General features: G+C 46.3%; 2 protein-coding genes across 2 annotated transcripts; both read left to right on the top strand.

Moving 5' to 3' along the window:
- The first annotated feature begins 33,310 nt into the window (after nucleotides 1–33,310).
- On the top strand, nucleotides 33,311–34,643 carry LOC125535526 (uncharacterized). Its single transcript, XM_048698591.2, has 2 exons — nucleotides 33,311–34,051; nucleotides 34,184–34,643. Exons 1-2 carry the CDS (start codon nucleotides 33,311–33,313, stop codon nucleotides 34,403–34,405), a joined length of 963 nt encoding a protein of 320 aa, XP_048554548.2. The 3' UTR covers nucleotides 34,406–34,643.
- A 13,108-nt stretch (nucleotides 34,644–47,751) lies between these two features.
- Nucleotides 47,752–48,714, top strand: LOC125541335 (putative glutamate carboxypeptidase LAMP1). The gene is made up of 4 exons (XM_048704778.2): nucleotides 47,752–47,895; nucleotides 48,121–48,208; nucleotides 48,280–48,369; nucleotides 48,599–48,714. Exons 1-4 carry the CDS (start codon nucleotides 47,752–47,754, stop codon nucleotides 48,712–48,714), a joined length of 438 nt encoding a protein of 145 aa, XP_048560735.2.
- The last annotated feature ends 23,375 nt before the right edge of the window (nucleotides 48,715–72,089 follow it).

Genomic DNA, 72,089 nt, shown 5'->3' with positions numbered 1-72,089 from the left:
CCACGTCACCTCGGCTGGACGGGGGGCTTCGACAACACTTCATTACCCCATGCCGGGGACTTCGGCATCACTCTGCCGGCCTGGATTGACTGTGCTATATCACCACTCCGGAGTGCCGAGCCCTTTGCTCCGCCATCTCGGGACCGGCTTGGGGGATGGAACCTTGTCCCGCATCAAGCTCAGACCGCGTCATCAATACCGAACACATTAACCAGCTAAGTTGCCTTCATGTTCAAAGTTTTAAATTTTTAACTTGTGTTCGGTTCGACCAAGCATTATACTTTTTTGGAAAAAAGTTGCTTGTAAAAAATTTCCTGTCCAAACTTTGTTTGTTACGCACAAATTCAAATACCCCGTTTATTTGGGGGCTTCCTTTATGAAGCTTTTCCTCTTGCATATGATTATACTTGTACGGCTTTGTTCCTTATTCGTGTATTACGCCACAATATGCACCATATTGACTTAAGCGATTTGCAAGCTGGGTTGCCTGGCTCCTGTGCTTACCCCTACGTTCCCGATTGTTCGGCTAGGGAGTAAAGGGAGCACCTCTGCGATTGTCACGGCCGGGTCCTCCGAGCTCTGACCTCAGACTGGGTGAAGCCGAAAGCTAGCGCTCTTATTGTTTTCAATCATGGTCGGCACACAACGGAACTCATGAGTACAAAAAATCTATTGCACAAGTCTCATAGTAATAATGAGCACCAAAGAAAGGTATCGGTGGGGGTACTATTTTCTTCGAAGATGCTTCTTACACTTCGTCTGTAATATAGCATAAGTTCCCTGAGCGCGCTTTGTCTGTTACAGCCTTATGGACCGGTTGCTTGGTTATCAAAAACACTGTCGATATTCTCGACAGGTGGAGTACATAACACTTTTCGGTCCTTGACCGAAGAGGGAGAAGCCGACGGTCGGTTAAGACGCGTTTAAACTTCGGGTGAACAAAGATATGATATTAGTACTTCCGTACATACAATCATTATACATAAAATTCTTTTACCCAAGTCACTTGGGGGCTCTTAAATTTATTTGAGCTGTTTTATAATAAGTGTTCTTCTTCTTAGTTGTTGCAAAGTTTTTATTACTATTATTATTCATCACTCCTTTTTTCGACACGAGTGTGTGGTCACTAGCCGGGGAGCCTAATTTCTCTCTCAAAGCCACTAGAGTTTAGTTTGCTAAACTGGCCTAATGAGAAGTACTCCGCCTTCGGGGTAGGAGGTTGAAGCCGTAGGCTGGCCCGCTTGAAGTCTTGAGATAGGATGTGACATGTTAAGGCATGACAGAAGAACTCTTTTTTTTCTAAGACCAATTTTTGGATTGGCACCGAACACTTGATCTTGTTCAGACATCAAGTTTTTACTGACGTTTTTTTGGTTTTCCAAGCTTATGACACTTTTAAACTATTTGTGTGTTTTCAGCACAAGTCTCGCAGTGAAACGTCGGACACCTTTAGATATTCGGCAAAAACATTCTCGGATATTGCTATGTATGCATCGGTTTCAAATTGTGTCTTCGGTCAATAGTTGGGTTGCCCGGCTCCTGCACTTGCTTCCTACGTTCCGCTTTGTTCGGCTAGGCGTGCAAAGGGAGAACCACTGCGACTGTGCTTCCAGCTCACATGGTTAAGCACCTCAGTGGAGAAAGCCGAAAACTGACTGTCACAATAAGCGTAAACTGGTGAGCGATCCGATGACTGTTTAAATGACGAGCCATTCATAACAATGGCCGAAGTGTTTATGGCTTGACCTCGACTGTCGCCGAACACTACCGGGGGCTATTAACTGGCGTCCCAAACTAAATCCCCGAATGCAGTCCGTCGTTGGAGCTCGGACGCAAGAGGACACTGCCTCCCGGGAACAACTTCAAACCCGAGGTGTGGCCTAAAAATAACAAGGCATTGATAAAGGCCGGAAACTTAAAGGGGCTCCTCGGATACCCGACGTATAAACTCATCGAATGCATTTCGGCAGTCCTCAAGATTGAAGATGAGAAGATTTATTGAACCAGTTTTCAAGACCGACGGCCGAATATGAAGAGCAGTTCGGAAGAATCAAGGAGCGTCCCTAACTTGAAGACCGGTTCAGGGGGCTACTAACGGTGTCCTGGACTAGGGGGTACTCATCACGTCGTCTCCCAATCAATTGGATTGGGCCGAGGATCCCCATGGTCGTATACTCATGGGCTAGTCCGGACAGCTGCCGCATACAAGGAAGATTCCACAAGACTTGGTGATCAAGACAAGGACTCCTCCCCCACCGGCGTATTCGGCTAGGACTCTTGTTATCCTAGGCCTCTGGTGCATTATATAAACCAGGGCCATGCTAGTCGATAGATAGATACAACAATCATACCATAGTCTAGCTTCGAGGGTTTAGCCTCTACGATCTCGTGGTAGATCAACTCTTGTAATACTCATATCATCAAGAACAATCAAGCAGGATGTAGGGTATTACCTCCATCGAGAGGGCCCGAACCTGGGTAAACATTGTGTCCCCCGTCTCCTGTTACCATCGATCCTAGACGCACAGTTCGGGACCCCCTACCCGAGATCCGCCGGTTTTGACACCGACACCCACCTTGTCCTTGTTGCCCCTGCTTCATCATCGATGACTCGATCAACGTGATCGATGACCAAAGCCCGACAGCTCACATCACATCACCCCCTAGTTGTACGACTCTGCAGAGTTACTATCGAGTGCCGAGGGTGACACCTCATACATCACTCCTGATGAATCTCTGTAGTGTAGCTATTCAGTCGTGGTCATCGAGGGTGATTTCCCCCTTAACCACTTCCGATACGACTTTGTCATGCAACCCCTCAAGTGTGAACCTCGAGGGTGGTTCCTCTTACGTTCACCTTGATGATTACATCAAGTGGAATCCATCGAGGGTGGTTCCTCAGGGTTCCCCTTGGTGTTAGACCCACAGTTACTATGGTTACTATGACTTTACACTGAACCATGTTACTAAAGACGGGTCGGCCCTGAGGAGTACCCGCGCGAGCTTATTTGCGAGTGATGTGGAGTCAGGTTGACCTAGAAGGTGCCCGCAAGATACTTACGAGACATGGCCGGGCATTCTTAGCCCTTGCCGCAAGTCCTCGAGACGGGGCGATGGGGTCACATCTTTCGTGAGTCTCTGCTTGTTACCGCGCGTTCCTAATCCGCTACGATTTGGATGTTTGATCCGAGGGGCCTCTGGCCTGATAGCACTAACCATCATGTGGGCATAGTATGGGCGTTCTGTGTCGTATGCATCAGCCAAAGCTAAATAGACATCAGCGACTGAGCGACGCGCGCCGGGTTGGACTGGTAAGCACCTGCCTTTTTGAAGGAGGTAGCTAGGTCTGCTCACCGGCCGCATATGCAACGTGCAGGAGTTCCCGGGGCGATGGCCCATGACCCCTGGGAGCATAAGTTTAGTCCGTCGTGCTGACCTCTCTATTAAGGCTAGGTCAGTTGCGGCGTATTGTTTAGCCGAGGCCGAGCATGACCCAGGAAAGTGTGTCCGGCCGGAGTTAATCGAGCATGGTGAGTAAGTTGGTGCACCCCTGCAGGGAAGAAAACATCTATCGATAGCCTGTCCTAAGGTAACGGATACTTGGAGTTGTATCTCGATCGATATAACTAGAACTAGATACTTGAGGTGATAAATGGATAGTTTGGCTCTGGGATTGCTTTCTCGCAGGGAGTTGAGAAAGGATCTTTGGCCGAGGTTGATAACACTGCTACTACTTTACTTTATGCTACTCTTATCTCTTCGGATGCTGCAAGATGCTTGAAGCTACTTGAAGATGCTAGTCTTCGAGAGGCCAGGCTTTCCCCCTTATCTTCTGGCATTCTGCAGTTCAGTCCACAGATACTACCCATTTCATTGACACCGATGCATATGTAGTGTAGATCCTTGCTTGCGAGTACTTTGGATGAATACTCATGGTTGCTTTGCTCCCCCTTTTCCATTCTTCTCAGATGTCGCAACTAGATGGTGGAGCCCAGGATCCAGACGCCACCTTCGACAATGACTGCTACTACGCTGAGGGTGCCTACTACTACGTGGAGGCCGCTGATGACCAGGAGTAGTTACGAGGCTCCTAGGCAGGAGGCCTTGCCTTTTCGATTGATGTTGCTTTTGTGCTAGCCTTTTAAGGCAGATTTGTCTAACTTATGTATGTACCCATATATTGTTGCTTCCGCTGACTCTTGTGAATTCGAGCTTATGTATTCGAGCCCTCGAGGCCCCTGGCTTGTAATATAAAGCTTGTATTATTTTAATTTGTGTCTAGAGTTGTGTTGTGATATCTTCCCGTGAGTTGCTGATCTTGATCGTACACATTTGCGTGTATGGTTAGTGTACGATTGAATCAGGGGCGTCACACGGGATCACATCATTAGAGAATGGTGTGATGGACAAGACCCATTCCTTAGCTTAGCATAATGATCGTTAAGTTTTATTGCTATTGCTTTATTCGTGACTTATACATATTCCTCTGACTATGAGATTATGCAACTCCCGAATACCGGAGGAACACTTTATGTGCTATCAAACGTCACAACATAACTGGGTGATTATAAAGATGCTCTATAGGTGTCTCCGATGGTGTTTGTTGAGTTGGGATAGATCAAGATTAGGATTTGTCACTCCATGTATCGGATAGGTATCTCTGGGCCCTCTCGGTAATGCACATCACTATAAGCCTTGCAAGCAATGTGACTAATGAGTTAGTTGCATGATGATGCATTACGGAACGAGTAAAGAGACTTGCCGGTAACAAGATTGAACTAGGTATGAGGATACCGACGATCGAATCTCGGGCAAGTAACATACCGATGACAAAGGGAATGACGTATGTTGTTATGCGGTTTGACCAATAAAGATCTTCATAGAATATGTAGGAGACAATATGAGCATCCAAGTTCCACTATTGGTTATTGACCGAAGATGTGTCTCGGTTATGTCTACATAGTTCTCGAACCCGTAGGGTCCGCACACTTAACGTTCGATGATGATTTATATTATGACTTATGTGATTTGATGACCAAAGTTTGTTCAGAGTCCCAGATGAGATCACGGACATGACGAGGAGTCTCGAAATGGTTGAGAGGTAAAGATCGATATATTGGAAGGCTATATTCGGACATCGGAATGGTTCCGAGTGATTCGGGTATTTTTCAGAGTATCGGAGAGTTTTAGGAATTCGCTGGGGGAAGTTAATGGGCCTTATTGGGCTTTAGTGGAGAGAGGGAAGAAGGGCCATGAGGTGGCGCGCGCCTCCCCCTGCCCAAACCGAATTGGACAAGGGGTGGGGGCGCGACCCCTACTTTCCTTCTCCCTCTCCCTCCTTTCCTTCTTTCCTACTCCGAAAAGGAAAGGGAATCCTAATAGGACTTGGGAGTCCTAGTAGGACTTCATACACTTGGCGCGCCCCTAGGAGGGCCGGCCTCTCTCCCTCCCTCCTTTATATACGTGGGCAGGGGCACCCCAAAGGCACTCCAAGATTTGTCTTAGCCGTGTGCGGTGCCCCCTCCATAGTTACACACCTCGGTCATATCTTCGTAGTGCTTAGGCGAAGCCCTGCGCCGGTAACTTCATCATCACCATCGCCACGCCGTCGTGCTGACGGAACTCTTCCTCGTCCTCAACTGGATCAAGAGCTCGAGGGACGTCATCAAGCTGAGCGTGTGCTGAACACGGAGGTGTCGTACGTTCGGTACTTGGATTGGTTGGATCGTGAAGATGTTCGACTACATCAATTGCGTTACTAAACGCTTCCTCTTTCGGTCTACGAGGGTATGTGGACACACTCTTGATGTCTACTATGCAAATTTATTCTTGTAGACACGTGTTGGGCCTCCAAGCGTAGAGTTTTGTAGGACAGTAGCAATTTTCCCTCAAGTGGATGACCTAAGGTTTATCAATCCATGAGAGGTGTAGGATGAACATGGTCTCTCCCAAACGACCCTGCAACCAAATACAAGAAATCTCTTGTGTCCCCAACACACCCAATACAATGGAAAATTGTATAGGTGCACTAGTTCGGCGAATAGATGGTGATAAAAGTGTAATACGAATGATAGAAATATATTTTTGTAATCTGAATAAATAAAATCAGCAAGGTAGCCAATAGTAAACGGGCACAAAAACGGTATTTCAATGCTTAAAAACAAGGCCTAGTACTTTCGCTAGTGAAATCTCTCAACAATTCTAACATAGTTGGATCATATGATTATCCCTCAAAGTACAGCAAAGAATCACTCCCGAGTTCCTATTAGCGCAGAACAAAATATAGGAATTGTTTGTAGGGTGCGAAGCCACCTCAAAGCTATTCTTTCCAATCGATCTATTCAAGAATTCATACTAAAATAACACAAAGCTATTGTTTCCATTTGATATATTCTAGAGTTCGTACTAGAATAACACCAAAGCATATTCATATTCATAATATTCAATCCACACAAAGAACTATAAAGAGACCCTGAAGTTTCCGTCGGAGAAAAACGTGCATCAACCCCTATGCATAGATTACCCCAATATCACCGCGGGAATCCACGAGTTGAATGCCATAACATATATCAAGTGAATCAATAAGATACCCCAATTGTCACCTCAAGTATTCATACTGCAAGACATATATCATGTGTTCTCATCTCTGAATATTCGATATGACGTGACAAAACTTCAAAGGGTAAAGATTCAATTCATCACAACGAGAGTATAGAGGGGAGAAACATCATATGATCCAACTATATTAACAAAGCCCATGACAAAGATCACGAGAGAGAGAGAGATTAAACACATAGCTACTGGTACAAACCCTCAGCCACGAGGGTGGACTACTCCCTCCTCATCGTGGTGGCCGCCAGGATGATGAATATGGCCACCGGAGATGATTCCCCCCTCCGTCAGGGTGCCAGAACGGGTCTAGATTGGTTTTCGGTGGCTACCGAGCCCTGCGGCGGCGGAACTTCTGATCTAGGTTAACCCCGAAGGGTTTCAGAATATTTGGGAATTTATAGTGCAAGGAAGGGGTACGGGAGGCCACCGAGGTGGGCACAACCCACCTGGGCGCGCCAGGGGGTTGTGCCCCCCTCGGGGCACCCCCTAGGTGCAGCTCTGGCCCATTGGGTTTCTTCTGGTCCAAAAAAATCTCCATAAAGTTTCGCGGTGTTTGGACTCTGTTTGATATTGATTTCTTGCAATGTAAAAAACAAGCCATCAACTGGCACTGGGCACTGGGTCAATAGGTTAGTCCCAAAAAATGATATAAATTTTCTATAAAATGATTGTAAAACATCCAAGAATGATAATATATTGGCATGAATACTTCATAAATTATAGATACGTCGGAGACGTATCAGCATCCCCAAGCTTAATTCCTACTCGTCCTCGAGTAGGTAAATGATAAAAGAAATAATTTATGAAGTGTGAATGCTAGCAAAGTGCACAAGTTTGATCAATGATAATTTCAATCACTTTTCTTAGCATCATAACAACAAGGGCCAATTCCAGTTGTGCCCCTAACTCGAACCCACTACTCAGTTTTGCCCTTAATTTTTTGGTATGCTCGATTTTGCCCCTACGCCGTTAGTGTCACTTATAGAAATGCTCTTTTGCGCCGTTACCGCCCGGTCAAAGGACTTTGACCGTCCAGGAAAAAAATAGCAAAAAAATCAAAAAATTCTGAATTTTTGTGGGATTGAAGATAGTCATGTCTGCAAGGCACGTGCAAATTTTTGTGTTGATTGGACACTCCGGGAGCTCGTGGCAAAGGAAAACAAAAATAATTTATGCCTATGAACAGTAAATTTGGAAAAATAAGAAAACAAAATTAAGAAAAGTTGATTTTTTTGGCTTCAAAGAGGCTTGAGTGCACAAGATGCTTGAAAGTTTTGGTGATCAAATGACATACGAGGCGCTCTAGAGAAAAAAACCAAAATAGTGCATTTTTTAAAGTTTTTTTGAGCTAAATTTTGTTTTTTTCTCCACCAGCTCCTACAATGTCCAAACACAACAAAAATGTGCACACATCTTGCGCACCTGAGTATCTTCAGTCCCACAAAATTTCATATTTTTCTGATTTTTTCTCTATTTTCTTGAATTTACTGTTCACATACGTACAAAAAATTTGTTTTCCTTTGCCATGAGCTCCCAGGTGTCCGAACGGCATGAAAATTTGTACATACCTTGTAGACATGAGTATCTTCGATCCCACAAAGTTTCATTTTTTTGATTTTTTTGCTATTTTTTTAAGACGGTCAAAGCCCTTTGACCGGTCGGTAACGGTACAGAAGGTCATTTCTATAAGTGAAACTAACGGCGGAGGGGCAAAACTGAGCATACCTAAAAATTAGGGGCAAAACTGAGTAGTGGGTTCGAGTTAAGGGCATAGATGTAAATGTCCCTAACAACAATTCTTTCTTATGAAACTTCTCATGTTATAGTGGCAACCAATTAACATGTTAAGGTTCAAACAATGAATTCTCTTGAAACCCAACAACCTATGTTCTTAGTAACCAAGCAATTGCAATTCAACTTATCCAACGGAGTTTAAGTAAGAGCTCCACATACTCAAACATAATATAGTCTTCTATGATTGCTAACACTCACCTTGTACACATGAGCAAAACATTTCAACTGGACACATAGAAAGATAGGGGCTTATAATTTCGCCTCCCAACATATTCACCTCAAGGGTGATGTCAACAATAATGACTCATGCTACCCATATTCAACTGGACATATGTGCCTAGATCTTTCCTCACCACATGATGCTTACCAAAAGAGAAAATAAAAAAGAATAGAGAGGAATATTTTGACTCTTTGCATAAAAGTAAATACTGAAAAGTAAAAGATAGGCCCTTCGTAGAGGGAAGCAGAGGTTGCTATGCGCTTATTTGTTTGTATGTTCAATCCCTTAGTGCAAGAGAACGTCACGTTGTATTGCCCCTTAAGATGACAACCTTTATTATGCAGTCTGTCGCTTTTATTCTTTGTCATTTAAGTTCGTACAACGCTCAATTTTCTCTTACACTAAATGATCTTACACTTTTAGAAGCAATTTTTATTGCCTTATTGCACCGATGACAACTTACTTGAAGGATATTGCTCAATCCTTAGGTAGGTATGGTGGACTCTTGAAAATAAGATTTGGGTTTAAGGGTTTTTGGATGCACAATTAGTATCTCTACTTGATGCGGAATTTTTGGCTAGCAAAGATGGGGGGCAAGCACCATATGTTGAAGGATCTATGACAATATAACTTCTATGTGAATATGAACAAACATAAACCATTGCGTTGTCTTCCTTGTCCAACGTCAACAATTTTGGCATATAATATTTTGATGGGGGCTCACAATCACAAAAGATTTCCATGATAGTGTATTTGCATGTGAAAGTTCTCTTCCTTATACTAATTATTTGTGAATTGCTTGTATGACCAATATTCTGATTGTCAAGCCTCAAAAGATTTCACTTTCTAAACCCAATGTGAAGCTACCACTAGGCATGATATGATTTCAACTTCATGACATTCAATTTATTCAACAATTTACTCATAGGATATAAGTGAAGCACAAGAGTAAATGACATAGAAAAGAGCTTCGTTGACGGGATGTGAATGCCGCTTACTTAGCCTCTCTGGCAACTATTTGAGGACTCCATTTTATTTAAAAACTTTCATATCTAAGTAATTTATTGAAAAAAGCAAGCAAAACAAAATAAAATGACATTCCAAGAATAGCACACATCATGTGAAGAAGCAAAAACTTAGGCTCAACCGATACTAACCGATAATTGTTGAAAAGAAAGGTGGGATGCCTACCGGGGCATCCCCAAGCTTAGATGCTTGATACCTCTTGAAATATTATCTTGGGATGCCTTGGGCATACCCAAGCTTGAGCCTTTGTGTCTCCTTAATTCCTCTCATATCACGGTTTTCCTAAATCTCAAAATCTTCATCCACACAAAACTCAACAAGAACTCGTGAGATAAGTTAGTGTAAACCAATGCAAAAACCTTATCATTATCTACTGTAGCAAATAACTAAAATTATTATTCAACATTGCATACTAAATGCCTCTGCATATTTACTACTCCTATCCGCAAATAGAATCATTAAACAAGCAAACATATGCAAACAATGCAAACATAACAACAATCTGCCAAAACAGTACAGTCTATAAAGAACGCAAGAGTATCAATACTTCTTTAACTCCAAAAATTATGAAACTTTACCACAATGTAGAAAATTTATCAGAGCTCATTATGGAAAGAGTTTCAACATTTTATCACATTCTGACTTCTATAGGGAATTTTTGCAACAGCGGTGAACTTTCTGTTTTCAAACAGCAACATGTATACTTGCAAAATAAGCATGGCAAAGGCTATCATTGCCACTTTTATTGAAATAAAAGATGCAAAAAATTATTCTAAATAACAGCAGGCAAATCCTAACAAAATAATTGACGCTCCAATCAAAACACATATCATGTGAGAAATGAAAACATAGATTCAAGTGAGGTTACCGATAATGTTGGAGACGAAAGAAGGAATCCTTAGCTACTTGCATATTCCTTGAATATTTCCTTGGAGGTGCCTTGGGAATCCCCAAGCTTAGGTTCTTGTCGCTCCTTATTCTCCTCATATCGATATCTCACCCAAAACTTGAAAACTTCAATCACACAAAACTTAACGGAACTTTGTGAGATAGGTTAGTATGATAAAGAGCAAACCATTGCACTTTTGGTACTGCCAAAGACAAGATTCATGATTCTTATCACACAATGCCTACTGTATCATATCATTTCTACAATTTATATTGAGCAATATAAGCCATAGAAACTAGGAAGCAAGCAAACTAAGCATTGAAAACAGAATCTGTCAAAAACAGAACAGTCTGTAGTAATCTGTACTCAAACCATACTTCTACTACTCCAAAAATTCTGAAAAATTAGGACAACCTGAGAAATTTTTTTATTGATCTTATGAAAAAAGAAACAACATTTTATCACGCTTGTGTTAAAAATGAGAATTGTTTTTCTTAGAGCAAAAGTTTCTGTTTTTCAGCAAGATCAAATCAACTATCACCGTAAGCCATCCCAAAGGTCTTACTTGGCACTTTATTGAAACAAAAGCAATAAAACATGATCAATACAGTAGCATAATCATGTGAACACACAAAGACAGTTGGTAAAAGTGTTGGGTTGTCTCCCAACAAGCGCTTTTCTTTAATGCCTTTTTAGCTCGGCATGATGATTTCAATGATGCTCGCATAAAAGATGAGAATTGAAACACAAAGAGAGCATCATGAAGCATATGACTAGCACATTTAAGTCTAACCCACTTCCTATGTATAGGTATTTTGTGAGCAAACAACTTATGAGAACAAGAATCAACTAGCATAGGAAGGCAAAACAATCATAACTTCAAAAATTTCAACACATAGAGAGGAAACTTGATATTATTGCAATTCCTACAAGCATAAGTTCCTCCCTCATAATAATTTTCAGTAGCATAATGAATGAATCCAACAATATAACTATCATATAGAGCATTCTTTTCATGATCCACAAGCATAGAAATTTTATTAGTCTCCACATAAGCAAATTTATTCTCATGAATAGTAGTGGGAGAAAACTCAACAAAATAACTATCATGAGAGTGAAAATTAAAATCATGATGACAAGTTTCATGGTTATCATTATTCTTTATAGCATACATGTCATCATCATAATCATCATAGATAGAAACTTTGTTATCATAGTCAATTGAAGCCTCATCCAAAATGGTGGATTCATCCCTAAATAAAGTCATGACCTCTCCAAATCCACTTTCATCATTATAATCATCATAAATAGGAGGCATGAAATCATTATAACAACTTTGCACATCAAATCTTGGGGGACTAAAAATATCATCTTCAAACATAACATCCCCAAGCTTATGGCTTTGCATATCATTAGCATCATGGATATTCAAAGAATTCAAACTAACAACATTGCAATCATGCTCATCATTTATACCAAACATTCTATTGAATTCTTCTTCTATCAATTGAGCACAATTTTCCGAACCGTCATTTTCAAGAAATATATTATAAAGATGATCAATAATATGATGCAACCTCAATTCCATTTTTTGTAGTTTTCTATTATAAACCAAACTAGTGATAAACAAGAAACTAAAAGATTCGATTGCAAGATCTAAATATATATACCTTCAAGCACTCACCTCCCCGGCAACGGCGCCAGAAAAGAGCTTGATGTCTACTACGCAACTTTATTCTTGTAGACACGTGTTGGGCCTCCAAGCGCAGAGTTTTGTAGGACAGTAGCAACTTTCCCTCAAGTGGATGACCTAAGGTTTATCAATCCGTGAGAGGTGTAGTATGAAGATGGTCTCTCTCAAATGACCCTGCAACCAAATACAAGAGATCTCTTGTGTCCCGAACACACCCAATACAATGGCAAATTGTATAGGTGCACTAGTTCGGCGAAGAGATGGTGATAAAAGTGTAATACAGATGGTAGAAATATATTTTTGTAATCTGAATAAATAAAAACAGCAAGGTAGCCAATAGTAAACGGGCACAAAAATGGTATTTCAATGCTTAAAAACAATGCTAACATAGTTGGATCATATGATTATCCCTCAAAGTACAACAAAGAATCACTTCTGAGTTCCTATTAGCGGAGAACAAAAGATAGGAATTGTTTGTAGGGTGCGAAGCCACCTCAAAGCTATTCTTTCCGATCGATCTATTCAGGAGTTCGTACTAAAATAACACAAAGCTATTGTTTCCGTTCGATGTATCCTAGAGTTCGTACTAGAATAACACCAAAGCACATTCATATTCATAATACGCAATCCACACAAAGAACTATAAAGAGACCCCGAAGTTTCCATTGGAGAAAAACGTGCATCAACCCCTATGCATAGATTACCCCAATATCACCGTGGGAATCCGCGAGTTGAATGCCATAACATATATCAAGTGAATCAATAAGATACCCCAATTGTCACCTCAAGTATTCATACCGCAAGACATATATCATGTGTTCTCATATCTGAATATTCAATCCGACATGACAAAACTTCAAAGGGTAAAGATTCAATTCATCACAACAAGAGTATAGAGGGGAGAAACATCATATGGTCCGACTATATTAACAAAGCCCATGATAAAGATCACGAGAGAGAGAGATTAAACATGTAGCTACTCGTACAAACCCTCACCCCCGAGGGTGGACTACTCCCTCCTCATCGTGGTGGCCGCCGGGATGATGAAGATGGTCACCGGAGATGATTCCCCCATCCGGCAGGGTGTCAGAATGGGTCTAGATTGGTTTTCGGTGGCTACGGAGCCCTGCGGCGGTGGAACTTCTGATCTAGGTTAACCCTGAAGGGTTTCGGAATATTTGGGAATTTATAGTGCAAAGAAGGGGTATGGGAGGCCACCAAGGTGGGCACAACCTACCTGGGCGCACTAGGGGGCCCTGGCGCGTTGTGCCCCCCTCGGGGCACCCCCTAGGTGCAGCTCTGGCCCATTGGATTCTTTCTGGTCCAAAAAATCTCTTTAAAGTTTCGCGGTGTATGGACTCCATTTGATATTGGTTTCCTGCGATGTAAAAAACAAGCAAAAAACAACAACTGGCACTGGGCACTGGTGTAACACCCTCGATGCGACTATAGCTCCCACGTGTCGAGGCACGACTTAGAGACATAATCGCATTGAAGGCATATGTCGCAAGTTAGGCAATCTTCACAACATCCCATGTAATATAAATCATAAAGGGGAGATAACATAGTTGGCTTACACTCGCCACGTCAATCAAGAACATAAATAACATTACATCAACCAAACACTCATGGCCCGACTACGGTGCCAAAATAAAAGAGAACCCAACATGCGACACGGTCCCAATCACCCCCAACTGGGCACCACTACTGATCATCGGGAAAGGAAACATAGTAACGTTGAGAGTCTTCGTCAAACTCCCACTTGAGCTCATACGCGTCTGCTGGAGCGGAATCATCAGGCCCTGCATCTGGGGTAATAGTAATCTGTGAGCCACAGGGACTCAGCAATCTCGCACCCTCGCGATCAAGACTATTTAAGCTTATAGGTATGGCAAGGTAAAATATGAGTGGAGCTGCAGCAAGCGACTAGCGAGTATGGTGGCTAACTTATTCGCAAAAGAGAGCGAGAAGAGGAGGCAAAGCGCGAGCGAGAAACTAGAGAACAACCTGCGCAAACATTACTCCAACACCGTGTCCACTTCCCGGACTCCGCCGAGAAGAGGCCATCACGGTAACACACTCAGTTGATTCATTTTCATTAATTAAGGTTCAAATTATCTACAACCGGACATTAACAAATTCCCATCTGCCCATAACCGCGGGCACGGCTTTCGAAAGTTCAAATCCCTGCAGGGGAGTCCCAACTTAGCCCATGACAAGCTCTCACGGTCAACGAAGGAATAGACCTCCTCCCAAGACGTTCCGATCAGAATCGGTATCTCGGTTCTTCAAGACACTTCGACAGGTTAAACCAAAACCAGCAACACCGCCCGAGTGTGCCGACAAATCCCGATAGGAGCTGCACATATCTCTTTCTCAGGGAACACTCAGATTGTCCAAACTTCCGGTAGGCCAGCCCAGAGTTGCCCCTGGTAGCCACCAGCAGCTGACAGTTTGGACCAACACTCAGAGGAGCACTGGCCCAGGGGGGGGGGGGTTAAAATAATGATGACCCTTGAGTCTGCAGAACCCAAGGGAAAGAAAAGGCTAGGTGGCAAATGGTAAAACCAAGGTTGGGCATTGCTGGAAAAGCTTTAATCAAGGCGAAATATCAAGGGGTTCCCATTATAACCCAACCGCGTAAGGAACGCAAAATCCGGGAACATAACACCGATATGACGGAAACTAGGGCGGCAAGAGTGGAACAAAACACTAGGCGAGAGGCCAAGCCTTCCACCCTTTACCAAGTATATAGATGCATTAAGATAACATAGCAATATAATGATATCCCGACAAGTAAATAAATGTTCCAACAAGGAACGGCCTTCAATCTTCACCTGCAACTAGCAACGCTATAAGAGGGGCTGAGCAAAGCGGTAACATAGCCAATCAACGGTTTGCTAGGACATGGTGGATTAGAGGTTTGACATGGAAATTTGGGAGTCTGGCAAGCAAGTGGTAGGCATCGTAGCATTGGCATAGCAAAAGAGCGAGCAAACTAGCATAGCAAAGATAGTAGTGATTTCGAGGGTATGATCATCTTGCCTGCACAGTTGTCAGAGTTGACTGGATCCTCGAAAGCAAACTCAATGGGCTCCTCGTTAGCGAACTCGTCTCCCGGCTCTACCCAAACAAGACAAACAAGCAACAAGGATACAATCAACCACGTGCAAGGATCAAGCAATATGATGCAATGATGATATGCTATGCGGGATGCGATGCAGGATGCAAAATGCAAGATATGACAGGAAATGCATGAACCTGGCATCAACATGGAAATCCAAGTGTGCTACTGGAAAGATGAGATGAAATCGCTTGAAAACGATATAAAGAACGCCGGAATCGGAGTTACGGTTTGGAAATGGCAAGCGAAACAAAAATGACACCGGTCTGCGATTTACAGCAAGTAGACAACTAAATGCAATGAGATTAACATGCTACAGCAACCAAACATGACAACAAAATACATGGCAGGGATGCACACAAGATGCTTAACAAAATGCTAGCACTGAGCTACGACCAAATCATCCATTAACAGGTTCAAACAAGCATGGCAAAAATGCATATGACAAACAGATCTCAGACACTGAAATCAACACTTGTCTGGAATTTCAGATCAGGTAGCCCTCTTCGGAGCAGCAAAACTACATGCTACAGGATCTGAACATGGCAAAGTAAAGCATGGAATGGAGCTACTCAAAGAGCTTAACAAAAGTCCCTTAGTGACCTTGAGCCAAAAGGGATCAGAAAATACAATTGCAAGCATGTGAACATAGCAAAAACATAATCAGTTTTCAGACTTTGTGAAAACTGACACATGCTGAAATATAACTCAAGTAGGCATGTTTACGAGCTCGATGCACTCACTACGGTGCAATTCATGACAAGACAAGCATACATCCATCAAGAAGGCACAAAATTCAAGCTAGACATGGCAAGAACAATAGCATAGCATGCACGGATCAACTACAACATCATCGGCAAAATTGCAAACAAGTTGACAATCTGCCCAGATTCACAAAGTAGCAAAATTAGAGCTCGATTGACTCAAGTTAGAGTGCTCCATAATTGCAAACAAAGGCATGTATGGATAGAGCACTACAAGATTAGCAAAACATCCTTACTGATCATCCTCAAAAGAGGCACGGATCACTAGGAAACAACAAGAACATATGGCATCATGAGATAAACAGCTCCAGGACTTAGTGAAATTACTAAGTCCCTGAAAACAGAATTAGCAAGTTTACCACTTTGCAAGCTTGCACAAGGCACCACACACATCCTAAAAATACATGGGTTGCACCTCTGGAGAGATGACAAAACCCTTAACAAAACACATGTAGAACTCATGGGCATAGCATGCACACATTAATCATGGAAAAAATGACAAAAACCTAAACGGAGTAGCAGATCTGACAATTAACTCAAGTAGCCCTCTTCTAACAGAATTTCGGGCATCAAGATGAACTCAAATGAAAATGATGCACTGGAATGAAATGATGTACTCTCTGAGATGAACATTTTGATATGCTATATGCATGAATCGGAGCTACGGATGCAAAGTTACGGGGCTACGAACATGTGCATATGGACTGAGAATTTCGGGACTTAGTAGAAAAAATCACCCCGAGATCTAGGGTTTCTAGATCTGCACGCTTCCCGAGGCGGCGGCGCGCGCACTGTAGATGGCCGGCGGATCCGAGGTCGCCGGCGGCCGGCGAGGGCGAGGCGAGGCCGGAGAGGTCGCCGGGGCGGCGCGGCACGGTGGCGGCGGCTGGTGGTGGCGGAGCGGCGTGGTGGCGGCGGCGGCGCGCGGAGGCGGCGGCGGCGGCTCGCGCCGGCGGCTGCGGCTCGGAGGAGAGGGAGGTGGCGGCGCAGCGTGGGAGGAGGCGGCTCGGGCCGCGGGGGCCGTCCCTGGACCTGGCGGGCCGTGGCGGTGGAGGCGGTGGCTGTGCCACGTGGCAGCGCGTGGGTGGCTGGCAGCGACGTGTCCGGCGCCGGCGGACAATGTCCGGCGCGCGCGAGGGGTGGATCTAGGGTTTGACGAGGGGGATCTGGATTTCGGGGAAGGGGTCTATATATAGGCATTGGAGGAGCTAGGAGAGTCCAAATGAGGTGCGGTTTTCGGCCACGTGATCATGATCGAACGCTCTAGATGATGGAGCAGAGTTAGGTGGGTTTTGGGCCAAATTGGAGGGGTGTTGGGCTGCAACACACACGAGGCCTTTTCGGTCCCTCGGTTAACCGTTGGAGTATCAAACGAAGTCCAAATGATACGAAACTTGACAGGCGGTCTACCGGTAGTAAACCAAGGCCGCTTGGCAAGTCTCGGTCCAATCCGGAAATGTTTAATCCCTGCACACGAAAGAAAGGTAGAATTGACCACCGGAGGAGAACGAAGCGCCGGAATGCAAAACGGACAACGGGGAAAATGCTCGAATGCATGAGACGAACACGTATGCAAATGCAATGCACATGATGACATGATATGAGATGCATGACAACGATAACAACACACGGAAACAAAGAACCGAACCCGAGGAAAATAGATATAACTTAACGCCGGAAACGGCAAGAGTTGGAGTACAAATTGGGAAAGTTACATCCGGGGTGTTAAAACACTCCACCACTACGAAAGGATCTCGTCCCGAGATCTAGGACTGAAAGAACGCCGGGTACTCAGAACGGAGGTGATCCTCGCGTTCCCAGGTAGCTTCACGGTCGGAATGATGTGACCACTTGACTTTGAGAAATTTGATTTACTTGTTGCGAGTCTTGCGTTCAGTATCTTCAAGAATAGCAACTGGGTGCTCACAATAAGAGAGATCTTCTTGGAGCTCAATGTCCTCGAAGTTGACGGTGCGGTCAGGAGTCTTGAAGAACTTTCGAAGCTGAGAGACATGGAACACGTCATGAACATTTGCAAAGTTTGAAGGAAGCTCGAGTTGATAGGCGAGGTCGCCTCTCTTGCTGACAATCTTGAAAGGTCCCACGTATCTAGGGGCAAGCTTCCCTTTGATACCGAAGCGACGAGTACCTTTCATAGGAGAGACACGGAGGTAAACATCATCTCCGATCTCGAAAGCCAAATCACAGTGCTTACTATCATAGTAGCTCTTCTGACGGGATTGGGCTGCTTTGAGGTTATCACGAATGACTTTGCACATTTCTTCTGCCTCTGTGATTAAGTCATTACCCAAAAGTTGACGTTCACCGATTTCGGACCAGTTGAGAGGGGTACGGCACTTCCTGCCATACAGAATTTCAAATGGGGCCTTGCCCGAACTTGCTTGAAAACTGTTGTCGTAGGAGAATTCAGCATAAGGAAGACAATCCTGCCACTTCATGCCGAAAGAGATCACACAAGCCCTGAGCATATCTTCAAGAATCTGGTTGACACGCTCGACTTGACCACTAGTTTGAGGATGGAAAGCTGTGCTGAAGCGGATGTTGGTGCCCATGGCCTTCTGAAAAGAATCCCAGAACTTCGAGGTAAAGATGCTGCCACGGTCTGAAGAGATCACTTGAGGAATACCGTGCAGAGAGACAATACGAGAGGTATAGAGTTCCGCCAATTGAGCGGCAGTGATCGACTCTTTGATAGGCAAAAAATGAGCCACTTTGGTGAGTTTGTCGATGACAACGAATATAGCATCGTTGCCACACTTGGACTTTGGAAACCCAGTCACGAAGTCCATTACAATGTGGTCAAACTTCCATTCTGGAATGGCAAGAGGTTGGAGGAGACCAGCTGGCCTTTGGTGTTCTGCCTTCACTCTTCTGCAGACATCACATTCATTCACGAATTGAGCGATCTTGCGCTTCATTCGAGTCCACCAATAAGCTTGCTTGAGGTCCTGATACATCTTTGTGCTCCCAGGGTGGATGGAGAGGAGAGAATTGTGAGCCTCGTTCATGATCACTTTACGGAGGTCACCTTTGGGTACAACAATACGATCCTCGAAGAAGAGAGTGTCCTTGTCATCAAGGCGGTAGCACTTGTACTTGGACTGACTCTTGGCAATCCCAATCTTCACCTTTTTCGCCATAGCATCAAGAAGCTGGGCTTGGCGAATCTGGTCTTCCAAGGTAGGAGAGACTAGAAGGTTGGCGAGGAAACCTTGAGGAACAACTTGCAGATTAAGTTTGCGGAAAGCTTCACAAAGCTCGGGTTGATAAGGCTTGAGAATCAGACTGTGGCAGTAAGCTTTCCTGCTCAATGCGTCAGCAATCACATTGGCCTTGCCTGGAGTATACTCGATACTCGGATTATACTCTTGAATCATTTCGACCCATCGAGTTTGCCTGAGGTTGAGATTAGGCTGAGTGAAGATGTACTTGAGACTCTTGTGATTAGTGAAAATGTCCACTTTTCTTCCCAATAGAAGATGTCTCCAAGTCAAAAGAGCATGCACAACTGCCGCCAACTCGAGATCATGAGTGGGGTAGTTTTTCTCATTAGGCTTCAACTGGCGGGAGGTATAAGCAACAACTTTCTTCTCTTGCATCAATACTGCACCAAGACCTTGGAGAGAGGCATCACAAAAGACCTTGTACGGCTTGGATTCATCAGGCGGAGTCAGAACTGGAGCAGTGATCAATTTCTCTTTCAAAGTGTTGAAAGCAATGTCACACTCCGGAGACCAAACGTACTTGACGTGCTTCTGAAGAAGATTTGAGAGAGGCTTCGCGATCTTAGAAAAGTTTTCAACGAACCTTCGGCAATATCTTGCGAGACCGAGGAAGCTACGGAGTTGCTTCACGTTCTGAGGAGGTTCCCAATTCACAATTGCAGACACCTTCTCAGGATTCACGGCAATGCCCTTGGCGGAGATGATATGACCAAGATAAAGAACCTCATCGAGCCAAAATTCACACTTGGAGAACTTGGCGTAGAACTGATGTTCTCTGAGCTTATCAAGATCCAAACGCAAGTGCTTGGCATGATCTTGCTTGTTCTTGGAGAAAACCAGAATGTCGTCGAGATAGACCAAAACGAAGTCATTGGTGTAGGCATTGAAGATGAAGTTCATCATGCGAGAGAACGTCAGAGGAGCGTTGACGAGGCCAAAAGACATGACCGTGTATTCATATGAACCAAAGCTTGTCCTGAAAGCCGTCTTGGGAATATCTTGCTCACGGATACGAATCTGATGATAGCCCATACGGAGATCAAGCTTGGAGAATACTTGGGCACCTTTGAGTTGTTCGAACAGCTCATTGATGTTGGGAAGTGGGTATTTGTTCTTGATGGTCTTCTTGTTCACTGGACGGTAATCAACACAAAGTCAGTCCGTTCCATCCTTCTTCTTCACAAAAAGAACACCACAACCCCACGGAGAAGAACTAGGCCGGATGAGACCCATTTTCTCTTGAATATCGAGTTGCTTCTTCAGCTCCTTCAACTCTTCAGGTCCGAGCTTGTAAGGACGTTTGCACACAGGTTCCATGCCAGGCTCAAGATCAATAACGAATTCAACTGGCCGGTGCGGAGGCATTCCTGGGAGCTCTTCTGGAAAGACGTCTTGATATTCGCAAATGACTGGAATTTGAGAGATGGCATCGAGTTCACCCTTCTCATTAAGAGAAAACAGACGGATAGTATTATCCCGAGCGGCAAAGACAATTACATCCTCAGACGAAAGAGTCAATTGAATCTGCCTGGCAGCATAATCAAGCTGAGCCTTGTGCTTAGAAAGCCAATCCATCCCGAGAATAAGATCAATATCCGAGTTACCAAGAACCATCGGAGAAGCCAGAAACTTGAAATCACCCATCATGATAGAAATATCCGGAATCTCGTGATTAGCAAGCAAACATTTACCCGGAGAGACAACTGCTAACAGTTTATGCATAACTTGGGAAGTCAACTCATGCTTAGATGCAAAAGGTTTCGAGATGAAGCAATGAGATGCACCAGTGTCAAAAAGAACTTTTGCAGGAACATCATTAAAAGGAATGTTACCCATGATCACATCTGACGAGTCCTCTGCCTGAGCTGCATTCATCAAATTGACCTTGGCATGCTTGGGGTTATGCTTGACCACAGCTATACTTGCCGATCTGATAGGAGGAGGAGGAAGACGCCTCTGGTTAAAACACTTGTTGGCATAGTGACCCTTCTGTTGGCACTTGTTGCACGTGACCTCTGAAAGCGGACGGTGATACGGAGCACTCGATCTTGGAGCTTGAGACGAAGTCTTGTTCTGAAAGCCAGGGTTGGGTGGGTGGGAAGAACCACTGCCACCTTTGCTCTTCTGCTGATACGGCTGGCAGAACGGAGGAGGAGGAAGACAATACTTCTGCTTCTTGGCCACTTGAGTAGAGGAAGAAGGAGTAATATCTCTGACTCGCTTCTTGGAAGCATCACACTTCAACTGAGCAGCCTCTTGCTTCAGTGCCATGTTGTAGAACTCATCGTATCTCAAGGGCTCGAAGAGAACAAGAGCTAGCTGAATTTCTTCTCTGAGACCACCCTTGAACTGGTATATCATGCTCTTCTCATCAGGGACGTCCTGCTTGGCAAAGCGGGCGAGCTTCTGGAACAACTTGTTGTAGTCATAGACAGACAAGGAGCCTTGCTTCAGATTGCGGAATTCCTCACGCTTGCTTTCAACCATGCTCTGGGGAATATGATGAGCTCGAAAATCTCGACGGAAATCATCCCAAGTGATAACACGTCCACCTCTGGAATCCTTGTACTGCTGGAACCATTCTGCAGCTTGATCTTTGAGTTGGAAGGAAGCGAACTTAACGAAGTCCTCAGGCCTGACGTTACTGCACTCGAAATGCTTACACAGATCCACAAGCCAATCGTCAGCATCGGTTGCCTCAACACAATTGCTGAAAGTCTTTGGCCCATTAGCAAGGAACTGGTTGAGTGTAGCAAAGTGACTCTGATTGCTGCCTTGATTCCCTTGGTTGCCTTGATTGCGCTCTTGAAGAATTTGCATGATCAACTGTGTGTTTGCATTGGTTGCGGCCATCACAGCTTGCCATACCTCCGGAGGTGGTGGCGGATCAGGATTCGGAGTCGTGCGCGTTGGAGGAGCCATCCTGAAGAGGTTGACCACCATTAGCACATTGATGGACAAATATTGAAGCTGAATCCAACGGAATGAAAATTGCAACATATAGTCTTCACATCCGAACAAAATGAACGAATGCATTCCTCTTGAAATGATCACATATCCATAAATTGAGAAGCCACGTAGAATTAAGGTAGAGAAATAATTCAATAAGGTACGGATCAAGAACGAATAATCGGTAAGAAATCCCAATCTCAAACCAATATCCGTGGAAGAAGAACTAGAGCTACAAGAATTCCCACCTATGAAACTCCCAAACCTTTCCGGTTATGCAATCAGGTGTTGGGGATACAGGGGAAGCATAATATCTCACCCAAACTAGCAATTCCTACATCCAGCTGTATCCATCCTTCAACACATAACCAAGAAACCTTCGGAAACCATCTACCTCAACCTTCGAAAAGCATCCGTTATACAAGTTGTGGCGATACTCCCGAACTCCTGCCCCAGTACTGGGTGGCGTCGAGGTTATCTCACCATCGAACTGCATAAAAGAGATTTTCGATGTCGGCGTACTAAACTCAAGTATTCCAGAACTGCAACGATAAAATTATGATGACAACACCTCAGAGCTCAACTCCCCGGGACACTTCCACTAAACCCCTGACAGGAGGCACCAAGACAATGTTCTCATCATAAAACCATCAGAACGATTCCAAGATACCCGCGTGATCCTAAAATTTTTTTAGTGAAATTTGAGAAGAGAAGAGTCAAAACTCTACGTCATGATGCCTTACCAGAGTGATGAGGAGACTGAGAAGTAAAAAGAATTCCTAAACTCTCCGATATATAATTCCTAATTGACTCAAAACATTTTTATAGACACAACTCGGCCACTAGAAACGATCAAGCAATGGGGCTCCTAAGGTCGGGGAAGGCTCTGATTACCAACTTGTAACACCCTCGATGCGACTATAGCTCCCACGTGTCGAGGCACGACTTAGAGACATAATCGCATTGAAGGCATATGTCGCAAGTTAGGCAATCTTCACAACATCCCATGTAATATAAATCATAAAGGGGAGATAACATAGTTGGCTTACACTCGCCACGTCAATCAAGAACATAAATAACATTACATCAACCAAACACTCATGGCCCGACTACGGTGCCAAAATAAAAGAGAACCCAACATGCGACATGGTCCCAATCACCCCCAACTGGGCACCACTACCGATCATCGGGAAAGGAAACATAGTAACGTTGAGAGTCTTCGTCAAACTCCCACTTGAGCTCATACGCGTCTGCTGGAGCGGAATCATCAGGCCCTACATCTGGGGTAATAGTAATCTGTGAGCCACAGGGACTCAGCAATATCGCACCCTCGCGATCAAGACTATTTAAGCTTATAGGTATGGCAAGGTAAAATATGAGTGGAGCTGCAGCAAGCGACTAGCGAGTATGGTGGCTAACTTATTCGCAAAAGAGAGCAAGAAGAGGAGGCAAAGCGCGAGCGAGAAACTAGAGAACAACCTGCGTAAACATTACTCCAACACCGTGTCCACTTCCCGGACTCCGCCGAGAAGAGGCCATCACGGTAACACACTTAGTTGATTCATTTTAATTAATTAAGGTTCAAATTATCTACAACCGGACATTAACAAATTCCCATCTGCCCATAACCGCGGGCACGGCTTTCGAAAGTTCAAATCCCTGCAGGGGAGTCCCAACTTAGCCCATGACAAGCTCTCACGGTCAATGAAGGAATAGAACTCCTCCCAAGACATTTCGATCAGACTCGGTATCTCGGTTCTTCAAGACACTTCGACAGGTTAAAACAAAACCAACAACACCGCCCGAGTGTGCCGACAAATCCCGATAGGAGCTGCACATATCTCTTTCTCAGGGCACACTCAGATTGTCCAAACTTCTGGTAGGCCAGCCCAGAGTTGCCCCCGGTAGCCACCGGCGGCTGACAGTTTGGACCAACACTCACAGGAGCACTGGCCCGGGGGGGTGTTAAAATAATGATGACCCTTGAGTCTGCAGAACCCAAGGGAAAGAAAAGGCTAGGTGGCAAATGGTAAAACCAAGGTTGGGCATTGCTGGAAAAGCTTTAATCAAGGCGAAATATCAAGGGGTTCCCATTATAACCAACCGCGTAAGGAACACAAAATCCGAGAACATAACACCGAAATGACGGAAACTAGGGCGGCAAGAGTGGAACAAAACACTAGGCGAGAGGCCGAGCCTTCCACCCTTTACCAAGTATATAGATGCATTAAGATAACATAGCAATATAATGATATCCCGACAAGTAAATAAATGTTCCAACAAGGAACGGCCTTCAATCTTCACCTGCAACTAGCAACGCTATAAGAGGGGCTGAGCAAAGCGGTAACATAGCCAATCAACGGTTTGCTAGGACATGGTGGGTTAGAGGTTTGACATGGCAATTTGGGAGGCTGGAAAGCAAGTGGTAGGCATCGTAGCATTGGCATAGCAAAAGAGTGAGCAAACTAGCATAGCAAAGATAGTAGTGATTTCGAGGGTATGATCATCTTGCCTGCACAGTTGTCAGAGTTGACTGGATCCTCGAAAGCAAACTCAACGGGCTCCTCGTTAGCGAACTCATCTCCCGGCTCTACCCAAACAAGACAAACAAGCAACAAGGATAAAATCAACCACGTGCAAGGATCAAGCGATATGATGCAATGATGATATGCTATGCGGGATGCGATGCAGGATGCAAAATGCAAGATATGACAGGAAATGCATGAACCTGGCCTCAACATGGAAATCCAAGTGTGCCACTGGAAAGATGAGATGAAATCGCTTGAAAACGATATAAAGAACACCGGAATCGGAGTTACGGTTTGGAAATGGCAAGCGAAACAAAAATGACACCGGTCTGCGATTTACAGCAAGTAGCCAACTAAATGCAATGAGATTAACATGCTACAGCAACCAAACATGACAAAAAAATACATGGCAGGGATGCACACAAGATGCTTAACAAAAGTCTAGCACTGAGCTACGGCCAAATCATCCATTAACAGGTTCAAACAAGCATGGCAAAAATGCATATGACAAACAGATCTCAGACACTGAAATCAACACTTGTCTGGAATTTCAGATCAGGTAGCCCTCTTCGGAGTAGCAAAACTACATGCTACAGGATCTGAACATGGCAAAGTAAAGGATGGCATGGAGCTACTCAAAGAGCTTAACAAAAGTCCCTTAGTGACCTTGAGCCAAAAGGGATCAGAAAATACAATTGCAAGCATGTAAACATAGCAAAAACATAATCAGTTTTCAGACTTTGTGAAAACTGACACATGCTGAAATATAACTCAAGTAGGCATGTTTACGAGCTCGATGCACTCACTACGGTGCAATTCATGACAAGACAAGCATACATCCATCAAGAAGGCACAAAATGCAAGCTAGACATGGCAAGAACAATAGCATAGCATGCACGGATCAACTACAACATCATCGGCAAAATTGCAAACAAGTTGACAATCTGCCCAGATTCACAAAGTAGCAAAAGTAGAGCTCGATTGACTCAAGCTAGGGTGCTCCATAATTGCAAACAAAAGCATGGATGGATAGAGCACTACAAGATTAACGAAACATCCTTACCGATCATCCTCAAAAGAGGCACGGATCACTAGGAAACAACAAGAACATATGGCATCATGAGATAAACAGCTCCAGGACTTAGTGAAATTACTAAGTCCCTGAAAACAGAATTAGCAAGTGCACCACTTTGCAAGCTTGCACAAGGCACCACACACATCCTAAAAATACATGGGTTGCACCTCTGGAGAGATGACAAAACCCTTAACAAAACACATGTAGAACTCATGGGCATAGCATGCACACATTAATCATGGAAAAAATGACAAAAACCTAAACGGAGTAGCAGATCTGACAATTAACTCAAGTAGCCCTCTTCTAACAGAATTTCGGGCATCAAGATGAACTCAAATGAAAATGATGCACTGAAATGAAATGATGTACTCTCTGAGATGAACATTTTGATATGCTATATGCATGAATCGGAGCTATGGATGCAAAGTTACGGGGCTACGAACATGTGCATATGGACTGAGAATTTCGGGACTTAGTAGAAAAAATCATCCCGAGATCTAGGGTTTCCAGATCTGCACGCTTCCCGAGGCGGCGGCGCGCGCACTGTAGACGGCCGGCGGATCCGAGGTCGCCGGCGGCCGGCGAGGGTGAGGCGAGGCCGGAGAGGTCGCCGGGGCGGCGCGACGTGGTGGCTGGTGGTGGCGGCGCGGCGTGGTGGCGGCGGCGGCGGCCCGCGGAGGCGGCGGCGGCGACGCGCGGAGGCGGCGGTGGCGGCTCGCGCCGGCGGCTGCGGCTCGGAGGAGAGGGAGGTGGCGGCGCAGCATGGGAGGAGGCGGCTCGGGCCACGGGGGCCGTCCCTGGGCCTGGCGGGCCGCGGCGGTGGAGGCGGTGGCTGCGCCACGTGGCAGCGTGTGGGTGGCTGGCGGCGGCGTGTCCGGCGCTGGCGGACAATGCCCGGCGCGCGCGAGGGGTGGATCTAGGGTTTGACGAGGGGGATCCGGATTTCGGGGAAGGGGTCTATATATAGGCATTGGAGGAGCTAGGAGAGTCCAAATGAGGTGCGGTTTTCGGCCACGCGATCGTGATCGAACGCTCTAGATGATGGAGCAGAGTTAGGAAGGTTTTGGGCCAAATTGGAGGGGTGTTGGGCTGCAACACACACGAGGCCTTTTCGGTCCCTCGGTTAACCGTTGGAGTATCAAACGAAGTCCAAATGATACGAAACTTGACAGGCGGTCTACCGGTAGTAAACCAAGGCCGCTTGGCAAGTCTCGGTCCAATTCGGAAATGTTTAATCCCCGCACACGAAAGAAAGGTAGAATTGGCCACCGGAGGAGAACGAAGCGCTGGAATGCAAAACGGACAACGGGGAAAATGCTCGAATGCATGAGACGAACACGTATGCAAATTCAATGCACATGATGACATGATATGAGATGCATGACAATGATAACAACACACGGAGACAAAGACCCGAACCCGAGGAAAATAAATATAACTTAACGCCGGAAACGGCAAGAGTTGGAGTACAAATTGGGAAAGTTACATCCGGGGTGTTACAACTGGGTCAATAGGTTAGTCCCAAAAAATGATATAAAGTTGCTATAAAATGATTGTAAAACATCCAAGAGTGATAATATATTGGCATGAATACTTCATAAATTATAGATACGTTGGAGACGTATCAACTCTCCCCTCTCGTTGCTATGCATCTCCTAGATAGATCTTGCATGATCGTAGGAATTTTTTTGAAATACTGTGTTCCCCAACACATTTAAGGTTGAGGTAGGGGGTATATGTAGACAGGGTCGCAACCCAAGGGGCTGATATGACTGATGGACGAGAAGTGCCCACAAAAGTGTTGTTGCAAGTTGTCATAACGGTTGGAATTTTGAAGTCTGAAATTCCTCGACATATATAGGGTAACCTTATAACATGTTTGCTAACAGTGTGGTTTGCCCTATTGACTTAAAGAAGAATAAATGTATTCACAACATTTTTAGGGGCCATGACCAATAGTTAAATCAAATCCTCAGGGACTTTCACCTTTGTATACTCACAAACACCTTTGTGTCTTAACCACTTTTGTCATAAATCATCCAAAAACTACAAAGAGGGCACTAGATGCACTTACAATCTTCCAATTTATGGTGATTGATAACAAAACCGTATACATTTTTAACAGAGATGAATAATTTGAAAGAAAAAATTCCATGATATATACCCCCCAAGATGTGCATATTGAACAATTTGCTTTTGTATGCAAATCTACATGGTAGGCTGGAATTGTGGAGAACTCTCCCTATAATTTTTTTGGGAGTACGCCAATGGCGTACCTTATCTTTATATAAGAGAGAAAGGACAATGTACAAGAAGCTGACAAGTAGATGCGAACATCCACTATCGGCAACACTGTTTAGAACCAACAGAAAGAACTAAAGCCTACTCTCTCACAAATCGCGATAAATCTCCGGCTCCTACTCCGGCCGTCCTTCACTCCTGAACTTCACGCAAAATAGTGTCGACCAATTATGAGGGTGTCTTCTGTTGAAGACATGTGCGTTCCTTTGCTTCCATAACGCCCATGCGACTGCGATGCTCGAGGGTATCGAACCCACGTTTGTTGGCCCTTTGGAAATCTCTCCTAATCTCCAACCACCACTCCAAGTGGTCAAGCGCAGCACATCGAAACACTCATGCCACACCTCTTGTGCATACAAACATTGAACTAAGATGTGCTCGGGCTTGTCCATGTCATGGATGCATGTGTAGCAAGCCGACGGTTGGTCTTGCATGCCGTGTTTAACTCTCCAGTCGGAGGTCCATATACGATGTTGCACGGCTAGCCAAGCAAATATCTTACACTTAGTGTCCAGCTTTTCCAGATGCAAGAGGCGTAGGGTACCCTATGGGCACCTTGACACACTTAGAGGTAAGTAGATTTTGCCGTATAGACTCCAGACGGATCAGCCGGAAGAGTATGCCAATTCATAGCAAAATTTCATCATGCATATATGATTAACAACTCCAAAATGTCATCACCAATGGTGATGGTGGTCCTTGGCTTGCCATCATTAGGAACAAATACCTTCGGGGCCAGCCGCTGGCCTTTTGCCAGTGCTCCGGAGGGTCCTAGTTCTGGCAGTCTGTCATTCAGCTGCTACCGGTCCTCCATATTGGCTCGTCCATCTCGATCGGTTCCGGCTCCGTTACGTTGTTCTGGTTCGATAGGTGGGCGGGTGACGTCCCCTTTGCCGCCCGATTCCCGGACTTATTCTCCATAGCGGTGGAGCCTACGACCTCTGTCAAGGTCACCCTTTCGGATCTAGGGCACCTCGCGTTCCACCGGCCCTTCGCCCATATGTTGCTGCCTGGGATGAGATGCTTGAGTGCATGGCCCTCCACCCCCCCGACGTTGACAGTGTCTCGGATTGCATATCTTGGCGCCTGTAGCCCTCGGGCCACTTCTCCACTAGGTCCCTATACCAGGCCATCACCCCGTTGACGGCCCCAGAGGCTATCACAGCTGTCTGGGCCATCAAACTACCGCTCAAGATCAGGATATTCTTGTGGCAATGGATTACGGGTCGGGTACCTTCTGGGGTGGAGGTGCTCAAATGTAATGGTCCTGGGGATGGGATGTGTCCCCTCTACGATATGATGGAGGACTCAAACCACATCTTCCCTACGTGTGTTACGGTCCAATTCCTTTGGAGTTGTTTTCGCGAAGTCGTTGGCGGTCACTGGTGCCACACCAACGTCCCTGACCTCTTCGCGGAAATCCAGTCCATCCCTCCATCGGCCCGCCACATTAGGTGGCTATCCATTGGAGTTCTCACGTGGACGCTCTGGACGGTCCACAATAAGCTTGTGATTGAGCGTGTTCCCCTTCGACGTGCCACTGATGCTATCTTTAAAATGTGTGGTTTCCTGCAGCTTTGGCGGCCGCTTAGCCGCTCTTCTGACCGGGACGCCATAAACACCATCATCGCCGACCTTCGCTCGATGGCGCTTTGACTGTCACCCCCGCTCCTGCCGCCTCCTCCCGAGCCTGATTAGCCTACTATGGCTGCCCCACCCTGTGTTGGGCCTGGGCGTGTGTGTCTTATAGGGCTTGTTGAGCTGTGCCCTTAGCAGTACCCCCGTACTATTGTCTTATGCTACTTTGTGTGTGTGTGCGTCGGGGGTGAACTTATGTACGATGTTGTGCTCTGGCGGTTTGCTTTATATATAAAACAGGGCAAAAGCCTTTTCCGGTATATAATTAACAGGGTAAACATGCATTTGACTCATCATGCCGTTCATCTATACCCCTACAAAGTTTTGGCTTGAGCTTCCCAAAATGTTCCCTATCTCAGCTTTATATTAATTCACCATCGAAGAGAGGTTTGTGATTCACTTAACAAAGAGATCTGCCTAGGGATAGTTCATTCGATTTAACAATTGGAAACAACCAACCCGAAGACAAATCCTGTGACAGCCAAATTTATGATTTCATTGGCTGACATCTAACATGTAATCACATAACTCAACTCTCTAGAGAGGTTTAGCTGCCAAATATACTCTTTCTTTGGAAAGAAAATCTTGCTTGCCACTATGAAACAATTACCAACCCACTATGAACAGAAAGAATGGAGCCATCTCTACCTGTATACATATTTCCTGCACATTGTGTGCGCTCTATGGGATGATTGGCTATCTGCACACAGAGCATGGTGATGGGGTTCATGCATCTTCTAAGCTTATTTTCAAGGAACTGAGAGCTTCCCGAAGTCGTGGTGGTAGGGGCGCTAGGCCAAACTCTACTGGGCCGAGAGGTGGTGGTGGTACAGCTAGTGCTTCTATGGATGTTGATAATAACAGTACAGAGCTTGCTGCAGTAGTGGATTCAGACCTTAATAGAAAGAGGGATACTGATACTCAGCAGGATTTTCCTCCGGAAACGACACTGGACCTGCTTGCCTTGCCAGGAGTTGGTGTGGTTCCGCCCAGGTCGTCCAATCAGGATCCCAAAAGAATAAGGACTGCTGTTAATTCTGCTTCAAGTGGTTAGAACAAAAACAACATTATGTCATCATTGGCGGGCTCCCCGGAGGGGCTCCGCCGAGACCAATGAATCTCATCAGTTGGAACTGCCGGGGTGGGGGGAACCCCCGAACAGTTCGTGAAATAACAACTATCTCTCAGTTGCATTCCCCCATGTTTGTGTTTCTATGTGAGACTAGGCAAAAGGCTTATAAGATGAGAAGAATCCGTGCACCGGTTTGCAAGGTTTTGGAGTTGATAGTAATGGTTTGAGTGGAGGACTAGCGTTTTTTGGCATGAATCATGTTTGGTTGAAATTTTAGATAAGGATGAGCGCTATATTGATGCGCTCATTAGACTGCATATGGATGCGGAACAATGGAGATTAACACTCGTTTATGGTGAACCGCATACTGAAAATCGGCATATGATGTGGTATAAGTTGCAGAGTTTAAAACATGTGAATGACCGACCATGGCCTATAATTGGACACTTTAACAAAGCTCTTTGGGACTTTGAACATCTCTCATCTAGGCCACGACCAGAACCACAAATGGTTGCATTCAGAGATACTCTCGAAGTGTGTGAGTTGGTGGATCTAGGCTTCTCTGGCATCCCCTTCACTTATGATAACCTGAGAGCAGGTGCAAGTAATATTAAGGTCCAGCTTGACATGGCAACATCAACTAATGATTGGCGTAATATGTTTCCGCACTATTCTGTATAGCATGTTGTTTCGTCATGTTCCGATCATGTCACTTTGGTGCTGAAAGGTGCGCCTGATACATGTCATATTGGACCTAAGTGTAGGTGCTATGAGGTTTTTTTGGGGGAGAGATGTGTCTCTCCCGAATGTGATTAAAGAGGCTTGGAACTCTGTTGGAGACGTTGATAATATTGAGAAGCTCCAATTTGCTCTAAGCAAGATGTTGGCTACTATCATTTTGTGGAGTAATAAAAAACTGAAGGAAATATACCCCAGAGGCAATAATAAAGTTGTTATTTTATATTTCCTTATATCATGATAAATGTTTATTATTCATGCTAGAATTGTATTAACCGGAAACTTGATACATGTGTGGATACATAGACAAAACACCGTGTCCCTAGTAAGACTCTACTAGACTAGTTTGTTAATCAAAGATGGTTAAGCTTCGACGTAACCATAGACATGTGTTGTCATTTGATGAACAGGATCACATCATTACGAGAATGATGTGATGGACAAGACCCATCCGCTAGCTTAGCATAATGATCGTTCAGTTTTATTGCTATAGCTTTCTTCATGTCATATACATATTCCTTTGACTATGAGATTATGCAACTCCCGGATACCGGAGGAATGCCTTGTGTGCTATCAAACGTCACAACGTAACTGGGTGATTATAAAGATGCTCTATTGGTATATCCGAAAGTGTTTGTTGGGTTGGCATAGATCGTGATTAGGATTTGTCACTCCGAGTATCGGAGATGTATCTCTGGGCCCTCTCAGTAATGCACATCATAATAAGGCTTGCAATCAATGTGATTAATGAGTTAGTTGCGGGATGATGCAGTATGGAACAAGTAAAGAGACTTGCCGGTAATGAGATTGAACTAGGTATGAAGATACCGACGATCGAATCTCGGGCAAGTAACATACCAATGAAAAAGGGAATAACGTATGTTGTCATTACGGTACGACCGATAAAGATCTTCATAGAATATGTGGGAACCAATATGAGCATCCAGGTTCTGCTGTTGGTTATTGACCGGAGACGTGTCTTGGTCATGTCTACATAGTTCTCGAACCCGTAGGGTCGCACGCTTAATGTTCTATGACAATTTTGTATTATATGAGTTATGTGATTTGGTGACTGAATGTTATTCGAAGTCCCGGATGAGATCATGGACATTACGAGGAGTCTCTAAATGGTCGAGAGGTAAAGATTAATATATAGGACGATAGTATTCGGACACCAGAAGTGTTCCGGGGGTACCGGGTACGTATCAGGTCACCGAAAGGGGTTCTGGACAACCCCCGGCAAATTATATGGGCCTAATGGGCCAATAGAGGGACATACCAGCCCCTAAGGGGCTCATGCGCCCCCCATATGGGCTGGCCAAATTGGAGTAGAAAAGAGGAAGGAGGAAAAGAAAAGGGAATAGGATTCCCCCTTCCCCTCTTCCCTTCCTACTCCGAATAGGAATAGAAAAGGGAGAAGGCCGAATTGGGAGGACCCCAAGTAGGATTCCTCCTACTTGGGGCGCCCCTTGGCTGCCTCCCCTCCCCTCCAACATATATATATATATATATATATATATATATATGGTGGGTCTATTATGATAACATCCCTTAACACCTTATTCTAATAACACCTACCCTTTATTCTGATAAGGGTTCCACCCGGCGAAACGAAACGCACCAGCGAACTGAACCGAGCTGCATGAAAAAAGGAAAACAAACCCACGCCCACCCACCCACCCACGATCCAACCACCCCTGCTCCCTGCACAAACACCACACCAAACACCCGCGCCGCCAGGCCCGGCCAGCACAACCCACCGCCCAGCCCTGGCCTCCACCGCGCACCGCCCAGCCCTGGCCTCCATCGCGCACCGCCCCGGCCACCACAGCGCGCCGCCCCGCCACAACCACCATCCACGTCGCCCCGCGCCGCCCTCTCCACCAGGCCCCCACCGCGCGTAGCCCCTACCACGACCACCAACCATGCCGCCTCTGCGCCGCCCTCTCCACCCGGCCAGCACCGCGCGCCGTGCCGCCCCAGCCACCACTCTGCGCCGTCCCACCTCCATCGCCTGTCCCGTCCCGGGTCCGGCGTGGATCCACCGTCCGCGTCAGCTGCTGCTCTGGATCTGGGGAGTCCCTTCGCCGCCCGATACAGGTGGAGAGCTGCGTCGCCGGATGCCCGTGCCTCGTACTCCGGCGACCCGCTGCTTCCCAGGGCTCCGACGCGCCAACCACCCCAGCCCCTCCCCACCCCCACCCCCGAGCTTCCACTGGGTGGTGGTTTGTTGCATCTCCACGCCGGTGACAGAGAGGAAATCCACCTTGATGCCGGCGAGGTTCATTTCGGGGAGAAGACAACGACCACCCCTGTCCTCCACTCGACCAGGTGCCAAAATCGACGACCACAATGTGTAGATCGGCGAACCACTCGCGTGCAGGTCTGTCCTCACCAACATGCAGTTCCTTGGTGCATCCATCCATGCCGCATGTACAAAAAAAGCCAAGATCCAATTCTTCACAATTTGTTATTTGCTGGCGAGCGAGCAGTGTAGGTTGCTCTTTCGTTGCAGGGCGACATGCGGCTCTATCGACGGCGACATGCAATTCCTACCACGGGCCCATGCAGTATGGCGACGCCCTCCGTGTTCCCCATCTCCACTTGCAGTCTAGTCACCGGATGCGTGAAGAACATCTCTTCACTCCGTGCAGTCCTCTCCGCCGACGAGCGTCGTCGTGCCTTTTTTGCACATTGTTTCGCCTCTACCTACAATGCTCTATTTGTTTTCGTGTAAAAAAAAGTCACCCTCGGGCCGCACTGCAGTACGATGGCGGGGTGCGTGCAGTGCTCTGTTGCTTTGGTGGGAGAAAAGGGAGTCTTAGTGTCGCCTCTACCTCTTTTGGTGATCCAGCTATGCCCACATGCACGCACAACCCAGAAAAAAGAGTGACTACATGGTTGGCTGTTCCTGGGTTCAGTTCACCAATGTGAGTGGCCGTGTAATGAATGGATACGTATGTTTTGAAGCTCAATTTGTCCTCTCACGCAGTTCACTAAAAAACTCCTCGCGGGTTACTTGGTAACCAGAAACAAAAACATGTCAAATGAAGCTCGCTTCTCATTATATGTGGTTCACTCGCTCAATCTATGTGGTCCACTCGCCCGGTCTACGCACATAAAAAATATTGAGTTTGGAAAAAACTCACACGGTTTACTGGCCCGTTTACGGTAGTCTCGAGGTTCACTTTTCATAGTATTGCGGTTCACCAACGCTCGACATGAAGTGCACTCCACCTCGTTTGGAAAATTTATGTCCCACAAAAAAGAAAACATGCAGTGCACTTGTTCGTCTGATGAAGTTCGGTGCCGTGGCCCATTTACAGTAGTCTCAGATTCACTTTTCATAGTATTGTGGTTCAACAACACTTGACATGAAGTGCACTCCATCTCGTTTAAGAAAATTTACGTCCGACAAAAGAAATTATGCAGCTCGCTTTCCCGTCCGATGCAGTTGGGTTTTCATTCTGAAGCAGTGCGGTCGGCCGTATGATGTTGTTCATCCCGTAAGTTCAAAAATAATATTACGAAAGGGAAAAAAGTAATGTGGTTCACTTCTTGATAGTATTGTGGTTCATTTACATCTGATGTGAAGTGCACTTTACTTTCTCGTCCTTGAAAAAAATTATGTTTGAATAAAATAGATCATGCAGTTCTCTAACACGTCTGATGCAGTGCGGTTTTTCGTCCGATGCAATGCAGTTTTCAATCGGATGAAGTACCCACGTCGATTTGGGTGTAGCGAAAAACAGAGTGTCCGCATTCGGTAAATTTAAAACTGCTTTTAAACCGTAAGGAATTAGAGAGAGTGTTCTACATGAAAAAGTTGCGTCTCGTTGATATCTTTCCAACGGCATATCATTTGAATCATTTCGACGACCGGTTTGTAAAAATTTCGCGAAAAACGGCCGTTGCCACTTGTCGTCTACCACATGATTTTCAAAATGAACTTAAAACTGTAAGGAATCTCAAAACCATTTCTACATGTGAAAGTTGCGCCTTGTCCATAGCTTTCCAACGACATATTACACGCCTCGTTTCAACAAACGGTTAAAAAACTAGAGCGAAAATAGTACCGGAAATTTGAAAATTAAAAAAAATAGAATTCCGCGATTTAGTAAATTTGAAACTGCTCTTAAACCGTAACGAATTAGAGAAAGAAATAGATATGAAAAAGATGCGCCTCGACGATATCTATCCAACAGTGTATCATTTGCTTCATTCCGACGAGCGGTTTAGAAAAAAATGCGAAAAAACGCTCGCTGCCACTCGTTGTGGGCCGCACCATTTTCAAAACTGCTCTTAAACCGTGAGGAATCTCGAAAAGTGTTCAACATGGCGAAGTTGCGCCTAATCCATTGCTTTTCAACCATATATTACACGCCTCGTTCCAACAAACGGTTAAAAAACTAGAGTGAAAACAGTACCAGAAAAACATTGCGTGCAGTTTTTTACCACGGGAAGTTCACTCGCCTCAGTACTGCAGCACACTTGGTTCAAACAATGACGTGCACTTGCGTTGAGCGTGCAGTGCTGAAGTGTTATCAGAATAGACCGGCTATATATAAGGACCACAACCAGCCCTATAAGGACCTGATGAGATGTTCCCAACTAGCCGAATCTGTGCGCCCACGATCCGTTCCCAGACCTGCACCCCCTCGATCCCGTCCCTAATTCCCCACCCCCTCGATCGGCGGCTACCCTCCCCGAATCAGGCCACCACCGTCGCCGCCCTCCCGAATCGCGCCACCACCGCCGCCCCGCCCCACGACGCACAGCACCCGGCCTCCCAGCGAGCCGCCGCCCTGCCCCCTGGCGCACCGCCTCCGTTCCTCCCACCGCGCTGCCGCCTTGCCCCATGGCGCCGAGTCACTCTGCCCTCCACCGCCTAATCTCCGCCGCCCATCGGACCTGACAAGAGGCTCCACCCTTGGCCATGGATAGGGGCTGCGGCCTTCTTGGGGCGCCGCCATGACCTTCCCAGAGGGGCCACTGATGAAGCTATGTACCTAGGGTAGGGTCATGGACCTGTCCCAACTGCCCTACCCAAGGACATCTCTAGAAGAAATCACCTTTCAATCGACTTGGAGGTGTTCCACTCAACAGACTCGAAGACACTCGACCAAGAAGCAATCACTCGACCAAGATCCAACCACTCGATGACCAGGAGACCTAAAGTCACTCCGCACGCTAACGGTCGGTCATTAAGTAGCTTTTATGGTCATCATAGCACTTTATTAGGGGCGTTACCAGTAACGCCTGACCTTAATGTATTTAAAACTCTGCATAACTGAGGGCCGGAGGGGTCCGGCGAACTCTATATAAGCCACCCCCCTCCTCAGTGTAAAGGGTTCGCACCCATGTAATTCGTACACACATAATCCAGTCGACCGCCTCCGGGATCCGAGACGTAGGGCTATTACTTCCTCCGAGAAGGGCCTGAACTCGTAAACCTCGTGTGCTTACAACTACTCCATAGCTAAGATCTTGCCTCTCCATACCTACCCCCTACATTACTGTCAGACCTAGAACCACGACAGTTGGCGCCCACCGTGGGGCCGGTGTTTTAGCGATTTGTTGGAGGAGTTGTGATCTTTTTCGATCCAAATCATCATGGTTTCTGGCGGAGTTTTGGTGGAGGGATGCGAGATCCGTCTCGGCGCGCTCACATTCATCGCCGACGACTCCGCTTGGCTTCAGGAGGCTCCACTCGACGTGGACGCACTCCCTGTCCGCAGGGCAATGCACTTTAGCGTGCGTCCGCGGCGTCCTCTTGCGAAAACCGTCGACCCATTATCGGTCGGCTCCTGTGTTGTCCTCCCTCCCTGTTTCCCGCCGGCGCAAGCGCTCCGGTCGGTCGAGACTTCAGCGGTGGGTGAGACACGCGGTGGCACGCCAGTCGGCCACCCCTCAAGTCGCGGCGATCAAGCCCGACGAATCCCTCTACGGCCTGTTCGACCTGTCGACTGGCTCCGCAGAGACCGCATCCGACTGCGACAGTAGTGATCCGACGGCGGAGGTTCTGATGGTCGATGGACCGCCCAGTCCTCCCGGTTTTCCCCGCACCGACGGAGGCGCAGGTGGAGGCGACCCGTCGCGTCCCCATGAGGAATATCTCCCCGAGCCTCTCACGTCGCTGTAGAGAGAAGAACTTCGTCGCCAGAACGTGGATGCACGCCTGGCAAACTTGGCCGAGCGCACTCGACTGGAGAACCTCCAGCGAGCACTCGATGAGCGTGCGCGACAACGGGTTCCAGAATCCAGTCGACGTTAGCTCTTTTCGCCCCCGCAGGTATATCAAACTCCGATTCAGAATTTAGCAGCTGCAGCCCGTATAGCAGAGTCGATTCAGCCTTCCCAGTCAGAGGCTGGCAGAGGCTTGATGCAAATCAGAGCATTACGCCGGGCAGCAGGAGACCAGAATTCCGCTGTTTCTCAGTCGCGGAACAGGATTCATAGCAGATCCATTGCTGCAGACACAGTCCAGTCGGCTCATAGCCCAAGATCGCCCCCGAGGCGTGAGGGATGTGGGGACCGGTGTGATTAGTACAGGAACCGTGAGCAGTATGATCACCGATTCGATCGTGACGATCGACGTCGAGTGCCCACCCCTCCCCCGAGGAGTGGATCGTATGTGCCTCGACAACAGGATGACAGGCGCCCTCATAGTGTTGGGCGAAGGTTTCCAGTCGACCCCAGGGAACCAGGATTTGATGCGAGATCCATTCTCGTTCAAGGTTTGGTCGACAGGAACAGAGCTCACCGAGAAGGTCACGACAGAGATGCACCTACCAGCAGCAGAGTACATGTTTCGGGGCCAGAGTGCTTTAGTAGAGCCATCAGGGCCGCTGTGATTCCTCCCAACTTCAGGTTGGCGACTGGAGTCAGTAAGTTCACTGGTGAGTCCAAGCCCGATACTTGGCTTGAAGTTTTGGTCATCACTCCCGACTAGACAATACCGTACATCGTGTACATCCTAAGGAAAGAACTCCCAGAGGATGAAGAATAGGCTCGACATATCATCCGTCGATCCAACGCCTTTACAGTCATAAAGGGACTGTTGTATAGAGAAAGCGCGTCTAGAGTCAGTCAGAAGTGTATAACACCAGAAGAAGGTCAGATAATCCTTGATGATATCCACTCGGGGACCTGTGGTCATCATGCGTCCTCTCGGACCATTGTGGCTAAAGAATACCGAGGGGGATTCTACTGGCCAAGAGCAAATGAAATGGCGAAAGAGATAGTCGACAAATGTGAAGGATGTCAGTTTTAGTCCAATATGTCGCACAAGCCCGCGTCAGCCCTGAAAACCATTCCACTCGTCTAGCCCTTCGCTGTTGGGGACTGGACATGGTTGGACCACTGAGAACGGGCAGGAGCGGCTTCACTCATGTGCTAGTAGCAGTCGACAAGTTCACCAAATGGATTGAAGCCAAGCCTATCAAGAATCTTGATGCTTGCACTGCTATCAGTTTCATTAGAGAGTTGATATTCAGATATGGAGTTCCGCACAGCATCATCACTGACAATGGGTCAAACTTCGATTCTGACAAATTCAGAGCCTTCTGCGCCTCTCAGGGCACACGAGTCGACTACGCTTCGGTCGCTCACCCCCAGTCGAATGGACTAGCGGGAAGATCAAACGGCTTAATTCTCAAAGGACTGAAACCCCGACTGATGCGTGACCTCAAGCACGCAGCAGGTGCATGGGTCGACGAGCTTCCGTCAGTTCTTTGGGGATTGAGGACAACCCCGAACCGATCGACCGGAAGAACCCCATTCTTTCTGGTGTACGGAGCCGAAGCAGTTTTGCCAAGTGACCTGCTTCACAACGCACCCCGAGTCGAGCTCTACTCTGATGATGAAGCAGAACAAGCCCGGCTGGACGCAGTCGACTCCTGGAATAAGAAAGAGAAATGGCCATGATCTGATCGACCATCTATCAGCAAGACTTGCGTCGATTCCATGCCAGAAATGTGAAGAGTTGAGTCTTCCAAGAAGGAGACTTGGTCCTCTGAGTGGATCAACAGAAACCACACAAAATCGCTCCTACTTGGGAAGGTCCCTACATAGTCACCAGAGTCCTCCACAATGGAGCGTACCACCTTTATAATGTCGATCGCCAGATTGATGAGCCACGAGCCTGGAATGCGGAGCTGCTCCGCCCCTTTTATACTTGAATTCTCACTCGGATGAGATGTAATAAGAAAAACTTCTGTAGTTTATTTATCAAAGACAAGAGCTTTATAATTTTCCCAGTGATTGTTATTGTTTTTGTTTGCGTGAAAAATCCCCCAGCGGGTGGCTTAGCTGCGAATCCGTTTTGCCTAAGTTTGTAAAAATAATTTCCTACCGAGTGTTGAGCCAGCCTCCCACTCGGGGGCTTAGCTGCGAACCCGTTTCGCCTAAGTATTTGAAAATCCTACCGAGTGGTGAGCCAGCCTCCCACTCGGGGGCTTAGCTGCGAACCCGTTTCGCCTAAGTATTTGAAAATCCTACCGAGTGGTGAGCGACCCTCCCACTCGGGGGCTTAGCTGCAGTCCAGTACTCGCCTAAGTATTTGAAAATCCTACCGAGTGGTGAGCGACCCCCCCCCCCACTCGGGGGCTTAGCTGCAGTCTAGTACTCGCCTAAGTATTTGAAAATCCTACCGAGTGGTGAGCGACCCTCCCACTCGGGGGCTTAGCTGCAGTCCAGTACTCGCCTAAGTATTTGAAAATCCTACCGAGTGGTGAGCGACCCTCCCACTCGGGGGCTTAGCTGCAGTCCAGTACTCGCCTAAGTATTTGAAAATCCTACCGAGTGGTGAGCGACCCCCCCCCCCACTCGGGGGCTTAGCTGCAGTCCAGTACTCTCCTAAGTATTTGAAAATCCTACCGAGTGGTGAGCGACCCTCCCACTCGGGAGCTTAGCTGCAGTCCAGTACTAGCCTAAGTATTTGAAAATCCTACCGAGTGGTGAGCGACCCACCCACTCGGGGGCTTAGCTGCAGTCCAGTACTCGCCTAAGTATTTGAAAATCCTACCGAGTGGTGAGCGACCCTCCCACTCGGGGGCTTAGCTGCAGTCCAAGTACTCACCTAAGTTTGAAAAATCCTACCGAGTGGAGAGCGACCCTCCCACTCGGGGGCTTAGCTGCAGTCCAGTACTCGCCTAAGTATTTGAAAATCCTACCGAGTGGAGAGCGACCCTCCCACTCGAGGGCTTAGCTGCAGTCCAGTACTTGCCTAAGTATTTGAAAATCCTCCCGAGTGGTGAGCCAGCCTCCCACTCGGGGGCTTAGCTGCGGTCCAGTACTCGCCTAAGTTTGAAAAATCCTACCGAGTGGAGAGCGACCCTCCCACTCGGGGGCTTAGCTGCAGTCCAATACTCTCCTAAGTACGAAACACATCCCAATCCGCAAGGACGACGAGGTGCAGGTCGACTGCCACCTTCTCCTTGGGAGCTTCGCCACAAATACAACGTGCACTCCATCTCAATCTGCAAGAACGAGGAGGTGAAGGTCGACTGCCACCTTCTCCTTGGGAGCTTCACCACAAATACAACGTGCGCTCCATCTCAATCCGCAAGGACGATGAGGTGCAGGTCGACTGCCACCTTCTCCTTGGGAGCTTCGCCACAAATACAACATGCGCTCCATCTCAATCCGCAAGGACGACGAGGTGCAGGTCGACTGCCACCTTCTCCTTGGGAGCTTCGCCACAAATACAACATGTGCTCCATCCCACTCCGCAAGGACGACGAGGTGCAGGTCGACTGCCACCTTCTCCTTCTGAGCTCCGCCACAAACACAACGTGCGCTCCATCACCGACCCGCAAGGACGACGAGGTGCAGGTCGACTGCTACCTTCTCCTTTGGAGCTGCGCCACAAATACAAAAGTTGTCTCGAGTGAATAACGAGTTCCACTCGATGGAGGATTCATGAAGATATTCAACGATAAACCAAGTTCAGATAAATCCTAAAGGTTCCAGACGACAGATCGAAGTGCTCTTGCATTCAGCCCGAAAGAGTTTAACGGTTACAAAAACCACTCGGCATTCCGAGGCAAATTTAAGGTGGGGCATAAAAGTTTGTTCACTCCGCAGGAGGAGGACTCGCAGGCTCGATGAACTCGTCCAGGTCGACGCCGTCGGCGATCCGAGTGGCTGCAGCAATAAGTCTCCATAAAAGATCGGAAGTCATGCCTCTGGGTGTTGGCGACCTTGATTGCTGCCAGCTTATCTTGTCGCACCTCCTTGAAGTGGACACGAACCAAAGATAGAGCCACATCAACACCACACCGGGCAGAAGATTTCTTCCACTCCTGCACTCGATCAGGGATCTCGTTAAGTCGAGTCATCAGGACTCAAGATCATTCTGGAACGTGGCCTCTGGCCAAAGTGCCGTGTCGATCCGTGACGTGGCGACCTTCAGTCGAGCCAAGTAGTACACAACACCGTCGATGCGGGATTCCAGTCGGAGCAGATTCATGGCAGTTTCATCTTTCACGGGAGAATTTATTGGGTCCAAACCTGGCTCAATCCGCCCAGTCTCCTCCTCGAAGTTCTGGCAAAACTCTGCATTCACGATCCAAGGATAAGTCAATTTTCATATGCTGAGTCGACAAAAAAACATTAGTCGGAACAAAATGTATACCTTCAAACTTGATGAACAACTTCTTAGCAAGGCTCCTCAGATAGCTCTCCAGATCGTCCCTCCTGTGAGCGATGCCTTCCATCTTCTCGTATAGGTTGAGATTGTCCTTCTTCAAGTGCATGCACTCCTTGTTGGCTTCGTTCAGAGCAGATTTCATCTTGGTGTTCTCTTCTTCCAATTGGCCGACTGAAGCCAGTTTCTGTTCAGCCAGAGCGGTTCTGTCGTCAGCTTCCTTTTGAGCAGCAGCCAAATCCTGAGCCTTCTTCGCCAGAGCTTCTCTCAGTTTTTCTGCAAAGAAATGGTGCTTGATTCAGAAAGAGCAGAAGGGTACTCAATCCTAAGACAAACCAGTCGACAAGCTCGTCTTACCATTGGCGTCGTCCTTGGCCTTTTGTAGCTCTGTCTTGGCCAATTCCAACTCAAGGTTTAGTTGGATCTGCTGTTTCTCCAAGTCAGGAAAGCGAGCTCCAAGATCACAAGATTTCTGCAATCATGGAGGAGAAGTTATATTACTGCGAAAAATGACAAAGACAATAAATACTAAGACTACGGTCGACTGCCCGTAGTCCACCATAGTCTCGGGGACTACACCCAGTGGGTGCACTTTGCGTGCCCCCACCGGTTCTGATCCCACTCGACCGGCCCGCCGGAGTCGAGTGCAGGGAGTAAAAAAACAGAGAAAGAAGAACTCAGACCACAGTCGACTGCCAGCAGTCGACTGCGGTCTCGGGGACTACACCCAGTGGGTGCACTTAGCGTGCCCCCACTGGTTCTGATCCCACTCGCCCAGACCGAGTAGAAGAGACAAACTACCGGTTCGGTTTACACTCGACGCGGCCAGACCAGATTGAGCGAAAGAATCAAAATACAAAGACTACAGTCGACTGCCAGCAGTCAACCGTAGTCTCGGGGACTACACCCGGTGGGTGCACTCAGCGTGCCCCCACTAGTTCAAAAATTCAATCGACACACCCACTGGGTGTACAGATGCAACGATTTTCAGAAAGAGAGTCTTCAGATAGCATATCCTAACAGAACAAGCGGTGACCAACTAACCTGAATGTTGCTTTGGAGAGCCGAGCTGGCGTCGTAGGCGGCCTGACTGGTGTCCCGCACCGTCTTCATCTTCTCCATCATAATGCCCGCCTGGCGTATGGCTTCCTTGGCAGCATTCACTTCGTCCTCTGGGACATGATGGGTCGCAAAAACTGAAGGTGGGTCGGCAGGGGCCTGAGCAGTGGACGAAGAAGGCAAGGCACTCAACAATGGTACGTCGAAGGTAACAGAACCCCGATTGGCATCACCAGCGTCCTGAACGACTGGTTCCGCCCTCGGCGTCGACTGTGGCACCTTGCTTGTAGGAGCTTGCCTATTTTTCCTCGTCAAAGGCCTCTCAGGCTCTTCATCATCATCATCAGGGAGGTCAATAATGTTAGGAGCTATTCAAAGATCAATCGCCAAAATCACATCACCCAATGGTACACATTGCATTTGAGTTGACCAAATAAAGACAAAATGTCAGAAATCATACCCAGATTGGAAGTGAATGCATCCTCCATTACCTCATCCTCGTCCCTGCAAGCTGAGGTCCCGGAAGTAGCAGCGCTGCCAGTTCCAAAGTTCGTCTGGTTAAATCAAGAAAAAACAAACAGCACGGGGGGTCGAGTGAATACAAAGGGAGACACTCACGCAGAAGCGACGGGGATGTCAATCTTAATCTTCGGCAACGCCTTCCGAGGCTTCTGCTCTGCAACTTTGGGATGCTTTGACGCTTTTTCAGTTGGGGTTGGTGAAGAGGTCCGAGGACGCTTTGAAGACTGACCAGCCTGAGCAATCGCCTTTTCACGGGCGCTCGGTCGTTCTTGGTCAAGCTTGGATCGCCTCTCGCTGTGAGGAGGTGACTCGACTTCTTCTTCGTCACTTGGGTCGTCACTTTCTTCGTCCCCCTCACCGTCAGAATACCATTCGCCACTGTCGCCGCCGCTCGCCTCTCCTTCCAGGTCTTGCTCTTGCTCTCCGTTGGGCATTGAATACATTTCGATAAGGACCTGAAAGAAAGCAGGAAGAATAAAGTCAGTCGACGCAGTATAGACAGCTGCGCGAGTGAATTCAAATTACAATCAAAAGCTTAGAATCGGACCTTTTCTGGTTCATGGGACTGGTCGAATGGAGGAACTCTCCTGGCTCCCCTGGGGTTGTCCTTGTTTCCGGTGATGCCCGACAGCCACTTCTCCAGTGTGTCGTCATTGACCTCCTCTGGGTGAATCCGAGTGGTGTCGTCAAGACCCGAATACATCCACATCGGATGGTCTCGGGCTTGAAGAGGATGGATGTACCGCCGAAGGAAAACCTCCAAGAGATCCATACCAGTGACCCCGTCACGGATAAACTGGACAACTCATTCGACCAGCACCCTAACCTGCGCCTTCTCCTCCGGGAGCACCTTCAAAGAGGAGGGTTTCCTCACTCGTCCATGGTAAAAGGAGGGAGGCCAGTCGACTGCCCTGGTGTCGGCTGGTCTTTGCAGTAAAACCAGGTCGACTGCCATCCGCGAACCGAGTCGGGAAGAATCATGGCTCGAAAGGAACTTTTCCCTCTCATCTGAACACCAAGACCCCCGCACATCTGAATCACTTGTGTTCTCTCGTCACTTGGATTGGCCTTTTTCACCGTCTGAGAACGACAAGTGAAAATGTGCTTGAAAAGACCCCAGTGAGGCCGACAACCCAAGAAATTCTCGCACAAAGACACGAAAGCAGCAAGATACACGATTGTGTTGGGAGTGAAGTGGTGGAGTTGTGCCCCAAAGAAATTCAGAAATCCTCGAAAGAAAGGGTGAGGAGGCAAGGAAAATCCACGGTCGACGTGGGTGGCAAGGAGAACGCGCTCACCCTCCCGAGGTTGCGGCTCAGATTCCTTCCCCGGAAGCCGCGCCGACCCATGGGGGATCAGCCCTCTGTCGGCTAGGTCGTCGAGGTCTTATTGGCGGATCGCCGAGCGGATCCAGTCACCCTGGATCCAGCCCTTCGGCAGGCCGGCTCGCGAGGAAGATCCACCCCGACTGGTCGCCTTCCCCTTCGCCTTTGCTGTCGCCTTCTTCGCCCGCTCCAGAGCCGCCGTCTTCTCCTTCCCCATCGTCGCCGGCGAGACGCGTACAGAGCGGCGGCGCTGGGGCGAGAGCGAGCGTGACGAAGAAGCCTGAAGAAGAGAAGAGGAAATGAGAACGCACTGTTCAAGAAACCCCGGTCCGACGCCTTATATGAGGTCGCTTCCGAGTGGCTGAATGGTAGGCCCGGACGGTCCTCTCAAATCCCGTAACGATCACGCGCGCGATACGTGGCGAAAAAGGTGGCACGAAGATCGAGGCAGCTCCGCTCTATCCTATCCCATTACTGTGGCCTCCCCCGTCCCGCGCGCTTCCCAAAATTCGAATCCCGCGAAATCTATGGGCAGCAGAACAACTTGTCAGACGGAAGATCTCCTCCACACTGTCACTCAGAGCTTTTCAAGTAAAGAAACTCACTCGACAAAAAACTAAGAATGGATCAAGGCGACTGAAAAGGAAGTTGTTGTCATCACTCAGGTTCATTGATCCGAAACAAGATATGCTCATGGCATGAAAAATGAGTCGGAGAAGTTCTCAACTCCTTCCCCACTCAAACCTCGATCCATTCGGGGGCTAATGATGAAGCTATGTACCTAGGGTAGGGTCATGGACCTGTCCCAACTGCCCTACCCAAGGACATCTCTAGAAGAAATCACCTTTCAATCGACTTGGAGGTGTTCCACTCGATAGACTCGAAGACACTCGACCAAGAAGCAATCACTCGACCAATATCCAACCACTCGACGGCTAGGAGACCTAAAGTCACTCCGCACGCTAACGGTCGGTCATTAAGTAGCTTTTATGGTCATCATAGCACTTTATTAGGGGCGTTACCTGTAACGCCCGACCTTAATGTATTTAAAACCCTGCATAACTGAGGGCCGGAGGGGTCCGGCGAACTCTATATAAGCCACCCCCCTCCTTAGTGTAAAGGGTTCGCACCCCTGTAATTCGTACACACATAATCCAGTCGACCGCCTCCGGGCTCCGAGACGTAGGGCTATTACTTCCTCCGAGAAGGGCCTGAACTCGTAAACCTTGTGTGCTTACAACTACTCCATAGCTAAGATCTTGCCTCTCCATACCTACCCCCCTACATTACTGTCAGACCTAGAACCACGACAGCCACCGCGACCTTCCCCAGCTCCGCCCTCCGCTACGGCTGCCGTCGGCGGCCTTCTATCCATGCTGGAGCTGCCCCCCGCCTGGATCCGGCCTCGCACAGCCGCCTCGCCTGGATTTGGTCCCGGCGCCGCCCCACTCTTGGGTCCGGCTGCCGTGCCAACCCCGCACCTGGGTCTGGCCGCCGCAGTGCACTCACCCCACTCCTAGGTCCGACAGTCGCGCCGCCCCCACGCCTAGGTCCAACCATCAGCACCCCGTCCCCCTGGCACACGAGCGCCGACATCTACCGCCAATCCCCAAGCACACCGCCCAAAGGGCCCACGCCCCATCCCCCGACATTATCCTGCCTCGCTGGCGCACCATGGATGTCTTCCTCTTCTGCCTAGATCTTCTTCGTCCTTGGTGCTTGCGTGCACATGACAGCCACATGTGGTGTGAGGAGAAGCCAAGCTAAAAGAAGAACACACTTTCTTCACACGTGTGTGCACGCAAGACAGGCACAAAGAAGTTCGGAGCCGCCGACCCCAACAGCGAAACAACAGCTATGATCGAGGTGATTCTTGTGTTATAACATATATATGTTCTCAGCAATCCAGTAGGCTGTTCTTTGCTCTGAACTCTGCAACGTGGCATAATACAGTAATCCTGACCGCTCCTTCTGAATAACGGAGTTGACTTATCAGTAGAAAGTCTTGAACAATATGACCATCTCTGCTTCTGAAAACGTTGTTAACTTCACTCCCTATCCATCTAGTTAGCACAAAGGTTTTTTGTGCTGCAAAAGCAAGGATGGAGGCCTCGAAGGACCATCATTTTCTGTAGCTGGGATGCAGAAGAGTACAGATTGGTAAGTGGATCTCTCTTCCAGCACCACATTCGTTTGTTATACATATGTAGGCAACTTAAAAGCATATGCAATGGTGATCACAATTTACGTTTATGCAGACATGATCAACTGAATGGGTTGAAGAAAACAGGGAGATGCTTTCCTCGAGGGGTGTTGCTTATCTGAATATTGATGTTTCAGAGTCAGTCCAGTTTTACTCCCATCTACAACTCCCCAACTTGATGAACTACTAATGGAATCAATTAAAATGGAAAGAGTACTAACTGATAGTCAGTTTTTTGGTTTTGGTCATACAAAAGAGTAGCTGTTGAGTGGTCAACACTCTATAGTGGGTGAGTCAACTTTGAACCACCTGTCTCTGACAATATCATGCTTATGCTATTTTTCTTATTAATAACAAGATGGTCAAAAAGTCAAAACATTTTGTTTTTTCAATTCATGAAGGTTCAAGACGCCGACAATTCATCTCAGACGGCTTATGATTCATGGGTCAAATCCAATGCTTCTCCCAACGTGAGTTGTAAAATGACTTCCTTATACAGTTAGCACACCGTTATCACTTGCGATATATAGTACTGATTGCTGTCAAACTCTGGGTTCCTTTGTGCGTAAAATGAAACCTGCAGCTTCGGGGTTTCATGTCTGAATCTTCATTTCTAAATTTCAGCTCCAACTCTGAAAATGTTCCTAGCTATTTACTATAGTTAACATATATTGTCTCTGATATCCTGCATGAAGATTCAACGACTGGGCAATGGAGGATCAGACTATGCAGCATTCATTCAACATGTTGGCATTCCATCCACCAACTTGATATTTGGAGAAGGTAGGGGCGCATTTCGTATTGTTTATTCTTAGTTTCTCGTATCTCTAATGGTGCTCCTTGGACATTGACAGGGCCAAGATATCCTGTTTACCACTCTTTATACGATGATTTTGTAAGGGTGGAGAAGTTCGCGGACCCTGGGTTCTCTAGGCATGTTGCAGGTGCAGCCCCGTATTCATTTTGTGTTGTGTGTTACTCCACCCGTTTAAAAATATAAGATGTTCTAACCTTTGTCTGAACCGGATGCATACAGTCATGTTTTAGTGTGTATGTTCACTCATTTCAGTTCGTATGTAGTCCATATTGAAATATCTAAAACATCTTAAATTTGTGAACGGAGGCAGTTGTACTTGGTAGCTTCACAACATAACCAACATCATCATCTCACAGCTGCTAGCCGCTGCAGCATCAATAACAACAGCGCGGCGCTCCTGGTGCTCCTCTCCCTCTACTGCCTTGCATGCTACAATGCCACCGCCTCCTCACTGTACAGAAAGTTTGAGTGAGGAAAAATTCCAGCTCATGAACGAACATGAAGAAGTTCTAATGTGATGGTGCCATTCCCTATAGTTATTTGTTTCTCGTGAATGCATTTGGTTGTGACTGATGGATCTCTATCTTAATATATTCTTTGCTTTATTCTAGTGTGACCTGCACAGAGCTCTCTCTATTCTTGTTTTAATCAACTCACTGATGCACGTACTGAGTAATTCGTGCGACTTTACTACATCTTGTTTCAGATAGCAGCCCAACACTAATTCTTCTTTCTGATTTGAATGCCAGCTGAATCCATTTATTAAGTTGTGACTTTAATTGTGCCCATGTAATGTTGTTGGAGAGGAAATCTGGAGTTAACTGAAGTCCAACTATTACGTTGGACAAGGTTCATCTACTTCATGGTCAGCAAAATTCGACCCTCCCTAGCGTGCCAGCTATTTTTAATATCACAAAAATAAGTGCATATAGTTGATGAGAAAACCTCAAGGAAATTCAAACATTATGTTCTGAAGAAGTTCACTTATACAAAGTGATAGAAGGTTGGGAAAAACAGAGAAGAAACATTGGTGTTAAAAAATAAGCCAAAAGGCATTTAACTAAAAAAAGAGTTTGCTAAAAAAACTCTAGAAGTTTACAAAACCCCAAAGCCTGTAAGTTAAAACAGTAGACAATTTTTTCCGTCTCTGAAACTAAACCAAGAATTTTAAATTTAAGATACATAGCAGGTCAATGTTCATAAGAAAATCAGAAAAAAATTATCTAAATAAAAGCAAGAAATTCAAATTAACATACAACATGAGTTTGATGCTTATTTTTTATAAAAAGAACATTGTTTTACGGTTCAAAAAATGGAAAAAGAAAGTATTTCAAATAAACCAAGAAGTCCAAATTATATATAAAAGAAGTTCAATATTTATATAAAAAAACAGGTTTTCTTTGTTACTAAAGAATAAAATTAAAGAAGTTCAAATTAAAATAAAAGGAGTAGTTTGATGTTTACGGAAAACTCAAATTCTTTCCATTTCTAGGAAAAATAAAATTATGAGATTCAATTTTGAAAAAAATGTTTGATGCTTATTGCAAAACATATTTTTTTCTAAGAATAAGACTAAGAAGTTCAATTCAAAATAACAGAGAAGTTTGAAGTATATAAAAAACTCAGATTTGTTGCAATAAGTTCACGTGCACCACCGTGCATGGTTCAGAATTTATATTGCGGGACGTTCGACCTTCAATTACATGTTTTAAAATGGAAAAAATGACGTTCGACCTTCAATTGCATGTAATTTGACGTATACACAAAAAATGTGACAGAAGTTCATAGTGAAAACAACGAGAAGTTCAATTACTGCAAGGAATGCATTTCAGGTGAGAATAAAAAGTATAGAAAAAATAAAAGCATAAAAGGTTTGTTGAAAGAAGTTCAAGTGCTCTGTCCAGGGAAGTTCAAAAATTCCTGCGAGAGAGGTTCACCTCGTATTTCCATGTTTGATTTTTCCGTATAAAAATCGAATACAATTTCTTTACTCAAAATATGAAAAGGTGAAGTTCAAATTTAAATAACAGAGAAGTTCGGAGTTTATTAAAACCTAGGATTTACCTGTTAAAAAAATAAAAAACACAACGCCATTTTTTGCACTTTTAAAAACAACTCATAAACGAAAAATGGTTGCTAGAAGTTCAAGTACTCGGCGAGGAAAAGTTAAAAAAATCTTGTGAGAGAGGTTCACCGTGTATTTAGATGTCCAAAATACATTAAAAAATGTTATTTTTTGTGTTTTAGAATAATTATCTCAAACCAGAGAGAAGTTCAAAGTGATAACAGCCGGAAGTTCACGTACTACATGGTGCGTATTTCATATAAGAAAAAATACAATAAAGTGAAACAGAGTGAAGTTCAGACAGACTTGCCCCAGAAGTTCAACTACTTCACGCAGTGCAAAAAACAACACATAAAAACAGAGTGAAATTCAAACAGACATGCCCGAGAAGTTCAACTACTTCACACAATGCATTTCCATCCGCAATGAGGGCAGAAATCATGATCTCGTCATTTTCTAATTTATTTCAAAATGGTAGGAAAATCATTTGTGTAAGTTAAAGTCCTCGGTCGGAGAAAGTTAAAAAAAATATTGTGAGAGAAGTTTGTACAATAAGAATATCATTTGTGTAACACTGACGAAATGGATACGAAAATTACAAACGAAAATATGCCACAGAAGTTCAATGTGAAAACAGCAGGAAGTTCGACTACTATAGTGAATGAATTTGAGATGAAAAACTTTTAAAATCATCGCGAGTATGAAAAAATGATCAACACGGGAAAGTTGCATGTTTACATCAGCTTTCCACCGGTATATCACTTGCTCAATTTCGATGAGTGGATGGAGAGCTACAAGTAGTGGATGGAGATCTACGAGCAAAAAAAACACGTGAAAAAGCAGAGTGAAGTTCAGGTACACGCGACAAGAAGTTCAGATTCTTCACGCGGTGCATTTTCGAAAAATCTATTTCGTGACAAAGGCAGAACGAATGATCTCGCCATTTTCGCAATTACTTGAAAACGGCTAGGAATCAGAGAAAACCATCAACATGAAAAAGTTTCGCATTTTTCGTAGCTTTTCAACGGGATATTATTTGCCCTTTCCGTTAAAGTTTGTAGAAAATACAGCAAAAATACGTTTTTCTCCATTTTCGGAACTGACTTAAAACCGTAAAGAATTGGGAGAAACAATACATACCAAAAAGTTTCACATTTGTTCAAGCTTTCCAACGCCATATCATTTGCTGCATTCGGACGCACGGTTAAAAAATTAGCTCGAAAATACGAACTCGGTAGCACTTGGACCATTTTCTAAATTACTCTTAAACCATTCAAAATTAGAAAAACACTTTTAACATGAAAAGTAGCGCATTTTCATAAGATTTCCAACGCCATATCATATGCCTCAATTAGATTAGCCGTTTAGAAATGACATCGAAAATACGAACTCAGCTGTTCGGTTTACAAAATTTTACGCTTTTTCAAATTACTCTTTAACCATAGGGAATTAGAGAAAACTTTCAACACGTGGAAGGAGCGGTTTGGCATCAGCTTTCCAATGCCATATTATATGCCTCATTCCGATAAACGGTTTAGAAATACAATCAAAAATATGATTCACATTTTTTGTGTGAAGAAAAAACGGTTTTCAAAACTGCTCTTAAACCGCTTGCATTTTGCCAAAAAATTAAGTTGGGTAATGATACTGGTGTCCATACCTTTCCAACGGTATATCGCAAGCCCCATTTCGGCAATGTTAGCGGAAGTTCAACCTAGTTCACAGGGAAGTTCAACGTACTACTAGCGGGGCAGGTTAGGTTGTGATCAGAATATTATTCTCATCTCATGATCAGAATAGTGTTTATATATATATAGGGGCACCGCTAGAACACACAACAACAATTGTTAGCCGTGTGCGGCGTCCCCCTCCACAGTCTACGCCTCCGGTCATATTCACGTAGTGCTTAGGCGAAGCCCTACGCGGATTACTTCACCATCACCGTCACCATGCCGTCGTGCTGAGAGAACTCTCCCTCGACACTTTGCTGGATCAAGAGTTCGAGGGACTTCATCGAGCTGAACATGTGCATAACTCGGAGGTGCCATACGTTCGGTGCTTGATTGGTCGGAACGAGAAGAAGTTCGACTACATCAATCACGTTGTCAAACGCTTGCGCTTTCGGTCTATGAGGGTACATGGACAAACTATCACCCTCTCATTGCTATGCATCTCCTAGGTAGATCTTGCATGATCGTAGGATTTTTTTTGAAATTGCATGCTACGTTCCCCAACACTGGTATCAGAGCCAGGTCTATGCGTAGGTGATATGCACGAGTAGAACACAAAGAGTTGTGGACGGTGATAGTCATACTGCTTACCATCAACGTCTTATTTTGATTCGGTGGTATTGTTGGATGAAGCGGCCCGGACCAACCTTACATGACCACGTTCATGAGACCGGTTCCACCGACATAAATGCAACTATTTTTGCATAAAGGTGGCTGATACGTCTCCGTCGTATCTACTTTTCCAAACACTTTTGCCCTTGTTTTGGACTCTAACTTGCATGATTTGAATGGAACTAACCCAGACTGACGCTATTTTCAGCAGAATTGCCATGGTGTTATTTATGTGCAGAAACAAAAGTTCTTGGAATGACCTGAAACTCCATGGAGATTATTTTTGGAAATAATAAAAAATACTAGCAAAAGATCAAGGCCAGGGGCCCCACACCCTAGCCACGAGGGTGGGGGGCACGCCTACCCCATAGGCGCACCCCTACCTCGTGGGCCCCCTGGAGCTCCTCCGACCTCAACTCGAACTCTATATATTCGTGTTCGGAGAGAAAAAAAATCAGAGAGAAGGATTCATCGCGTTTTACAATACGGAGCCGCCACCAAGCCCTAAGCTCTCTCGGGAGGTCTGATCTGGAGTCCGTTCGGGGCTCTGAAGAGGGGAATCCGTCGCCATCGTCATCATCAACCATCCCCCATCACCAATTTCATGATGCTCACCGCCGTGCATGAGTAATTCCATCGTAGGCTTGCTGGAGGGTGATGAGTTGGATGAGATTTATCATGTAATCGAGTTAGTTTTGTTAGGGTTTGATCCCTAGTATCCACTATGTTCTGAGATTGATGTTGCGATGACTTTGCTATGCTTAATGCTTGTCACTAGGGCCCGAGTGCCATGATTTCAGATCTGAACCTATTATGTTTTCATGAATATATGTGAGTTCTTGATCCTATCTTGCAAGTCTATAGTCACCTACTATGTGTTATGATCGGGCAACCCCAAAGTGACAATAATCGGGACCACTCCCGGTGATGATCGTAGTTTGAGGAGTTCATGTATTCACTATGTGTTAATGCTTTGGTCCGGTACTCTATTAAAAGGAGGCCTTAATATCCCTTAGTTTCCATTAGGACCCCGCTGCCACGGGAGGATAGGACAAAAGATGTCATGCAAGTTCTTTTCCATAAGCACGTATGACTATATTCGGAATACATGCCTACATTACATTGATGAATTCGAGCTAGTTCTGTGTCACCCTAGGTTATGAATGTTACATGATGAACCACATTCGGCATAATTCTCCATCACTGATCCATTGCCTACGAGCTTTCCATATATTGTTCTTCGCTTATTTACTTTTCCATTGCTATTATTATCATCACTACAAAACACCAAAAATATTACTTTTGCTATCGTTACCTTTTGCTACCGTTACCACTACTATCATGTTACTTTGCTACTAAACACTTTGCTGCAGATATTAAGTTATCCAGGTGTGGTTGAATTGACAACTCAACTGCTAATACTTGAGAATATTCTTTGGCTCCCCTTGTGTCGAATCAATAAATTTGGGTTGAATACTCTACCCTCGAAAGCAGTTACGATCCCCTATACTTGTGGGTTATCAGTGGCTGGCGGGTGTCTGTTTCTCCAACTTTAGTTGAATCGAATTTGAATGTGGCTGATCCTTGTTGAAGGTTAAAACAACAAACTTGACGAAAAACCGTTGTGGTTTTGATGCGTAGGTAAGAACGGTTCTTACTAGAAGCCTGTAGCAGCCACCTAAAACTTGCAACAATAAAGTAGAGGACGTCTAACTTGTTTTTGCAGGGCATGTTGTGATGTGATATGGTTAAGACATGAGGTGATAAACATTATTGTATGAGATGATCATGTTTTGTAAAAGTTACTAGCAACTGGCAGGAGCCTTATGGTTGTCTCTTTATTGTATGAAATGTAAACGCCATGTAATTGCTTCACTTTATCACTATGCTTTAGTGATAGTTGTAGAAGCAATATTTCGCGAGACGACCACGACGCTACAATGGATATCAAGGTGTCGAGCCGGTGACGATGGAGATCATGACGGTGCTTTGGAGATGGAGATCAAAAGCACGAGATGATGGTGGCCATATCATGTCACATATTTTGATTGCATGTGATGTTTATCTTTTATGCATCTTATTTTGCTTAGTACGGTGGTAGCATTATAAGATGATCCCTTAGCTAAATTTCAAGGTATAAGTGTTCTCCCTGAGTATGCACCATTGCGAAAGTTCTTCGTGCTGAGACACCATGTGATGATCGGGTGTGATAGGCTCTACGTTCACATACAATGGGTGCAAGACAGTTTTGCACATGCAGAATACTCGGGTCAAATTTGACAAGCCTAGCATGTACATACATGGCCTCAGAACACTGGAGACAAAGGTCGAACGTGAATCATATAGTAGATATGATAAACATAGAGATGTTCACCATTGATGACTACTCCATTTCACATGATGATCGGACATGGTTTAGTTGATTTGGATCACGTATCATTTAGATGACTTGAGGGATGCCTATCTAAGTGGGAGTTCTTAAGTAATATGATTAATTGAACTTAATTTATCATGAACTTAGTCTTGATAGTATTTGCATATCTATGTTCTAGATCAATAGCTTGCGATGTACCTCCCCATTTTTTTGATATGTTCCTAGAGAAAAATAAGTTGAAAGATGATAGTAGCAATGATGCGAATTGGGTCCGTGATCTGAGGATTATCTTCATTGCTGCACAGAAGAATTATGTCCTTGATGCACCGCTAGGTGACAGACCTATTGCAGGAGCAGATGCAGACGTTATGAATGTTTGGCAAGCTCGGTATGATGACTACTTGATAGTTTAGTGCGCCATGCTTTACGGCTTAGAACCGGGACTTCAAAAACATTTTGAACGCCACAGAGCATATAAGATGTTCCAAGAGCTGAAATTGGTATTTCAGACTCATGCCCGAGTCGAGAGGTATGAGACCTCTAACAAGTACTTTGCCTACAAGATGGAGGAGAATAGCTCAACTAGTGAGCATGTGCTCAGAATGTCTGAGTACTACAATCGCTTGATTCAAGTGGGAGTTAATCTTCCAGATAAGATAGTGATTGACAGAGTTCTATAGTCACTATCACCAAGTTACTGGAACTTCGTGATGAACTATAATATGCAAGTGATGACAAAAATGATTCCCGAGCTCTTCGCAATGCTAAAATCGGTGAAGGTAGAAATCAAGAAAGAGCATCAAGTTGCCACTCCCGTAACGAGGCCACTAGTTTCAAGAAAAGGGACAAAGGAAAATAAAGGGAACTTCAAGAAATAATGGCAATCAAGTTGCCACTCCCGTGAAGAAACCCAAAGCTAGACCTAAGCCTGAAACTGAGTGCTTCTACTGCAAAGGGAATGGTCACTGGAAGCGAAACTACCCCAAATACTTAGCGGATAAAAAGAATGGGAAAGTGAAAAAAGGTATATTTGATATACATGTTATTGATGTGTACTTTACTAGTGTTCATAGTAACCCCAGGGTATTTGATACTGGTTCAGTTGCTAAGATTAGTAACTCAAAACAGGAATGGCAAAATGAACAGAGACTAGTTAAGGGCGAGGTGATGATGTGCATTGGAAGTGATTCCAAGGTTGATAAGATCACCATCGCACACTCCCTCTACCTTCGAGATTAGTGTTGGACATAAATAAATGTTATTTGGTGTTTGCGTTGAGCATGACTATGATTGGATCATGTTTATTGTGATACGGTTATTCATTTAAGTTAGAGAATAATTGTTGTTTTGTCTACATGAATAAAACCTTCTATGGTCATACACCCAATGTAAATTGATGACCCACAAGTATAGGGGATCAATTGTAGCTCTTTTCGATAAGTAAGAGTGTCGAACCCAACGAGGAGCAGAAGGAAATGACAAGTAGTTTCCGGTAAGGTATTGTCTGCAAGTGCTGAAATTGTAAGTAGCGGAGTAGTTTGATAGCAAGATAATTTGTAACGAGCAAGTAACGATAATAGTAAAAAAAGTGCAGAAAGGTAGCCCAATCCTTTTGAGGCAAAGGACAGGCCAAAACGGTCTATTATGATAAGCAAAGTGTTCTTGAGGGTACACGGGAATTTCATCTAGTCACTTTCATCATGTTGGTTCGATTTGTGTTCGCTAGTTTGATAATTTGATATGTGGGTGGTCCGGTGCTTAGGTGCTGTTCTTACTTCAACAAACCTCCTACTTATGATTAAACCTCCCGTAAGCATCCGCAACTATGAGAAAAGTATTAAGAATAAATTCTAACCATAGCATTAAACTTTTGGATCCAATCAGTCCCTTACGGAATAGTGCATAAACTGGGGTTTAAGCTTCTGTCACTCTCGCAACCCATCATCTAATTGCTACTCTGCAATGCATTCCCTTAGGCCCAAATATGGTGAGGTGTCATGTAGTCGACATTCACATGACATCACTAAGGGAATAACAACATACATACTATCAAAATGTCAAACACATATCAAGTTCACATGATTACTTGCAACATGATTTCTCCCGTGACCTCAAGAACAAAGGTAACTACTCACAGATAATAATCATGCTCAAGATCAGAGGGGTATTAAATAGCATAATGGATCTGAACGTATAATCTTCCACCAAATAAACCATATGGTAATCAACTACAAGATGTAATCAACACTACTAGTCACCCACAAGCACCAATCTATAGTTCCGATAACAAGATTGAACACAAGAGATGAACTAGGGTTTGTGAGGAGATGGTGTTGTTGAAGATGTTAATGGATATTGCCCTCCCCAAGATGGGAGAGTTGTTGGTGACGATGATGACGATGATTTCCCCCCTCCGAGAGGGAAGTTCCCCCGGCGGAATCACTCTACGGGAGGGAAAAAGTGCTCCTGCCCAAGTTCCGCCTTGAGGCGACGGCGCTCCGTCCCAAAAGTCTCCTCCCCATTTTTATAGGTCAAAATCACTTATATACCAGAAGATGGGCACCAGAGGTGGGCCGAGGAGGCCACAACCCACCAGGGCACGCCTGGGGGCCTGGCACGCCCAGGTGGGTTGTGCCCACCTGGTGGCCCCCTCTCATGTTTATTGGCTCTAGTATCTCTTATATGTTCCATAAAAAATCTCTGCGAAGTTTCAGCTTATTTGGAGTTGTGTAGAATAGGTAGCCCCACGTAGCTTTTTTAGGTCCAGATTTCCAGCTGCCGGAATTCTCCCTCTTGGCGTGTTCCTTGCAAATTATGAGAGAAAAGGCATTAGAATTACTCTAAAAAGCATTATTATGGATAAAAACATTATAAATAACAGTAAGAAAACATGATGCAAAATGGACGTACCAACTCCCCCAAGCTTAGACCTCGCTTGTCCTCAAGCAAAAACCGAAATCGAAAAACATGTCCACATGCTTGGAGAGAGAGGTGTCGATAAAAACAAAATACGGACATAGAAACATCATGTTGATTATTATAACAACAACAAAATTAAACATAGGACTTTTATCATATACTTTTTTCGCGGGATATCTGTGGCCACCTATGGGACCGGGCGGCCCCTTACTGGTTCGGCGGGGGACGTCACATTGCACAAAGAGCAGACTAGCGCGGCAGCACAGCAGAGTGCACACAAGCAATTTACCCAGGTCCGGGCCGCCGCGAGGCATAAGACCCTACTCCTGCTTTGGGGGATTGATGGTGGAAATGAACATGGTAGTGCGTGGTACACTTGCCCGGCAAGGCTTGCCTAAGGGTTACAGTGACCACAAGCGTATGGTGGCTTGGGTTTGTCAAGTTTCCAACCCTCCACCCCCTCCTATGGGCAATCATAGATTAAGGGGTCACCACAGTGGCAAAACAGTCATTACCCACTGATATGATAGCAAACAGTGCTATCATACCTAACTCTGCGGGCTCACAGGGTGCATTAAATGCACCGCTCAGTGTCACACCACTAGCTGCCCGACAAGGCCTGCCGGGCTTATCTCGCCCGCTCCGCACCTGTTCCCTTGACACGTCGCTGGACGGGTGTCACCTATGGGTTTCTTCTGTAGCGGATGGCTGCCATGTGGAAAATGTTGCCACTTAATCACCTTGCGGCTTGACACCGCACTGATTGACGACGTGGGTCGTACTTGCGTGGTTGTTCAGGCCCCGAAAGCCCCGGCAGGCGCTGCCGGGGAGTCTTGGTTGCTTGCTTCTGGTGGTGCCGAGATCGCCTGCCCGACGAGGGAGACCCTTCTCTTGCCGATATCATGTTCCTTTGGCTCGATCTCGATCTCTCCGAGCTGCATGTTGGTCCTTCAAGTCTCTTGGTTCTTCAACATCTGACTTAAAGTGGTGTCCCAATCTTGATCTTGTGCCTCTGCATAGTTGGGCAACATACCCGGTGTCGGGGATATACCCCGCGGTATAACCCGGCTGGATCTTGGCGACTTACTGTTGACCTGCCCGGAGCTTAGCAATTCACGGGTAACCCGCCCGACCTTGGCGGCTCATTAGTAACCTGGCGGGCGGGTCAGGCAGACGACAAGGCCCGGTGGCCCAGAAGGCGGTTCATGGAAGTCCGGCTCAAGCTATGGTGGGTCGGTTTAAGAGGAAACCATAAGGAATATTCCCTTACAAAGGAAGCAAGACTAGGACTCCACTTGTAATAGAGTAATCCTAATCCTAATCCTAATCCTAATCCTAATAGGACTAGTCATGTAAGCCGCCGCTTCAACATATATAAGGAGGGACAAGGCTCCCCAAGGGGGACAGATTCACAAGTTCCACAAGTGAGACAAGTTAGGTTTAGACAGACAACTCAATAGCTCTCGAGATAGAACACGTTTGTAATCGTGATCATCATCATCAATATCAATGAAGCAGGATGTAGGCTTTTGCCTCCATCGTGAGGGGCCGAACCTGGGTAAAACCCCGTGTCTCTCGTCCCGCTTAACCCTCTCATGCTACCACATAGATGCATTGGCCTCACGACTAAGTCCTTTCACAGGACATCTGCCGTGACAATTCCACGACAGTTAGCGCCCACCGTGGGGCTCGCGCACAGTGGTGTTGAGTTCTTGGAGGGATCTATTTCTGGGATTGAGAAGTTTGCGATGTGTTGGATGAAAAAGAGCCGGCGCAAAAGACATCCGACGAACAGTCAATGCGGCATATACAAGATTTAAGATCAAGAGAAAATTAGGGTCGCGTCTAGGCGCCAACGCACACGACCAGATGATCCGTCAAGGCCGGGTTAATTTTTTTGCCGCTGCAAGTTGAAGTCTCGTATTCGAAATCAATCGGTACGAGATACGAGATACAAGTCGCCGAGTCCAACAAATTTGACGACTCGTTTCTAAATCCAATTCGGAGGTCTATTTTCCTGCGTTTATATCCAGAGGTGCTGACCCAGTACGAGTTACTCTGATGGTTGTTGCTCCCAAGGATAAATCATGGCAGCAGAGGCAAAGCTAGCAGCGTATGTGTCAAATCAGTCATTGCCACTACTTTTTCTGGCCTGAAGCCCGAGTCAAATCCAAATAACCCCCAAGCACTTCCACTAGTACTGTAAAAAGGATAATATTGTTTGAGTACTAGTAGATCGGGAAAAGAACAAGGAAATTATTGGATTGGCTGGCTACAATTGCATGAACACACGAAAAAAGGGAGGAGTAGCTACGACCTGGAGAAGGACTCGAACAAGATTGGTAAAAAAAACTCCACAATTCAGAGAAGGACTCGGCCATCGCTCGCGAGCGCCTCTGCCGCCACTGGCCGCATACTGGCCCGGCACCCTACCTTGTCAGTCGCCACCCACGCGGCCTCCCACGCAGGCGTCTCCCCCGCCCTCTGCCTCTGCGCCTCCACTGCTACTGCGGCCACGACCTATTTGAGTCGCCGCCCACTTCTGCCTCTAAAGGCGAAGACCACGCCTCTGAACTACTCTGCTGCAGCAGCCGCCGCCATAAGCCGCCCGTGCCGGGCCGGGCTCGCCTTCGCCTTGAGCTGCCACTCCATCTACACTGCGGGTGAGCCGCCCCTTGCTCCATTAATTCGCTGTGACTCGCCACGGTCAAGTCACCGCTGCCATGGTGAAAAGAAAAAAATGTGTGTCCGTACCGCGCCGAAGTACTGACGTCTGTGCGGCATTGCAAGTCACCAAAAATCAGGTCCTGAGGCCGTAAATGAAAGCTCAAATGGCAAGGCGTCTGTTTGTGCCACTGCTCTCTACATTATCACATAAGGGGTCAACCGAATTGCTGCTGCTCGCAATTGCGAGTACTTCTACTACTCACTTCAAATTCAAGGAATTTCCACAACGTGGGAATCTGCAAACCAACAGATATCAGTCATAGAGTTAACGTCTGATGTTAATTCAGCAAAGCCAAATCTGATGGCTACCAGGAAAGAAACAAAAAAGATCCAACATTATGCATCATCAGGGTTCTCGTTCATCCAGCAAAAAACACCAGGTGTTATTTTTCCTATGTATTTTATCAGTACATGTTAATTCATCCGACAACAATTACTCTGGTCTGTAATATTTTTATGCAGGGCGACTATTAAAAGAAAAAAAAGGATGGTGTTATACCACGGATGCACGTTCGGCTGTGCCACGCGGCTTCACGGACAGGCGTGTCACGGTGCGGTTTTCATCAATGCGCCGACCGATTCGCTTATCCATGCTGCCTTACAGCGCCATGGACGACTCGCCCGTCCGCCCTCGCAACCGGTTCACGCATCCGCACCGGCTTACAACGAGGACGACTTGCTCGTCTGCACCGGATTACAACGCCGTGGCTGACTCATCTGTCTACTCCCGTGGCCGACTCGCCTGTGATTGATTTCAGCTCGCCATGGTGATCATCAACTCCGCGGTGATAGTTACTGGCCTGACGCATCAGGTGAAATCCATCCAGTATATTTTTTATATTACATATTGCTTTATTTGAAAGAGCAATTACTCTGGTTTACAAATTCTCTAATGTAGGACAAGTGGTCTACTGCAAAAGGGACTATTATATCACTGAGCTATTGAATGACTCATACCGGTTTATATCACGGTTAAATATGGAGAATCTCAAGCCAACTCCTCGAGTCGTCTTGAGACTCGGGGGCTACAATAACATGACTCAGCAGAATTGGCCGGTTTCAGTGAATTGAGGAACTCGGGGTCATTGGAGGGAAAATTAACCTGGCCCCGGAGGCTATTACCTTATTAGCAAATGTTTAAAGGCTGTCAGAAAATTCCGTCTTAAAAAGAAGGATTCCGGTTCAAAATCCGGCTCAAGGGGAATCTGTCTCACACAAAGCGCTGAAGTTCTTAATATCCGGTTTAAAATCTGGCTCAAGGTAAATTGGTCTCTCACAAAGCTTTGAAACTTTCAATATCCGGTTTGAATTTCCGGTTTAGAAAGAATTTATTTCTCGCAAGTTCTAATTCTCAGAAAAATTAAAGGTTGCCAAAGAGAACTTGCTGCCATGATGCACGGTTCAAACATGGGTGTCCTGCCTTATGGGCTTATCTTATTATGGTCACATGGGGGCTTCCTGTTCATTGAGCGAAGTTATGATTACCCTTTGATCCGGCTTATTGGCCACACACAAAAAAACTTGGGGGCTTTTACCCAAGTTAAAGGGACCAAAGAGAGTCTATTTCAAAAAGCACAACTCAAACATAGGTGCCCCTTGAGCACAGCTCAAAATATTGCTTGGGGGCTCTTTTGTTCTAAAGAACAAAGAGTTGTATAACCCTTGTAATAGGCTTAAAGCCAGGCTTGGAAGCCAGGTGTATTCACCTAAAACCCCGGGTTATCCTGCCTTTTAAGTAAGCCACTCCGCCCAGGTAATCCTGGAATGACCCGCCAAACGTTTGACAAGTCAATCTTATACAGACACTTAACTTGTCAAAATTAAAACGACGATTGGTTAATGTGAGGCCCATATTATAAGGTTTGTATATAGGTTTAACTCAGTGGCCTGGCAGCCCATGAAAAGCCTCATTTTTCGGCCTGGCAGCCCATGAAAAGCCTCGTTTTTCGTTGGTTTTTTATTCGACAGTTTCTTTCTTTTTTGAGGTTTATTTGATAAGGCTTATAAAGCTTTATGATTATAATTCACTTGTGTTTATTAACCCGGCCTGGTTGTGGACTATAAGTCACCAGTGTATGATGATCTTATATACTTGGAAGCGTTGTGCTCTAAGTTTTGGGATATTACCCCTTGTTGCATATGGCGTGGTAAGCCGGCGGCGTGACTAAAGTGAACAGGGCGTTGTGCTCTATATCTTCACGGTTATTGCCCTTACTGGCATGATAAGCCGGCAATGTTCATAAGTATCACAGAGGCTATAAGCCGTCGGGTTACAAAAATTCCGGCTTACAATGAATGCGCATTAAGTCGTCATCGGCCAAGAGCCGTCGAGTATTTAAACTCCGAATTTACTTGTCAACTGATAAGGTATTTGCATCTTTCATAGCCAAAATTGGCTGGATTTTCATGATGATATTGAATGATTGAGGTTTTCATACCGGATTATATTATTCAAATCTTGAATAGCCAACATGGCTGGATTTTATGGTTATCAATAAACCAGTATTATGATTGAGGTTTTCAAAGTCGCTTTCGTGCAATGGCTATTATTTTGGATATGATTTATTCTACAGTGGAAGGAATAGCCCCGAGTCGCTGCAGGCTTACGACCCGGCACTTGGGGGCTACATCATTTAGTTGAGATTACATCAAATATGCAAGTCCCATGTCACTGCCAGCATGCACCATGATACTTGGGGGCTAATGCAAGGTCATTTCTTACTTGCCTCATTGAAGACCCGACTCATCACATTATAATGAGCCGACCCTTGGGGGCTACCAAGTGCTCCTGTCAGAAATTCAAGGTACACAAGCTTTAATCCATTATATTGAAGGGTCCACTGCTCGGTTGGTAGAGTACAAAGCTCTTAACCATGTGGACATGGGTTCAAGCCCCACAATGGAAGCTACATCATATGATGTTATTTTCAATGAAGTATATATATAAAGTCCCAGCTCAGTATTATCTGACTGAGCCGGCCCTTGGGGGCTACATGTTGCTGTTCAAATCTACATGATCATATCTACAAAGTCCCTGCTCATTATTGCATAATGACCCGACCCTTGGGGGCTACACTGGTTGAAGTTTTTATGAGAATAAGGCAATTTCAAGTCCCAGGTTGCTGCAAGCATGGCAACCCGGTACTTGGGGGCTACATATGTGGAATACTCAGTTTTGACTAGTGCTTGAGATGAACAACATGGATTTCTTCAAAGGTTGCAACATTTATATTGAAGCAAGTCTTAAAGCTATCACTATGTTCTCTTCTTAAGACTTGGGGGGCTACAGGTGATATGAATATAATGGAGGAACATCTTCAAATTCTCGGTTTTGAGTAAAACAGGGGGATCAATTGTGTGACCTGGCGTTGGCAACAATCATGAACTGGCGTTGGCAACAATCATGAACTGGCGTTGGCAACAATCATGACCTGGAATTATCAGTTTTTATAACCCGACGATTTTGTAAATCATAACTCGGCAAGTTCTACATTTTCAAGCCAGCTGGATATCACTTGAATATTTCAAAGACCGATATTTTTGTCAAGTCAGAGCATTCAAGGCCGACTCAAATGGATTCTTTATTTACAATATTTCTTCTACAAGCAAATTGATTATGAAGCTGGCCTAATGACCCAGATTTTCTAGAAGAAGGAAATAACAAGGACTTAAGGATGATCTGGTGCTGATTTACAAGAATATTTAACCCGGAGCACAACCTGTCAAATTTGTTCTTGTGTTTATGTTGCAGATCAGTTTAACATGGATAAATCCAAATTAAACTGGGGGCTAATGTCGGGGATATACCCCACGGTATAACCCGGCTAGATGTATGACCCGGATGGATCTGGGCGACTTACTGGTGACCTGCCTGGAGCTTGGCAATTCACGGGTAACCCGCCCGATCTTGGCGGCTCATTAGTAACCCGGCGGGCGGGTCAGTCGGATGACAAGGCTCGGTGGCCCAGAAGGCGGTTCATGGAAGTCCGGCTCAAGCTATGGTGGGCCGGTTTAAGAGGAAAGCATAATGAATATTCCCTTACAAAGGAAGCAAGACTAGGACTCCACTTGTAATAGAGTAATCCTAATCCTAATAGGACTAGTCATGTAAGCCACCCCTTCAACATATATAAGGAGGGGCAGGGCTCCCCAAGGGGGACAGATTCACAAGTTCCACAAGTGAGACAAGTTAGGTTTAGACAGACAACTCAATAGCTCTTGAGATAGAGCACCTTTGTAATCATGATCATCATCATCAATATCAATGAAGCAGGATGTAGGCTTTTGCCTCCAGCGTGAGGGGTCGAACCTGGGTAAAACCTCGTGTCTATCGTCCCGCTCAACCCCTCTCAAGCTACCACATAGATGCGTTAGTCTCACGACTAAGTTCTTTTCACGAGGACATCTGCTATGACAATTCCACGACACCCGGGGTCTGTTGCACTGACAGAATGCCTCGGGCCTACCCCGATCGCACTGCGGAGCATCAGCGGGGTAGGGCCTTATCGGTGTCAAAACCGGAGGATCACGGGTAGGGGGTCCCGAACTGTGCGTCTAAGGCGGATGGTAACAGGAGGCAGGGGACACGATGTTTACTTAGGTTCGGGCCCTCTTGATGGAGGTAATACCCTACATCCTGCTTGATTGTTCTTGATGATATGAGTATTACAAGAGTTGATCTACCACGAGATCAGAGAGGCTAAACCCTAGAAGCTAGCCTATGGTATGATTGTATGTATATCTATCGACTAGCCTGGCCCTGGTTTATATAATGCACCAGAGGCCTAGGATAACAAGAGTCCTAGCCGAATACGCCGGTGGGGGAGGAGTCCTCATCTTGACCACCAAGTCTTGTGGAATCTTCCTTGTATATGCGGCAGCTGTCCGAACTGGCCCATGAGTATACGGCCATGGGGGTCCTCGGCCCAATCTAACTTACCGGGAGACGACGTGGTGAGTACCCCCTAGTCCAGGACACCGTCAGTAGCCCCCTGAATTGGTCTTCAAGTTGGGGACGCTCCTCAGTTCTTCCAAACTAGTCTTTGTCTTCGGTCGTCGGTCTTGAAAACTGGTTCAACAAATCTTCCCATCTTCTATCTTGAGGATTGCTGAGCTAAATCTGAAGATCTCACACGTCGGGTATCCGAGGAGCCCTTTAAGTGTTTGGCCTTTATCAATGCCTTGTTATTTTTATGCCACACCTCGGGTTTGAAGTTGTTCCTGGGCGGCAGCGTCCTCTTGCGTCCGAGCTCCAACGCCGGACTGCATTCGAGGTATCTTTTGCAGCCGAGCACCAACGCCGGACCTCTTTCCGAGCTCCAACGCCAGAATATATCCGAGCTTCAATGCCGGACTATGTCCAAACTCCAACGCCGGACTGTATCAGGGCTCCAACGCCAGACTATATCCGAGGTGTCATATCACCTTGGTACAAAAAAGTCGAAGGAGTTTAGCCGAGCTTAATGCCGGAAATGCCCTCTATGGAGCCAGCCACTCGCGCTTGAGCATATGCCGGACTGCTTCCGAGGTGGTGCACCACCCCGACTGTGGGTCGATTTTTTGTCAATATTTTTGATTGGTGCAATTTATTCTCTGCCGAGATATATAGCCAGTAGCCCTCAAGGTGTGTATCGGTCTAAAACCCGAGATGCACCTGAAGGATGACGTAAGACTGCTGATCCCAGTAACCGCTGAGACTCAGGTTGATTTGCAAAATCGGCCTGAGGATCAAGTCCTAGCTCGGCAGAATACTTCGGGACACAAAAAGCAGCGTGCTCAGTCCTCGAGACTCGGGTTGGGTGCGGCCGACCAACCTGAGGATCAAAATCTCCTCGGAAACTGTATTGCACTTAAAATTTTCTGCATTGGATAGGCAATGCAGTAGCCCCCGAGACACTGGTCGGGTGGCAACACCAGATCAGGGGATCGATGTGCCCCTTTAATATTTGTAAATAATAAGCTCGAAGCCCAGTAGCCCCCTAGTCTTAATGCGGGCACGGGTGGCCGAATTAAGGATCGATATCCATAGTAAAATCACAAATTATGTCTAATGACTCTATGTATCCAGGTACTTTATGTCATTAATGCTCGGATCCGCATTGTACAAAACTTTGTTGACCGACCATCGGCTTCCACCTCCTCGGCCAGTAGCCGAGGAGTGTTTGTCTTACTTTATAAAGCCTTTATGAGGGCAAAGATTTATGACAAACAAGGAAATCTGGCCATACGATTTTATAAACAAAGGTACGCAGAGAGATATGTTATATTACTGTTTAACATAAGAAATGCCTTCCAAAGAAAATAGTCCCGCTATCGGTTCCTTTCTTTGGGTTGTTATGCTAAGCATGATCATGAAACCTCAGCTCTAATGTAAGAGAAAAATATTGAGGATTTAGTTTGGGAGGCCAGTTACTAGCCCCCGGTAGTGTTCAACGACAGTCGAGGTCAAGCCGTAAACACTTCGGCCAATGTTATGCATGGCCCGTCATTTAACACAGTCATCGGATCGCTGACCAGTTTACGCTTATTGTGACAGTCAGTTTTCGGCTTTCTCCACTGAGGTGCTTAACCATGTGAGCTGGAAGCACAATTGTAGTGGTTCTCCCTTTGCGCATCTAGCCGAACAAAGCGGAACGTAGGAGAAAAGCGCAGGGGCCGGGCAACCCAAGTATTGACCGAAGACCCAATTCGAAACTGATGCATATATAGCAATATCCAAGAATGTTTTTTGCCGAATCTCTAAAGGTGTCCGGCGTTGCACCGCGAGACTTGTGCTGAAAACACAGAAATAGTTTGAAAGTGCCACAAGCTTGGAAAACAAAAAAACGTCAGTAAAAACTTGATGTCCGAACAAGATCAAGTGTCCTGTGCCAATCCGAAAATAGAAAAAAAATTGTGCTTCTGTCGTGCTTTAACATGACACATCCGATCTCAAGACTTCACGCGGGTCAGCCTACGGCTTCAAGCTCCTTACCCCAAAGGCGGAGTACTTCTCTGAGGTCAGTTTAGCAAACTAAACTTAAGCGGCTTTCAGAGAGAAGACAGGCTATCCGGCTATTGACCATAAACTCGAGTCGAAAAAGGAGCGGTAGAAGAAGACTTTGCAATGACCAAGAAGAAAACACATCTACTATAAAACAGCTCATATAAATTTTAAGACCCCCCAAGTGACTTGGGTAAAAGAATTTTATGTATAATGATTGTATGTACCAAAGTACTTATATCATATATGTGCTCACCCAAACTTTAGACGCGTCTTAACCGACCGTCGGCTTCTCCCTCTTCGGCCATGGGCCGAAAAGTGTCATGAACCCCACCTGTCAAGAGTATCGACGGTGTTTTCGATGACCAGGCAATCAGGCCATAAGGCTGTAACAGACAAAGCGCGCTCAGGGAACTTATGCTATATTACTGACGAAGTGCAAGAAGCATCTTCGAAGAAAATAGTACCCCCATCGATACCTTTCTTCAGTGCTCATTATTACTATGAGACTTGTGCAATAGATTTTTTGTACTCATGAGTTCCGCTGTGTGCCGACCATGATTGAAAACAATAAGAGCGCTAGCTTTCGGCTTCACCCAGTCTGATGTCAGAGCTCGGATGACCCGGTCGTGACAATCGCAGAGGTGCTCCCTTTACTCCCTAGCCGAACAATCGGGAACGTAGGGGTAACCACAGGAGCCAGGCAACCCAGCTTGCAAATCGCTTAGGTCAATATGGTGCATATGGTGGCATAATACACGAATAAGGAACGAGGCCGTATAAGTATAATCATATGCAAGAGGAAAAGCTCCATCAAGGGAGCCCCCAAATAAATGGGGTATTCGAATATGCGCGTCACAAACAAAGTTTTGACAAGGAACTTTGCCACAAACAACTTTGTGCCGAAAAGTATAATGCTTGGTCGAACCAAACAAAATTTAAAACTGAAAGTTTTTGAGCATGAAAGCAAGTTAGCTGGTTAATGTGCTCGGTGCTGATGACGCGATTCGGGCTTGTGGCGGGACGAAGACGCCCATTAATCTGTGACAGATCCGACAAGGTTCACAGTCCTTGGCATGGCCGAGGTCCCAGCCCCCAGGCCCGAGGTGTCCGAGCAAGGAGTTCGGCACTCCGGAGTAGTGACCACCTAACGCAGTCAAAATTGATTACCTGCACACATAAAACAGTGCGGTCCAGGAAATAATATATATATATATATATAATCGTTGCATAATTGCTTTACGCAAAAATAATTTATTTAAAGAAATGTGGCCTGGTGCCGAAGCCAATGTCGATGCAGGGCGTCAGCGTGACGCAGTGAAGGCGTGACAAAGCCTGAATTTGCAGGGCGGTCCGGGCTCCGGATGCGGCGTTCGCCGAACTATGTACGGAAACTGACCGAACCACCACACGACCATTTTTAATATGGCTGCCATTTGATAGACCTGTGTACAGATGATGGAACAAACCAGAGTAATAATTCCTTAAGAAAAATAAACCCAACAAGCAAAAATTGTTAGGATTAATAGCACCTGGTTTATTTGTTGTAGCATTCCGAAGAAAAGCGACTCCCAAAATCGGGAATCGATCCGCACATCCATTGCCTGATAGGCGATAAAGCGATGGCCTCGTGATGCTGGCAAAGGTTGGCTTGCCAAGGCGAAGCCCTCGGTCCAGCTAACGTGGCGAAGCTGGTCGGTTGGTGACGCCGAAGTCACCGGAGTATGTTGATGAAGAAATAGCCAAGTCCCCGGTCTAGCCGAGGTGACGGAGCAGGCCGGTGAGGAGTTGTTGTAGCTGCCATGTCAGCCGAGGTGTTGAAGTAGTTCGGCGTGATGGACATTGGTTCGAAGAAGCAACAGTGCGGCCATGCTGACCCAGGTCGTAACTTGTGATGCAGCCAATGCTGGTCTGATGAAGTGACCATGTGGCGATGCCGGTGTGCCTGCTCCGTGTAATCCGTAGGGCGGCGATGTTGGTGATGATTTATCCTTGGCGATTCCAAATTCTTATTCGGCTCGCCGAGGTGAGGATCCGAAGAAGTTGAGCTCGGCTAAAAAAGCGACGACATGTCTAGCGCAGGTCGACAGTCGTGGAGCTATATTGCCGGACTAGCGTGACACCAGCGTGATGGCGAAGATTAGCTCAGAGGAGGATTAAAATTTTATGGACGCATGTTAAAAACAACGCACAATACCTTAGAAGAAAATTCTTTTAAAAAGGTTGTCAAATATCACGTTCATAAAGAAACATGAATTCGGGTCGGATCCGTATTCGCGCAGAAAACAGATCTAAAAAGTGATGCACTAATCGGAAGGTTCCCGGAGTTTGGACGGTCGGATCGCGCTGAAATTTTGAGGGGTGATAGATATGGGAATTCCGCAGCAGATGAACGGTTGGATCTTTCAAAGGACTTCCGAGCTGGGCTCTGGAGACCACGCCCTAAACTCGTCCAGATTCCCGTCTGGATTTGACAGGGCTCTGATATATTATAGATTGTCAGAGATTCCTCCATGGGAACTCGACGAAATTTTCCAGGGTTGTTGTAGACTCGATTCCGCACAATTCCACCGAAGCGATCATTAAAACGACACTCGAGGAGGCGGTGGCGGCGGATACGCGTTCGCCATCTAGAAAAACAGCACGGTCGCCCGAGGGCAATGTTGACGTTGAGCCCCCGAGCTCCATGGATGATTCCTCCATGATCTTGATAGAGATCGAAGTTGGTGTTGATGAAGGCCCTCGTACGAACATGACGATCGGAGGCAGGGCACAGTCCTCGGTCAAGCCAAGGTGACCAGTCAAGCCGGTGACGAAGATGTCCACGTCGCAGTCAATCTGCAGACGAGCCATCAATCCTTTTGCCGATCACACAGCGGAACTCTCAAGGAAATCACCAATGTCGGTGTCAAAACCGGCAGATCTCGGGTAGGGGGTCCCGAATTGTGCGTCTAAGGCGGATGGTAACAGGAGGTAGAGGACACGATGTTTACCCAGGTTCGGGCCTTCTTGATGGAGGTAATACCCTACGTCATGCTTGATTGTTCTTGATGATATGATCATTACAAGAGTTGATCTACCACGAGATTAGAGAGGCTAAACCCTAGAAGCTAGCCTATGGTATGATTGTATGTATATCTATCGACTAGCCTGGCCCTGGTTTATATAATGCACCAGAGGCCTAGAATAACAAGAGTCCTAGCCGAATACGCCGGTGGGGGAGGAGTCCTCGTCTTAACCACCAAGTCTTGTGGAATCTTCCTTGTATATGCGGCAGCTGTCCGAACTGGCCCATGAGTATACGGCCATGGGGGTCCTCGGCCCAATCTAACTGACCGGGAGACGACGTGGTGAGTACCCCCTAGTCCAGGACACCGTCAGGCCTAATAAGTGCATAGGCAGGGCTGTTGAAGGAGTTGGTTCCTTGAGGTTTTCCTTTTCTGCTTCATTAGTCTTGATCTTGGGGCGGTCCGATTCCCCTGCGCATGGTGTAAAGCCAACAGTGGTGGGGCCGCGGCAGTGATGGCCCGTGAATGACTTCTACGCATGGGGTAGAAATCGCCAAATTACTCTTCCCATAGCGCGCTCTTATCCTTAACCACGTATGCCGCATGCATAACGCGGGGTAGGTAATGGAGGCATGTGGTGCGGAAGAGCATCTTGAAGTGGGTCTGTCCTTCTTGAATTAGAGGAGGAGGGCGGCGGTTGCCCGTTGATGGAGCAGCTGCCCTTCCCCGCCTGGCCTATAAAAGGAGGGGCGAAGGAGGGCGAAGTCATCCACCTCTGCATTCTTCCTCCTCTTCTCTTGGTTCTCTGCTTCTTTTGGTAATGCTGAAGGGAAGGGCCCGGGGCCAGCCCCCGGATTTCTGCTCAAGGCAATTGCTGCCTCAGGTCGGTGCTGACGCTCGGGGAGTGAGATTTGTCCTTGGTGTGGTGAACCTCTTGGTCTCTTTGAACTTGGCTAGGAGGCAGGGCTAGAAATTACTGGTAATCCCAACATTGCCCCTCCCGGAGGCCTTGGGGCCGTTGTCGACGAGAGGCGCGCCCTCCTGCCCACCAAGGAGGGGTGCGATGCGCCTCGGGCCCTTTGGCAGCTCTGGCTGTTTGCTGTTTCTCCGCTAGAGGCGTCGGGCTGGGGGCTTGGTGCATTTCGGGAGCAGCGGTGGTGAGGAGAAAGCGAGGGAAGACGGAGAAGGCGGGTGGCAGGGGGTCAGGTCAGAGTATGATGGCGCGGATGCCTTCATCTCTGACCGTCGACCTGCCGCCTTGTCTTTCCGCTCTTCCCCTCCCTCCCCGGCACTATCATCACCAGCCTCTTCAGGTGGTAGTCGGGGAGGGATGTTCTCTTTGCGCCTTCTCCTCGCCTCCAGCAGTCTTCTGGCTGAGCTTTGGTGGATGACTCCACCGGCGCTCAAGCCGGGGCTTCTTGCCGGCTCTG

This window comes from Triticum urartu, chromosome 6A, assembly GCF_056163025.1.
Source record: "Triticum urartu cultivar PI428250 chromosome 6A, HENAU_Tu73, whole genome shotgun sequence".
NCBI classification, from domain to species: Eukaryota; Viridiplantae; Streptophyta; class Magnoliopsida; order Poales; family Poaceae; genus Triticum; species Triticum urartu.
The sequence above is the reverse complement of the archived record's forward strand: the minus strand, read 5'-3'. Positions and strand labels throughout refer to the sequence as shown.

What these genes read in the sequence shown, in the direction of transcription:
- LOC125535526 (XM_048698591.2), top strand. Translation starts at nt 33,311, where the DNA reads ATGAAAAAAGGAAAACAAACCCACGCCCACCCACCCACCCACGATCCA. An exon ending in GGCGAACCACTCGCGTGCAG is followed by an intron (nt 34,052 to 34,183) that starts GTCTGTCCTCAC and finishes CTTTCGTTGCAG; the next exon opens with GGCGACATGCGGCTCTATCG.
- LOC125541335 (XM_048704778.2), top strand. Translation starts at nt 47,752, where the DNA reads ATGCTTATGCTATTTTTCTTATTAATAACAAGATGGTCAAAAAGTCAA. An exon ending in AATCCAATGCTTCTCCCAAC is followed by an intron (nt 47,896 to 48,120) that starts GTGAGTTGTAAA and finishes TCCTGCATGAAG; the next exon opens with ATTCAACGACTGGGCAATGG. An exon ending in CAACTTGATATTTGGAGAAG is followed by an intron (nt 48,209 to 48,279) that starts GTAGGGGCGCAT and finishes GGACATTGACAG; the next exon opens with GGCCAAGATATCCTGTTTAC.